The sequence below is a fragment of the Rhinatrema bivittatum genome, chromosome 3 (assembly GCF_901001135.1).
Source record: "Rhinatrema bivittatum chromosome 3, aRhiBiv1.1, whole genome shotgun sequence".
Classification (NCBI taxonomy): Eukaryota; Metazoa; Chordata; class Amphibia; order Gymnophiona; family Rhinatrematidae; genus Rhinatrema; species Rhinatrema bivittatum.
This window is the reverse complement of record NC_042617.1, coordinates 272,300,325-272,372,413: the sequence shown is the minus strand read 5'-3', so window position 1 is coordinate 272,372,413 and position 72,089 is coordinate 272,300,325. Positions and strand designations below refer to the sequence as shown.

Here is a 72,089-nt window from a genome sequence, read left to right as displayed (position 1 = left end):
TAGCTGGTTCAAAAAAGATTTGGATAAGTTCTTGGAGAAGTCCATTAACTGCTATTATTCAAGTTGACTTAGGGAATGGCCTCTGCTATTACTGGCATCAGTGGCATGGGCTCTTCTTGGTGTTTGGGTACTTGCCAGGTTGTTGTAGCCTGGTTTGGCCTCCGTTGGAAACAGGATGCTGGGCTTGATGGACCCTTAGTCTGACCCAGCATGGCAATTTCTTATGTTCCTATGCTACTGGAGGATGCCCCAGGCCTAAAGGCAGTGGCGTTGTGATCACCATTCTGCCACTGCCTGGGGCTATCCTGGGAAGGGAGGTGGAAGTAACATGGATCCCCATCTTACAGCTGCAGGTGTCTTAGGCAGTGTCATATACCCCATTTTGGCACAGCTGAAGGCTTTCCTAGGCCATGAAATGGCAGTGTCGCGGATTCGATCCTGTCGCAAAAGTCTGTACTAGGCACAATGGAGACGGCGTCACAGACACCATCCCACTGCCATTGCTGGAGTCTGTCCTGGACCGCATCCTGCTGCTGCGTAGCTGGTTCAAAAAGACAACAAAGCTGCCGAGGATATGGAAGGAAAAAGGGAAGGGGAAATTTAAAAAAAAAAAAGGAGACAGAGGAAAAGCAAAAGAAGAGGCAAGACCTGGAGGGATGAGAGGAAAGAAATGTAGAAAGAGATAAGGGAAAGATGAGAAAAGGGAGAAATGAGGGAAAACGAGAGAAAGGAGGGAAAGGAGGGAAGAATGAGAGGAAAGTGAGGAACGGGGAAAAAGGAGGGAGGAAAAGTAGAGAGGGAGGAGAGATCTGGAAGAGATGAAAAAGGAAAATTGGTTCTTACCTGCTAATTTTCATTCCTGAAGTACCACAGATCAGTCCAGACTTCTGGGTTTTTCCTCCATTCCAGCAGATGGAGAGATAAAGTTTTACTAACAGTGTACATTGCCCAGTGTCCCTCAATAATGACCTGTGCCCAAGCCAAGATACCATTGAACCTAAACAAACACATCCCTCCCTTAACCCATTCCTCCAAACAAGCAGAAGGATGTGGAAACAACCCCTTAATGGGAAACAATCCTTTTCAACGCTAAAACAACAGAAGAAACTTGTGCCCTTCTTCAGTCTATTTACAAGAACAACAAACTGACTCTCCAGTCCTCTTCCCCTAAATGGGTGGGACTCTGGACTGATGTGTGGTACTACAGGAATGAAAATTAGCAGGTAAGAACTAATTTTCCTTTCACTGTACGTACACAGATCAGTTCAAACTCCTGGAATGTGCCAGCCTTCTGCGAGGGATACATCTGAATCCTAAACTGCCTTTCACGTTACTCTTTTTTTTTTTTTAAAACTATCCTAAGACTGCACGTTTTGAACCACCACCCTCTGCTGGAGATGGAGAAATATTGAGGAACTGCAGGTGGCACACTGGATTATGTACAGTGTCAGTAAAACTTTCTATGTCTCCATCTGCTGGAAGGGAGGCAAAACCCAGGAGTCTGGACTGATCCAGATACATACAGGGAATCCATGCTACTGCTGCTGCTCTATATTTTTTTCTAGCTGCACGATAGCACCGAACCTTAGAGAAGCATAGGAAAATTGGTTCTTACCTGCTAATTTTCATGCCTGTAGTACCAACGGATCAGTCCAGACTCCTGGGTTTATTCATCCCTGCCAGCAGATGGAGACAAAGAAAAGCCTTGCTGACACTGCTTGATAAACCCTGGTGCCACCTGCAGCAGATCAGTATTACCCAAGCTGAAAACATTACTTGCAAAACACTGAATAAAAACTTGTAACTTGAAAACTTATGAACCAATCAAGAACAGAAGTATGCTGAAATGATGATAGCTGAGTGGAAGACTCTCCTCCTCCTATCCGGGCAGCTTCTGGACTGATCCGTTGGTTCTATAGGAACAAAACTTAGCAGGTAAGAACCAATTTTCCTTTCCCTGTACGTACCCGGGTCAGTCCAGACTCCTGGGATGTACCAAAGCTTCCTAGAGAGGGTGGGACCAGGAGAGTCCAACTCGCAAGACACTTTTACCAAAAGACCAGGAACTCGAATCTCCCAAATCCAATCAGGAATGCCTCACCAAAGTATGCAGCGATTTCCAAGTCACTGCCCTGCAAATCTCCTGCGGAGACACCAATTGAGCCTCCGCCCACGAAGCCGCCTGAGCCCAAGTCGAGTGGGCCCGCAAACCCTCAGGAACCTGACGGTTCTTGATAATATACGATGACCCAATAGCCTCCTTAAGCCACCTCGCAATAGTTGCTTTGGAGGCATGGGCACCTTTCTTTGATCTGCTCCATAAAACAAAAAGATGATCTGACCTCCTGAAACCATTAGTAACCTTGAGATATCGAAGCAAGGTCTTACAGACATCCAATAGCTTAAGCTCTCAAGCATGCTGCACAGAAGCATCTAATTCAGGGAATGCTGGGAGCTCGATAGTCTGATTAACATGAAAGGCAGAGACCACCTTCAGGACAAAGGAAAGCAAATGTTGCTTACCTATAACAAGTGTTCTCACAGGACAGCAGGATGTTAGTCCTCACATATGGGTGACATCACAGGATGAAGCCCAATCACGGAACACTTTTGTCAAAGTTTCCAGAACTTTGACTGGCCTCTACTGGGTATGCCCAGCATGGCACTAACCCTGCAGCCAGCAGGGGTCCCCCTTCAGTCTTATTTAAAAGCTACAGGCAGTGCCGAAAAATAAAATAAACGTTACGAACCCAACACCGTGGGGCGGCGGGCGGGTTTCGTGAGGACTAACATCCTGCTGTCCTGTGAGAACAGCTGTTACAGGTAAGCAACATTTGCTTTCTCACAGGACAAGCAGGATGGTAGTCCTCACCTATGGGTGAGTACCGAGCTGAGGATGTCTGAATATGCACCAAATGTACCCAAAGATGTGGCACAGGCACAACAACTGGAGTGGAATTTGGTAGAGGGCATCATGAACCCCACCGGGCAGGCAGAAGGGTGTTGGTATGTCACGTTGTAAACAGGTTACGAAGGACAGAGTGGCCGAAGATGGAATCTTGTCTTCCGGCTTTGTCCAAGCAATAGTGGGCTGCAAAGGTGTGGAGAGAACTCCAGGTGGCAGCCCTGCAAATGTTAGGAAGCAGCACCGATCGTAGGTGTGCTACTGAAGTCGCCATGGCCCTCACAGAGTGTGCTTCAACAGGGTCTTGAAATGGAATGCTCACTTGCTGATAGCAAAAGGATATGCAGTCCGCCAACCAGGAGGAGAGAGTCTGCTTACCCACAGGCTGCCCTAATTTGTTAGGATGGAAAGAGACGAACAATTGAGTGCTCTTCCTGTGGGCAGCTGTACGGTCTAGATAGAAGGCTAGAGCCTGTTTACAGTCAAGGGTATGCAGAGCCTGCTCTCCTGGATTGGAATGGGGCCTGGGAAAAAAGGTAGGTAGTATGATGGATTGATTGAGGTGAAAATCCAAAACTACCTTAGGTAAGAATTTAGGGTGAGTGCGGAGTACTGCCCGGTCCTGCAGAAGTTTAGTGTAAGGCGGCTAGGTAACTAGGGCCTGTAATTCACTAACTCTGCCAGCTGAAGTGATTGCCAAAAGGAAAATCACTTTCCATGTGAGATATCGAAGATCACAGGAATGAAGAGGCTCGAATGGTGATTTCATGAGCCGACCCAAAACTAGATTAAGTTCCCAAGAAGGGGCCGGAGGATGCAGTGGAGGCTTGAGGTGAAGCAAGCCCTTCAGAAAACGTGTTACAAAGGGTTGTACTGAGATAGGAACATCTCCGACACCTTTATGGAGGATGGCTACCGCACTGACATGCATTCTGATGGAAGACGTTTTTAGACCTGACTAAGTGCCAGAAATAGTCCAAAAACTTTGTGATTGGACAGGTAAAAAGGGGTCAAGGGACTGAGAAGAGCACCATGACTTAAACCTGTTCCATTTGTAAGAGTAAGATTTTCTCGTGGAAGGCTTCCGCGAAGCAATCAGGACACGGGAAACTGGTTCAGAAAGGTTAAGTGGCTGAAGGATTACCCTTTCAACATCCATGCCGTCAGGGACAAGGCCTGAAGATTTGGATGGCGGAGGCACCCATCGCTTTGAGTGATCAAAAGCGGGTCCTTTCCCAGAGGAATGTGCCTGCGCATGGAGAGATCCTGAAGGATTGGAAACCACACCTGGCGTGGCCAGTGAGGTGCAATCAGGATCATAGTACCCTTGTCCTGACGTAACTTCACGAGAGTCTTCGAGAGAAGAGGAAGTGGAGGGAATGCATAAAGTAGACCGGTTGCCCACGACAGGGAAAATGCATCTCTGGGCTGAGAGTCTTTGCTGCGAATGAGAGAGCAGAAGTTCTCTATTTTGTGATTTTGAGCAGATGCAAAGAAGTCTATCTGAGGATATCCTCATTGTTGGAAGATGGAGTTCTCTACTGAGGGGTTGAGACCACTTGTGAGGTTGAAAGATGCGACTCAGCTTGTCTGCTGACACATTGTCCACTCCCGGCAACCAGGTGGCCCTGAGGTACATCGAATGGGAGAGAGCTTCCGCCCATATATGCGCAGCTTCTGACACAGAAGGAAGGAGCCCGTGCCCCCTTGTTTGTTGATGTACCACATGGCCACCTGGTTGTCCGTCTGGATCAGGATGACTTGATTTGAGAGGCGATCCTGAAATGCCCTGAGAGCATATCTGATTGCTCGAAGCTCCAGGAAATTTAGTTGGTGTTTGGCTTCCTCTGGAGATCAAGATCCTTGTGTCTGCAGATTGGCCACATGGGCTCCCCATCCGAGGTTGGAAGCATCGGTGGTGAGAGTTATTTGAGGGTCTGGAGCCTGGAAGGGCAAGCCTTGGAGGAGATTGTTCTGATTTTTCCACCAGGCAAGAGACTGACGGAGTGAGTCGGTTACGTGGACAATGGTCGACAGGGGCTGAATGCTTTGAGTCCATTGTGGCTGTAGAGTCCACTGCATGACTCTCATGGCCAAACAGGCCATTAGTGTGACTTGAACTGAGGATGCCATGTGTCCCAGGAGGATGAGGAAGTGGCGTGCAGTCGCGGAGTGGTGGGACTGCAGCTGGTGTGCAAGAGACACGAGAGTGAGAGCTCGCTGTCGAGGCAGAAATGCCTTTGCCTGCAAGGTGTCCAAGTCTGTCCCAATGAACGATAAGTTTTGAGATGGGACTAAGTAGGATTTGTCGTAGTTGACGAGAAATCCTAATTAAATTAGAGTGTGTAAGGTTAGATTGAGGGACGACTGAGCAGCTTGCTGAGTGGGAGCCCTGATTAACCAATCGTCTAGATAGGGGTAGACGTGAACACCCTGAGTTCTTAGGAAGGCTGCAACCACTACGAGGCATTTCGTGAAGACTCGTGGCACAGAGGCTAGGCCGAATGGAAGCACTCGGTATTGATAGTGCTTGGGGCCTACTAGAAACCTCATGTATTTGCGATGAAATGGAGTTATCACAATATGAGTGTATGCGTCCTGGAGGTCTAGAGAGCAGAGCCAGTCTCCTGTTTGTAAGAGAGGAAAAAGCGAGCCTAAGGTTACCATCTTGAATTGCTCTCGCTGGAGGTACTTGAGGGCCCGTAGGTCCAGTGTAGGACGAACGCCTCCCGATTTTTTGGGGATTAGAAAGTACCGGGAATAGAACCCTAGGTTGTGCTGAGAGTAGGGAACGGGTTCTATTGCCCTGGACTGGAGGAGGAGGGAGACCTCCTGTTCCAGAAGGATGGAGTGAGTGGATGTTCTCCACGTCGGCAGAGGTGGGGAGTCCGGTGGCACGGAGAGAAAGTTCAGATGGTAACACTGGACAATTATTGCCAGTACCCATCGGTCTGAGGTGATTGAGTGCCATATGTTGTTGAAATGGCACAGTCGGCCTCCCACTGGTATGTGAAGCAATAGTGGCTGGCTGCTGCTCTCTAGGTGTAAGTCAAAAACCTGAAGCAGGACCTGGTTGAGGAGCTGCTTGCGGCTTTTTTTCCCCATGTCTGACAAGACTGGGCTTTTTGAAAAGGTCTCGTGGCACGGGATCTGGTTGGTGGCGGATAGGACTTCTTCGGCCGGAAGAAGGACTTCTTAGAGTCCTTTCGGAAGGGCTGTTTTGAAGAGTAGTCAGAAGGTATCAGAGAGAGCTGTCTGAGAGTCTCATGATGGTTCTTAAGTTCCGCCACTGTCTGTTGAATCTGTTCCCCAAATAGGTTATCTCCTACACAGGGTAGGTCAGATAACCTGTCTTGTACCTCAGGGTGAAGGTCGGAAGACTTGAGCCAGGCCCATCTCCTTGCCGAAATAGCTGCTGCAGATACTCTGGTAGCAGTATCAAAGATATCATAGGATGATCTGAACTCATGCTTGCCTGCCTCAAAACCCTTGTTTACTAGGGTTTGAAGCCGATCTTGGAATTGTTGAGGCAGGGTATTTGTCAAATCTTGTATCTGCTTAAAAATGACCCTATTATATTGGGCCATATAGAGCTGATAAGCAGCAATCCGGGAGATGAGCATTGAGCCTTGGAATAGCAAATGTTGCTTACCTGATGTAACAGGTGTTCTCACAGGACAGCAGGATGTTAGTCCTCACAAATGGGTGACATCGAGGATGGAGCCCACCACGGAAAACTTCTGTCAAAGTTTAAACAGAACTTTGACTGGCCCCTACTGGGCATGCCCAGCAAGGCACTGACCCTGCAGCCAGCAGGGGTCTCCCTTCAGTCTGATTTTCAAAGCTACAGGCAGTGCCTAGAAAGTAAGAATAAAACGAACCCAACACCGCGGGGAGGCGGGCGGGTTTCGTGAGGACTAACATCCTGCTGTCCTGTGAGAACACCTGTTACATCAGGTAAGCAACATTTGCTTTCTCACAGGACAAGCAGGATGGTTGTCCTCACAAATGGGTGAGTACCGAGCTGAGGATGTCCCGACTTGCACCAAATGTACCCAACGGTGTGCAGCAGGCACAATAAGTGAGGAGAAATTTGGGAAAGGGCATCCGCACCCAACCGGGTAGGTGGAAGGGTGTTGGTACATCAGGTTGGAAAAAGGTTACGCAAGACAGACTGGCCGAAGATGGAGTCCTGTCTTCCAGCCTTGTCCAAACAATAATGGGCTGCAAAGGTATGGAGAGAACTCCAGGTTGCAGCTTTGCAGATGTCAGGAAGCGGCACCGATCGAAGGTGTGCCACTGACGTCACCATGGCCCTCACAGAGTGTGCTTTAACACTGTCTTGAAAAGGAATGCCAGCTTGCTCATAGCAAAAAGAAATGCAGTCCGCCAACCAGGAAGAAAGAGCCTGCTTACCCACAGGTTGTCCCAACTTATTAGGATGGAAAGAGACGAATAATTGAGTGCTCTTCCTATGGGAAACTGTACGGTCTAGGTAAAAAGCTAGAGCTCGTTTACAGTCTAGGGTATGCAGGGTCTGCTCTCCAGAGTTGGAGTGGGGCCTGGGAAAAAAGATAGGTAGTATGATGGATTGATTGATATGAAACTCAGAAACTACCTTAGGTAAAAATTTAGGGTGAGTGCGGAGTACCGCGCGGTCCTGCAGGAGCTTAGTGTAAGGCGGATAGGTAACTAGGGCCTGTAATTCACTAACCCTGCGAGCTGAAGTAATAGCCAAAAGGAATAACACTTTCCAAGTGAGATATTTAAAGTCACAGGAGTGCAGAGGTTCGAAAGGAGGTTTCATAAGACGACCAAGAACCAGGTTAAGGTCCCAGGATGGGGCCGGAGGACGCAAGGGCGGCTTTAGATGGAGCAAGCCCTTAAGAAAGCGTGTTACTAGGGGTTGTACTGAAATAGGATTACCCCCAATACCCTTATGGAAGGCGGCTACCGCACTGACATGCATTCTGATAGAAGAGGTTTTAAGACCTGATTCAGAGAGATGCCATAAATAGTCCAAGAATTTGGAGATTGGACAGGAAAGGGGATCAAGGGACTGAGAAGTGTACCTTTTCCATTTGTATGAGTAAGACTTTCTTGTGGAAGGCTTTCGTGAAGCTATCAGGACCCGAGAAACGGAATCTGAAAGGTTGAAAGGCTGAAGGACTAACCTTTCAACATCCATGCCGTCAGGGACAAGACTTGGAGGTTGGGATGGAGGAGGCATCCGTCGTTTTGAGTGAGCAGATGCGGGTCCTTTCCCAGAGGAATGTGCCTGCGGATGGAGAGATCCTGGAGTATTGGAAACCATACTTGGCGTGGCCAGTAAGGTGCTATCAGGATCATGGTTCCTCCGTCCTGGCGTAGCTTCACGAGAGTCTTTGACACAAGAGGGAGTGGAGGGAATGCATAGAGCAGACCGGTTGTCCACTTGAGGGAGAATGCATCCCTCGGCCGAGAGTGCTGGCTCCGAATGAGAGAGCAGTAATCGTCCACTTTGTGGTTCTGAGGGGACGCAAAGAGGTCTATGCAGGGAGAACCCCACTTGTGAAACAGAGAGGTCGCTACCAGAGGATCGAGTGACCACTCGTGTGGTTGGAAGACACGGCTCAGCTGGTCTGCCAATACATTGTCTACTCCCGGCAGGTAAGTGGCCCTGAGGTACATGGAGTGGGAGAGGGCTTCCGCCCAGATCTGCGCAGCTTCCTGACACAGAAGGAAGGAGCCTGTGCCTCCCTGCTTGTTTATGTACCACATGGCCACTTGGTTGTCCGTCTGGATTAAGATTATCTGATGAAAGAGACGATCTTTGAAAGTGCGGAGCGCATAGCGGATTGCTCGAAGTTCCAGGAAATTGATCTGGTGTTCGGCTTCCTCTTTGGACCATAACCCTTGGGTTTGAAAGTCGTCCACATGGGCTTCCCAACCGATGTGAGAAGCGTCGGTGGTTAGGATTACTTGCGGATCCGGTGGAAGAAAGGGTAAGCCCTGAAGGAGGTTGACCTGAGTCGTCCACCAGGTTAAGGATAGGCGCAGCGCTTGTGTGACTGTGACTATGGAGGACAGAGGCTGAAAAGCTTGAATCCATTGGTGTCGTAGAGTCCATTGTGTTACTCTCATGGCTAGTCGGGTCATGGGAGTGACTTGAACCGAGGATGCCATGTGCCCTAGGAGAATGAGGAACTGGCGAGCCGTGGCAGTGTTCTGAGACTGGAGCTGGCGAGCCAGGGACATTAGGGTGTGGACCCTCTGAAGAGGAAGGTAAGCCTTTGTCTGTAAGGTGTCCAAGTTTGCCCCAATGAAGGATAAGGTTTGAGACGGGACTAAGCAAGATTTCTCGTAATTGACGAGAAACCCTAAGGAAAGGAGTGTTTGAATTGTCAATTTTAGGGAGGATTGAGCTATCTGTTGGGTGGAGGCCCTGATTAGCCAATCGTCCAGGTAGGGGTAGACGTGGACACCTTCCTTCCTTAGGAATGCTGCTACCACTACGAGACATTTGGTAAAGACTCGTGGGGCAGAAGCCAGACCGAAAGGGAGGACACGGTATTGATAATGGTCGTGGCCTACTAGAAACCGCAGATATTTGCGATGGGATTGTGTGATCGCAATGTGGGTATAAGCGTCCTTGAGGTCGAGAGAGCACAGCCAATCCCCTCTTTGTAGCAGAGGGAGCAGCGCGCCTAGGGTTACCATTTTGAACTTCTCTTTTTGAAGGTATTTGTTGAGGGCTCGAAGGTCCAAAATGGGACGTAGTCCCCCTGATTTCTTTGGTATTAGGAAGTATCTGGAATAGAATCCCTTGCCTCGTTGAGAGGGAGGAACGGGTTCTATAGCATTTGATTGCAGAAGAAGGGATACTTCCTGTTGTAATTGAGCCAAATGGGTGGATAGACTCCACGCTTGAAGAGGTGGGGAGTCTGCCGGAAGAGTTATGAAGTTGAGGTGGTAACCCTGTGCGATAATTGTTAGCACCCACTGATCTGAGGTGATCTGCAACCAAGGTTGTAGAAAATGGTACAGTCGACCTCCTACAGGGATGTCCGGAAGAGGGGTTTGGCAGGTGTTCCCTACAGGGGAGTCAAAGGCCAGCCGCAGGCCCAGGAGGAGGGGCTACAGTAGGCCTTTGTTTCCTAGGCTGACGCGGCTGAGGCCTAGTAGAGGATCGAGCTGGACGAGGCCTGGCCGATGGAGGGTAATAACGGCGTGGTCGAAAGAAGGACTTGTTAAGAGTCTTTCTTTTGCGGTTGCTTGGAGGTCAGCTCAGGTGGGACAGATGAGAGTTGTTTCAACGTCTCATGGTGGTCTTTTAACTCCGCCACAATCTGCTGAATTTGCTCTCCAAACAAATTATCGCCTAAGCAGGGTAAATCAGCAAGACGATCTTGAACCTCTGGGCGAAGGTTGGATGATTTTAACCAAGCCCAACGTCTGGCTGAGATGGCTGTGGCTGAAACTTTTGTGGAAGCATCGAATATGTCGTAGGCAGTCCTAATCTCGTGCTTCCCTGCCTCAAATCCCTTGTGAAGAAGGGCTTGAAGCTGCGGTTGGTATTGGTCTGGCAACGTGTCAGCATAGTCTTGCATCTGCTTAAGGATGGCTCTGTTGTACTGAGTCATGTAAAGTTGATATGAAGCTATGCGTGAAATCAACATAGCTCCATGATAGACTTTCCGTCCAACACTATCTAGGAACTTGTTGTCCCTGGTAGGTGGGGTAGAAGAGTGTGGCTTAAGACGCTTGGCCTTCTTCTGCGCGGACTCAACCACAACAGAGCGATGATCCAGTTGAGGTTTTTGGAAACCTGGTGCTGACTGGACAAGGTAGGTGGAGTCAGCTTTTTTGTTAACTGGGGACACTGATGAAGGAGATTCCCAGTTTTTCTTGAGCAGATCCAAAAACACCTGGTGTATAGGGATGGAAGCGATGATTTTTGGAGCATCCAGAAATTGAAGGAGTTCCATCATCTGGTGTCTGTCATCAGCTTCAGATTGTAGTTGAAAAGGTACAACTTCTGACATCTCTTTCACAAAATTAATGAAAGATAGATCCTCAGGAGGAGATCTTTTTCTACTCTCTGTAGGAGATGGTGGCGAAGGCAAATCTGTGTCAGAAGATGTATCATCATCATCACCCCAGGTATCGTAGGGATCAAGTGGGGCTTGTAGCCCTGATGGACCTGGCTGAGGCTCTGAAGGCATCGATGGAAACCGAGGTGGAATCGGTGCCGTAGGTGGAACCAGAAATGGCATCGATGGCTTCGGTGCTGCCGATGGAATCGGTGCCTGGCGTGGAATGGATGGAACCGAAGGATATATCGGTGGAGATATACCAGAAGGCACCGATGGAACCACCCCGGAAGGGGGAATCCGGAACGGTGTTTCTCCTGCCGATGAAAATCCAGTCGGAGACGGTGGTGTTGTCGATGGTACTGGAATCACCGATGGAAGGGCCGTTATGAGCGCCTCCATGCGGCTCAGTAGCGGTGCTAGCGCTTGTATCAACGGCTCGGTGGTCGGTTCCCTCCTCGGTGGCGAAGCCGGTGCCGGTGTCGGGGGCGGCACTGGAACCGGTGCCGGAGACGGTGCCGATGGAGGTTGCAATTTCTTCATCGCTTTCTCGATGGCCTCCTGGACCAGCCGGTCCAGTTCTGCCCGGAGACCAGGGGTAACCATACCCGGCTCGACGGGAGAGGGAGGCTGAGGCAGGGCCGGAGGGACCACCGTAACCGGTGGGATCACGGCCCCCGCACCCCGGGAGGGTGAGGGTTTCCTCGATGCCGGCGAACGAGACGTGGAGGGTGTCCGGTCTGTTCGCGGCTTCTTTGTCGGTGGCTCGGCTTGAGCATAGGTTGATGGCTGTGGATCCTCGACAGGCCGAGACTTGTGCCGTCGATGGCGGTGCTTTTCCTTCCGATCCCCTCGCCCATCCGGGGAAGGGACGGGAGTCGACGGCCGAGAAGCGATCGATGGCGGACGGTCACCGGAGGGTTGACGATGATGGTACAACTTCGACGGTGCCGGTTCCGATGACGTCGATGCTATCGATGGCGTTGGGGTGGGTGCATGGAAGAGGAGCCCCATCTTCTCCATCCTGGCTTTGCGACCCTTGGGTGTCATTAAGGCACATTTGGTGCAAGTCAGGACATCATGCTCACTACCCAAACACATTACACAAACCCTGTGGGGGTCTGTGATGGACATAGTCCGGGTACAATCCGGACAACGGCGGAACCCCGTTGCCATGGCCTGAAGCCAAAATTTAGGCTGGGGATCGGTAAGTGCCAACAGGCCTCAAGGGCCAAAATCGACGGTAGTCGATGGAAAAAGGCAAAAAACTTACCGGGTTCCGTAAGATGACTAAAAATTTGCCGAAGGGAGACCCCTGAGGGGCAAATTTTCTTAGGAAATTAACTTCCAAATTCCTGTCAGGAACGTGGTTAGAGAGCTCCTTTCACCGCGTGGCAACTGCTGTGCGGAAAAAAGAAGACTGAAGGGAGACCCCTGCTGGCTGCAGGGTCAGTGCCTTGCTGGGCATGCCCAGTAGGGGCCAGTCAAAGTTCTGTTTAAACTTTGACAGAAGTTTTCCGTGGTGGGCTCCATCCTCGATGTCACCCATTTGTGAGGACAACCATCCTGCTTGTCCTGTGAGAAACTCTGTGGCCAATAGCATCTAGAAACTTCTGTTCCTTGCCAGGGGGAAAAGAGGTGTGAGGCTTTGATCTCTTTGCTCTTTTTTGTGCAGATTCAACCACTACAGATTGGTGATCCAGTTGAGTTTTCTGAAAGCCTGGAGCTGCCTGCACCAAATAGGTAGTGTCAGCTTTTCTATGCACTGGAGCCAGGATGTTCCCAGTTCTTCTTGAGGAGATCCAGAAGAACCTGGTGGATAGGGATGGAGGTTATTTCCTTGGGAGCATCCAAGAATTGGAGCAACTCCATCATCTGTCTGTCATCCTGTTCAGTCTGCAATTGGAAAGGAACCAATTCAGACATTTCTTTCACAAAATTTATAAAGGAGAGGTCCTCTGGAGGAGAAAGCTTCCTACTTTCAGTGGGTGAAGGTGATGAAGGTAAATCATCGGTGTCTGGGGAAGAATCATCAGTCCACTGTCGTAGGGGTCAGCACCTGTCCCTCTAGGAACTAGAGGGGGACGGGATGGTGGGATACCTGAAGGTCCTGGTCTAGACTCCGAAGGAATCTGAGGAATTATCGGAGGCACCGGCACAGGCATGGAAGGCACCGGCACAGGCATCGAGGGTATCGACGGATGGCTCGGTGGCGCCGGACGTATCGACACCGATGGTTGGATCGGTGGTGAGGGACGTATCGGCATCGATGGCTGAGGCAGAACTCCCGATGGAGGGATGCGGAACGGTGTTTCTCCTCCCGATGACAATGTAAGTGGGGAGGGCACTGGAGCCAGCGGAGACCCGGGGTCCATTGGTGGAAAAGCGGCAATGAGTGCTTCCATCCTGGAGAGCAGCAGTGCCGGAGGAACCTGGAGTCATTGCATCACCTTGTCGATGGCCTCCTGAACGATCCGGTCCAGCTCTTTTCGGAGATCTGGAGCAAGCAGCCCCGGCTCCAGAACAGAAGGAGGCAGAGGCACAGCTGGAGGGACCACTGTTAAAGGCGGAGTTGCGGCTCCAGATCCCCAGTTGGGTGAGGGTTGCCTCGGTGACCCGGTTGCCGAAAAGGTCGGTGCCTTTTCTGGATGGGGTTTCTTCGACGGCAGTTCAGATGATGGCAAGGTCGATGATTTCGCTCCCTCGATGGTCGGAGACTTACGGTGTCGATGGCGATGTTTGTCTCTACGATCCCTCGGTCCTGAGAGGGAGTAGAGAGTGTCGATGGCCGAGATGTCGTTGATGCCGAACGGTCACCGGCCGGTGGTCGATGCTGGCGCGAAGTTGACAGTGCCGGTTCTGACGACGTCTATGCAATAGCCGGAGTCGGAGTTTGAGCATGGAAGAGAAGTTCCATCTTCTCCATTCTGGCCTTGCGACCTTTTGGTGTCATTAGGGCACATTTGGTGCAGGTCAAGACATCGTGCTCACGTCCTAGACACATAACACAGACTTTATGGGGGGTCTGTGATGGACATGGTGTGATTACAGTCAGGGCACCGATGGAACCCCGATACCATGGCCATGAAAAAAAAAATCAAGCTGCGGTATGGTCGACAGCCAGTAGGCCGCAAGGGCCAAACTCGATGGTAATTGACGGAAAACGGGTAAAAACATACTGGAGTACTGCAGTCTGAAAAAAGTTAAAGGAAGGACCCCTGTGGGGCAAATTAACTTTTAGTAATTCCGTTGAGGAAAATTCCTGTCAGGAATCTCTGCAGAGCTCCTTTACCGCGAGGCTACTGCTGCACGGAAAAAAGAAGACTGAAGGGGGACCCTTGCTGGCTGCAGGGTTAGTGCCATGCTGGGCATGCCCAGTAGGGGCCAGTCAAAGTTCTGGAAACTTTGACAAAAGTGTTCCGTGATTGGGCTCCATCCTGTGATGTCACCCATATGTGAGGACTACCATCCTGCTTGTTCTGTGAGAAAGAACCTTATGCAACGTGACTCCAGAATCAGATATTTGAAGGAAAGGGTCCCTGCACAACAAAGCCTGCAATTCAGAAATCCTCCTGGCGGAACAGATGGCCACTAAGAAAATGACCTTGAGAGTCAAGTCCTTAAGAGTCGCTCTCCGAATTGGCTCAAATGGAGCGTCACACAATACTCGCAAAACTAGATTAAGGTTCCAGGGGGGACAGACCTTCCGCACCGGAAGACGCAAATTCTTAACTCCCCGAAGGAACCTCTGCCCGTCCGGATGGGAAGATAAGGAGTAACCCTCAATCTTCCCTTGCAAGCAGGCTAGAGCTGCTACCTATACCCAAAGCGAATTAAAAGCACGGCCTTTAGCTAAACCTTCTTGTAGGAAAGACAATACGTGAGATATTGAGGCCCGAACCACCTGTATCCCTCGGTCTGTACACCACACTTCAAAAACTTTCCAAACCTGAACATACGAGAGGGAGGAAGACTTCCGCCTAGCCTGCAAAACCGTTGCGATCACTGGCTCTGGGTATCCTCTCCGCTTCAAGCGATGCCTCTCAAAAGCCAAGCTGCTAGACAAAAGCGATCTGCCTGGTCGGAAAATATGGGTCCCTGACGGAGAAGACCCGGAAGATGACTGAGGCGCAGCGGACCGTCCATAGCTAGATTGACGATATCTGCAAACCAAGGTCGACATGGCCACTCCGGGGCTACCAACACCACGTTCCCCGGATGCTTCTGTATACTGCGCAACACCTTGCCCACAAGAGAGGTCCAGAATGGGGCAAAACATGCCCTCTTTCTTCAGCACCACGAAGTAGATGGAGTAACGACTCCTGTCATGTTCTTGCGTAGGAACTGGGATTACCGCCCCCAACTTGCGCAAAGTTTCCCGAACTGTGCAACCACGGAAACTGCCGCAAGGGGTAGAGTTTCGACATCGCTCTACCCACCCTTAACCCGGAGCCTGGGGAATCCCACTCACGCTCTACCAATTGCCGTACAGATCTATGATAAGGAAAAGCAGAAGGAGGAGCCCTGGGGCTGTCTAGGACAGGATCCACCCCATACATCTCTGGAACCTCCTGAGGAGCTTTCAACTCCAGCTCCTCGAGAACTTGAGGGAGCAGAGGCTCCAACTCCTCCCTCCGGAACAAGCAGAGAATTTTGGGGTCATCACCCTCCGGAACCGAAGGGGTCCCCATGTCATCTCCCTGATCCAAGTCCTGGGGCCCCTGATCATGTGCTGCCGATATTGCCGCTGCCCCCTCCTGAGGGACCGGAACCCCTAAAGTCCTCCGCCGTGCCGGCTGGGTTGGGCAAACGCGAGACCCCCAAGTCTCACGACCGATTAGACCCCAACACAGCACCCGGAGGCTGAAGGCACGGACCCCAAGGTGACATAGGCAACTGTGGGCATCCCAGACCTTCCTGCTGAGCCGGATAGGCTTGCTGAAGCAGGAGAATAAAATCAGGGGAGAAGGGGCATGAATCTGAAGGCAAGGCTGGAACCTGCTCTCCCCCAGGCCCCTGAGGCAAGGGAACCTGCCTATTAGCCCCTCCAGAGACCCCCTGCTCCTCTAGGAGACTCGGATGGACCGGGAAGAGCCGCGGAGGGAGATCCCCCCTCCCCTTCCAAACCTGGCGGTGCGCTCGAATCCGCTGCCAAAATGGCCACTGCTCCCGCCATGAAGGAGCCGGCAGGCCCGTAACCAGCAGACGCATAAAAAACAGGCGAGACCGCGGCAGCCGCACGCTTTTCCAAGCACCGACATTTTGTGACACCTGGGAGAAGGGAGGGCCCTTCCCCCTCGGAAACACATGATGAACATAGGCCGGCCCAACTAAGACGCGCCGGGACCGCACCACACGAATGGCAAGCCGAGCCACGAACCATTCCCCCCCCCCCCCCAGGCAAAAGACAAAGAAAAACTACAAAAAAAAAAAAAATTGGCATGACCAACGGGGGGGGGGGGGGGGGGGGGGGGGGGGGGAGGGGGGGGTGTTGCCCCTGAGCCTTACCACTTACCACAGGGGAGTTCCTGTCCTAAAAGCTGAAAGGAGCTGTCCAGCTCAGTTCAGCCACAAGCCAAAAAGGAGAGAAATCAATAAGAAAAACCCCTGAAGAAGAAAAGGGAGCTGAAAGCCACTAGACTGGCCTCGTGAGGGGAGGGCTCTGGACCACCAGATTTACACCCCACAGAAAAATTTGGACCTCAGCTGGTCCACCTCAATCAAATAGGGAATGATTCTCTAGGGGCACCAAACCCCTGGGAGGAAGGCTCACCCGAAAAACCAAAAAAAAGCAAAAAAAAAAAAAAAAAAAAAAAGACTGCAAGTTTATGCACCAGCCACCATCTGCTGGAGGCAGAGAAATACTGATCTACTGTAGGTGGCACCAGGGCTTATCAAGCAGAGTCAGCGAGGCTTTTCTCTGCCTCCATCTGCTGGCAGGGATGAATAAACCCAGGAGTCTGGACTGATCCGTGTACGTACAGGGAACAGAGATTGAGTGGATTTTAGTTGGGCTAAGTAAGGGAAATGTGCTACTGTGCAAGGTTTCTAGCAAGCACTTTACAACTTGTTCCTCTCTATTGTGACACCTCTTTGCTTTTAGCTCATACATGAAAGGAGTGCATCATGGGGCACTCAGCAACATAACTCCAAGAGGATCAGGACAAAGTATTTTACAGCAACAAAAATAAATAAGAGACCAGAATTTGTTTTAATCCCTTAATTAAGCATTAAAAGCACAGCAACTGGGAGTCATGTGGAGACAACAAAGAAACAACAAGAGCAGAAGCTTTTCAGAGGAGAGTCTAATGATACCAGCAGCAGTTCTGAGCTCACAGACAATGCTGTACCACGTGAGCAGCCTCCACAACAGTGGTTCCAATGCGTTTTACCCGGTTTTCAGTGATGGGCAGATGCATTGGGATGTTGCTCTTGTTATTGAGGATCAGCAGAGGGTTGAGCTGGGACATAACATCATCATTCACCGATATGCCATCCAGATACTTCTTGAGAAGGATTCGCAGCCTCTGATTATCCTGAGTCAAGATGGCCTTTTCCCGATCTAATGCACAACGATCTAACTGCACTTTATTGTACCGCTTCCAAAACTCATCCAGAGTTACATAATCTTGCATGAGCTGTGAAAAAGGAGAGAGAAGCAGCATTTGACAGTCATCAAGTGACAGACTCAAACCTCCTTCCCCATTTTACAACCAACCTCTTTCCCACCCTCTTCATCCAAAGCCCAGTTCTGACCCACCTCATCAGCCCAACTCTGACCCTGTTTCCCAATCACTAGTTGCAATCTAATCTTTCCATCCTCTATTCCACCATGCCCCTCCCCCTTCTCCACTTTCTTTTCCTTAGAATCTCTCTCATTCTTTCTTCCTCATCCTACAGCTCTTGCCTTCTCTTTCTCTCACCTGGGCCAGCTGCTCGGAAGGTTTTTCCATGATGGCTTGCTGCACTTCTTCCTGCTCCTCTGCACTAAGCGGTGAAACGTAAAAAGGGCGGACCTTCTCCTCTTCCGTCTCCAACTTCCTACACATTTCAGTCAAACGCAGGATTTGTTCCCCCTGTGTGGAGATATTTTGTACATTAGAGGTAAAGGATGAACAGGAATGTGCTGAGATCATACGCAGAGGGCAGAAAAAGCTGAGGGGTTCAAAGTAAAGCACTTCCACAACAGGATTCCCGTGATTCAGCAGTTGCTTGAGAGATGCAGGTAAAAGAATTCATGGCATAGGGAAAGGAAATTTCTACTTTACACCAGCCAGAAGAGCTCTCAATGGGCTGCAGCTGGTCATGAAAAAGGATGACTAACCACAAGGCTGTAATGTGACTGGGCATAGCAGGAGCGCACTAGGCCACAGTGTGACTGGACATAGCACATGCTCCCTAAGCAGTAGCATATTATTTGATTGTAACTTTGAGGTTGAAGGGAAAAGTGGGAAATCAGGAACAAATAAATAATTGGAAATAATACATGGTCTCTCAGCAAAAGCATTGGCAGCATGGCCCTTACTTTTGCTACAACGCGCTTCATTTCTTTAATAGCAGCATTGCTCTGTAGTGTCAGCAGAGCCAGACGGCTCCGCTCATCGGCACGGGCCTGATTCATTTGACCTTTCAGCTTCTGGAAGTGTTTGTGGATGATATCTTTTTCCTCCCGGAGCCGCCGATTTTGTTCCTCACTCTCCCGAGCATGTACTGCAATCTTGTTTCGCAGCACGGCAATGGACTCCTGCAACCAGGAAGATAGCAAAATGGAATTTGTATGGCATCACTGACCAGTGTATTAGACTCAGCTGAGGGCCCAGGAAAAGAGGGGGACAATGATGTAGAAAGGAGATCATTTCCAGGCTTTTGAAAAAAGTACTCATTTGTTCACAAATTGATTTTGAGTGCTGGCAAGAAAGTGGAAAAAGGCCAAAGAAACCCTGAGGCAGCTGAGGAGGAAGCAGCCAACAGAGCTGGGTTGGACCAAACTATGGGAACACCCTCCGCTCTCGGAAGTGAAAATAGTGCAACAGAGCAAAACACTATAGTTGGGCCTGGGGAAGCAGCAGAAGCATCTTCAGCATCAAGTGGGATGGAGCAGGATGCATGTTTTACTCCAACTGGAACCAGGGAGACAGCAGCAGGGCCACAGGGAGGAGAGAGTGCTGCAGCAGGGATAGAGGAGAAGAGTGAGAGGGATGAATAGAGTAGGGAATTGGAGAGTGAGAGGACTGAAAGATTAGGAGAGAGAGAGGAGACAAAGTACTGCAGTGGGGAAAGGAAAGCCCAAAGGAGGAGACTGACATGTCTGCACCAGGGTAGGTGGGAAGTGGAGGAGGACGGTGAGAGGACTCATAGGGATGGGGTGGGTGTTAGGTGGGCAAGGGAGTAAAGGAAGAGAGTGAGAAGGCTTTAGGGGGCTGGGGGTGTGCACTAGTCAAGGGAAAAATGCATTCACCATATACTCCCATTACTCTTCCCTTCCCCCAGACACATTTTTGGGGATAGGGAGGTGCTGAGGATTATAAGGCGAGTGCATTTTGTTCCTGGCGACCTTCCAAATCCAGACTTTCAGTGAATGTTTCCATCTACAGAGTGGATGTTGAGTCATCAATTCCAACTGACCTGAAACCTCTGCAATTTCTTCATCTGCATGTCGATCTCCCGGGCACTTCTTTCATCACGCAGCCTCAGCCCCTCAAAAGCAATCTTCCGATCTTCTGTGGAGTCAGTGTAGTTCTTGAGTGCCTGCTGGAACTGTTTCCATAGATCTTCCACGAGCCCCTCCAGCTGGATGCGCAGAGCATGCTTGTCTTCCAGGTTCTAAAGTACAGAACACAATACATAGCAGCTGGACAATCTCGGTGCCCCATTTATCAATTGCAGCCCGACACTCCCCATGCCATCAGATAATTCCCATGCCTTATGTGTTTGAGACTGTAAGATGCTACCCAGATCTCGGGTATCCGTGGCAGTCAAACAATCCCAGTGTCTTTTTTATACGTGGCATTCAGACAATGCCCAGGTTTTGCATATCCAAGGCAGTCAACCACAGATTGCAAACTTCTTAGGTTATAACTTAATTTTCTCCCAGGACAAGCAGGATGGTAGTCCTCACATGTGGGTGACATCATCAGGATGGAGCCCTATCACGCAACACTTTTGTCAAAGTTTCTGGAAATTTTGACTGGCACACTGAGCATGCCAAGCATGCCTCTAACCCTGCATCCAGCAGGGGTCCCCCTTCAGTCTCTTTTTTTTCCTGCGCAGCAGTAGCCTCGCAGATCTTTGGAGCTCTGTGAGAATTTCTCACAATTTTTCCTCACGGAAACTAACTTTAAAATTCTAAAACTTTTATTCCATCTCGGGGTCCTTCATCAACCGCCGATACCGTTGACGCCGGTAAGTATGCCTCGTCCCTCGCAGTTGGTTACTGGTGGTGTTTTTTCCATCGGTGCCCAACGGCCACCGACCACGAGCTGCCTTTATTTTTCTAAAAACATGGCGACTGGGTTCCGTAAGCGTCCCAAATGCCCAAGGACGATGTCCATTACAGACCCTCACGATGTGTACGTTTTATGTCTAGGCCCTGCTCATGACATCCAACAGTGCACTAACTGTGCCCAAATGACGCCAAAAGGCGCAGGGTCTGCTTGGAAAAGATGAAGCTTCTCTTTAAGCGAGTATCTCCATTTGCCCCAGCTAAAACACCACCGAGTCATAAGTCCTCATCGACTCCGTCGCCATTGAAGTCTCAGCGACATCGCGTCATCGATGACCTTCCTTCACCATCCTCAGTATGTTCAAAGGCAGACACGTCATCTTCCTTGGTGCCCAAGAAGATCCAGACGGAGCATCAAGAGAAGCACCATCATCGACGAGACATCTCTGCCAATGCCTCCACCAGTAAGCCATCGACATCGGCAACAACGGAGCCACTGATGAAGTCCTGGGGAGAGGGGGCCCCATCCCCCTCTGGACCCGGGACATCAAGGCATTCCCCACCGGCACCGGTGCTGGGAGCCGAGACTCCACTAATACATGTGGACCCTCCAGCAACGCTTTCTGAGCCTCCACCCCCGATAGCTGTGCCACCGATGCCAGCTTCTAGGGTGGAATTGGACAGGATAGTCCAAGAGACAGTTCTCCAGGCTCTTCGGGGATTCCAGTCTCCACTGGCACCAGCGCCCATGCCGGCATCCGACCCGATGCCTACCATGCTGGCTCCACTGCTTGACCGTCTGTCCTGATCAGTGCTTTGCCATCGGCATCGCTGCCTGCCATACCATTGGCACCTCCAAGACCACTGACACCGATGCCGATCAGAATTTACAGATGCCGGAGCCGGTTCCAGGAGAATTGGGGCTTTTGCCACCCCGATTTCCATCGAAAGCACCGATGCCATCAATGCCTCCATCCTTTCCATCAGTGCCACCTCCAGATCCGGCTGGATTTGGACTAATACCTCCATCTAAACGCCCTCAAGGTGCTGGAGAGGCACCTTATGATCCATGGGGTGATGATTCCTCCGACTCTCAAGACTCGGATGAGATCCTGTCAGAGCCTTCACCCCCAGAAGAATGCTGCCACTTCCCTACTGAAGATCTTACATTTGCTAACTTCATCAAGTTGATGGCGGAAACCATCCCTTTTAAGTTACAAACAGAAGAGGATGCCAGGCACAAAATGCTAGAAGTGCTACAATTTGTCGATGCACCTAAAGAGGTTATGGCAGTTCCAATTCATGAGGTGCTCCTTGATCTGCAACAACGCAACTGGGAACACCCAGGCACAGTTCCACCAGTAAATAGAAAAACCTATTTAGTCCAAGCAGCTCCAGGGTTTCAAAAAAGCCAACTTCCCCACCAATCTGTTGTTGTTGAGTCTGCTCAGAAAAGGTTCAAAAGATCTAGACCTCATACTTCTGCCCCTCCAGCTAAAAAACAAAAGTCGTTAGACGCATTTGGATGCAGAGTTTTCCATGGCTCCATGCTGATGGCACGCATAGCAGCTTATCAGCTTTATATGACGCAATACTCCAGGAACTTTTGGAAAAAGGTCTAGGAATTTTCTGAAAGCCTACCAGATGAGTATCAAGAAGGCCTTAACTCCATCCTTCAAAAAGGACTAGAAGCTGAAAAACAAGAAGTAAGGGCAGCTTATGATGTTTTTGACACTGCCTCAAGAGTGTCAGCAGTAGGTATAAGTGCCAGGCGCTGGGCATGGCTCAAATCATGATCCATGAGCCAGGAGGTCCAAGAGAGGCTATCAGACCTTCCATGTACCAGAGATAATTTGTTTGGCAACAAAATCCAGGAGATGGTTACACAATTAAAAGACCATCATGACACCTTGCGTCAACTTTCCTCTCGTCCTTCGGAATTTCCAGCTACGACCAAGAGGTCTTTCGCACGTGATCCTAGAAAATTTTCTTATAAACCACATCGGTACTATCCTCCTCCATCCCATGCTCGGCAGACTAGACCTCCCCAGAGAAGCCAGCCTAGACAACCCAGAGCTCCAAAAGCCCAACCAGCTCCACAGTCTGGTCCAGCATCGGGTTTTTGTCTCTTTTCTACAGAGCAGAAGCCAACCTTCAACTTCCACCATTCCTGTAGGAGGCCGCTTGTGCCTTTTCCACAACATATGGCGCACAATTACTACGAACCAATGGGTCCTTTCTGTGGTCAACCAGGGTTACCATCTAAAAACTTCCTCACCCTACCATCCAACACCTCTCCTTGTCCGGCGGTAGCTTCCATCAATCACTCTCCGCTTCTCGAGACAGAGCTCTTGACACTTCTGCACTCCAACGCCGTGGAACCGGTGCCTCGACTGCAGTGGGGTCAGGTGTTCTACTCTCGGTATTTTCTAATACCGAAAAAATCAGGAGGCATTCGTCCTATTCTAGACCTGCGTGCCCTAAACAAGCACCTCTGCAGAGAAACGTTCAGAATGGTAATCCTGGGCACCATGCTTCCTCTCCTAAACAGGGAGATTTGCTCTGCTCTCTAGATCTCCAGGATGCCTACACCCACATTGCCATATACCCTCATCATCGGAAATATCTAAGGTTTGTAGTAGGTCAACATCATTACTAGTACCGGGTGCTCGCATTCGGACTAGAGTCAGCAACCCAGGTATTTACAAAATGCCTCGTTGTCGTCGCAGCTCATCTCAGACAGAACAACGTTCACGTTTATCCATATCTAGATGATTGGCTCATCAGAGGCCCATCCCGGCAGGAAGTGCTCCACTCCCTCCATTTCACCATCAACCTACTAAAATCCTTAGGATTCCTAATCAATTACCCAAAATCACATCTGTCTCCTTCACGCACCCTTTTGTTCATAGGAGCAGATCTAAACACTATCCAGGCCAAAGCGTTCCTCCCAAACGACAGAGCATGCACATTGTCAACCTTAGCCAAAGCAGTGCAGACTTGTCAAACAACCACAGCTCGTCATCTGCTAATCCTCTTGGGTCACATGGCATCTACAGTCCATGTCACTCCAATGGCTCGACTGGCCATTAGGATAACACAGTGGACTTTAAAGTTTCAATGGTCCCAGTCAAGTCAACCCATGTCCCACATTGTCCAAGTCATCAGCCAGTTATGTCTCTCACTAGCTTGGTGGACAAGGGAGTCCAATCTTCAGACAGGTCTTCCCTTCCGGTCGCCAGAACCTCAAATTACTCTAACAACAGATGCATCCAATCTGGGTTGGGGAGCATATGTCAACAACCTCCAAACCCAGGGAACCTGGTCCAAACAAGAAGCAAAGCACCAAATAAATTTCCTGGAGCTTCGAGCAAATCAATATGCCCTACTAGCTTTTCTCGATTGCCTCTCCAACAAGATAGTCTTAATTCAGACAGACAACCAGGTAGCAATATGGTACCTCACAAGCAAGGGGGCACAGGCTCCTTCCTTCTTTGTCAGAAGGCGGCACAGATTTGGGCCTGGGCTCTCTCCCACTCCATGCTACTAAGAGCGACATACCTGGCAGGCATGGACAATGTGATAGCGGACAATCTCAGCCAGACCTTTCATCCCCATGAATGGTCCCTGGACCCCACTGTAACAAACAAAATTTTCCACCAGTGGGGCCATCCACACATAGACCTATTTACATCAGTTCACAACCACAAAGTGGACAATTTCTGCTCTCTACACCGCAGCCACAACAAAACACCACGAGATGCCTTCGCCCACTCGTGGGCAACGGGTCTTCTGTATGCCTACCCTCCACTTCCACTCATCAGCAAGACTCTCGTGAAGTTGCGGCAGGACAAGGGCACAATGATCCTCATAGCTCCTCATTGGCCGCGTCAGATTTGGCTCCCCATCCTCCGTGACCTCTCAGTCCAGCAACCAATTCGCCTGGGCACACATACAATGCTGATAACGCAGAACAACGGGTTGTTGCATCATCCGAACCTTCGCACCCTATCTCTGACAGCGTGGATGTTGAAAGGTTAATCCTGCAATCTCTTAACATCTCTGACAGTGTGTCCCTGGTCCTCGTAGCTTCACGAAAGCCTTCTACTAGAGATCATATCATTTCAAATGGAACAGCTAAGTATGAAAAAAATAAGTGTGAAAGCTTGCTGGGCAGACTGGATGGGTCGTTTGGTCTTCTTCTGCTGTCATTTCTATGTTTCTATGTAAAAGATTCTCCATATGGTGTGCTACTAAGGAAATAGATCCATTTTCCTGTCCCACTCCAAAGTTCCTGGACTACCTTTGGTATCTCTCGGAAGCTGGCCTACAGACTTCCTCCATCCATGCACATATCAGCGCCATTTCAGCTTACCACAAAGGTATAGGAGATACCTCGATCTCGGTGCAACACCTGGTTGGGCGCTTTATGAGAGGATTACTACAACTAAAGCCTCCATTGCGTCCTCCAGTTTCAATGTGGGACCTTAATGTTGTTCTAGCATGACTCATGCAACCGCCATTCGAGCTTCTGCATTCCTGCGAGCTTCCACACCTCACTTGGAAAGTGATATTTCTAGTTGCTATAACATCGACTCGCAGAGTCAGTGAACTACAGGCACTGGTAACATACCCACTGTATACCAGATTCCTTCAAGATCGTGTGGTACTCCGCACGCATCCTAAATTCTTACCGAAAGTAGTGTCAGATTTCCACTTGAATCAGTCAATAATACTTCCAACCTTTTTTCCAAAGCCTCACACACAACCAGGTAAGTGGGCTCTGCATTCCTTGGACTGTAAACGTGCTCTTCCTTTTTATTTGGATCGCACTGCATCCCATAGGAAGTCCATCCAACTGTTTGTCTCCTTTGATAAAAACAAATTGGGAGCTTCAGTGGGCAAGCAGACCCTGATCACCTAGCTGGCGGACTGTATCTCTTGCTACCAACAAGCAGGCCTTCCACTACAAGAATGCATGAGAGTACATTCAGTAAGAGCTATTGCAATGTCAGTAGCACACCCACGTTCTGTACCTCTTGCTGACATCTGCAAGGCTGCAACATGGAGTTCTCTTCATACTTTTGCAGCTCATTACTGTCTGGACAAGACTGGCAGGCAAGATTCCATCTTTGGTCAGTCTGTCCTGCATAATTTATTTCCAGTTTAATAACCCAACTTCCTTCCAGAAACCCACTATAAAATTCAGGCTGCCCTACTAACCAAAACCACCCCTGTTGTTGTGCCTATTGCACATCATTGAGTGTTTTTGGCCTATTCTATTCGGGCATCCTGTAGCTCACTACTCACCCACATGTGAAGACTACCATCCTGCTTGTCCTGGGAGAAAGCAGAGTTGCTTACCTGTAAAAGAAAATTGGTTCTTACCTGCTAAGTTTCGTTCCTGTAGTACCACGGATCAGTCCAGACTCCTGGGTTTTGCCTCCCCACCAGCAGATGGAGACAGAGAAGTTTGACTGACTCTGCCCTATTTCTTGAGGTGCCACCTACAATCCCTCAGTATTTATATGTATCAAAGCAGAACTAACTAAACCATCAGAACAATTTGTAACAGCCCCATAACTGTGGGGAAGAAACCGGCAGATAATCCGCTCACAAATTCCAAGACAAACAGAACCCATGAGCATAGAAAAAAGGATCTAAGTAATTCTGCAGAAAATTCATTCTTTTAAAGTAGACGAGTGGACTCGCCAAATACTGTAATGAGAATGGGGGGGACTCCGGACCGATCTGTGGTACTACAGGAACAAAAATTAGCAGGTAAGAACCAATTTTATTTTCCCTGTACGTACCCAGATCAGTCCAGACTCCTGAGATGTACCACAGCTCTCCTAGTTAGGGTGGGACCCTGAGAGTCCCGCTCGGATCACAGCGTCACCAAAACCCCCTGAGTCTGGGGCTTGGACATCCAACGGGTAATGCTTCGCAAATGTGTGCAATGACTTCCATGTAACTGCCCTACAAATTTCCTAGGGTGATACCTGTTGACATTCAGCCCACGAAGTCGCCTGCGAACGGGTAGAATGTGCTCGCAGTCCAACCGGGAGCGTACGGCCTTGAAGCATATAAGCTGAAGCAATAGTCTCTTTCAACCAGTGGGCCACCGTAGCCCTGGACGCTTTTTGCCCCCCGTTGCGTCCACTGCACAATACAAATAGATGATCGGACATCTGGAAGCTATTAGTAACCTCCAAATAACGCAAAAGAATGCAACGCACGTAGAGCTTCTTCAGATCCTTTGACTTGGGATCGGAATGATCTACGACCGGAAAGGACAGGAGCTCCACCAACTGATTCAAATGAAAGGAGGATACCACTTTCGGAAGAAAGGATGGAACTGTCCGTAAGGAAACCCCCATGTCTGAAATTCTCAAGAAGGGCTCCCTGCAGGATAAGGCTTGAAGCTCCGACACCCTATGAGCTGAGGAAATAGCCACCAGAAAAACAGTCTTTAATGTAAGATCCTTTAGCGTAGCCCTTTTCATTGGCTCAAAAGGCGCCCCACACAGAGCCTTGAGTACCAAGTTCAAACTCCACGACGGGCAAGGAAGCCTGACTGGCGGACATAAATGCTTAGCGCCTCAGAGGAAACGAGCGATATCTGGATGCACAGCCAACTGTGATCCACCAACTTTACTGCGGAAACAACCAAGAGCCGCCACCTGCACCCGTAATGAACTGAATGAAGCCCCTCTGTAAGAAGGACAAAATATGAGGAACTGAGGCCGCCATAGGAGCCACCCCTTGATCCAGGCACCACAATGCAAAAATCCCCCAAACCCTGACATAGGCCAGGGAAGTAGAGGGCTTCCTAGACTGTAAGAGAGTAGCTACCATTGCGTCCGAGTAACTCTTGCTCTTTAAATGCTGCCTTTCAAAAGCCATGCTGCTAGACAAAAGCGATCTGCCTCTTCTAAACAAACAAAAGGACCCCTGCCGAAGAAGGTTCGCGAGGTCTCTCAGCCTGAGAGGACCGTCCACCACGAGGTTGACCAGGTCCGCAAACTAAGGACGCCGTGGCCACTCCGGGGCTACCAATATCACCTCCGATGGATGGGACTCTATGCGCCGCAGCACTTTGCCTATTAGAGGCCATGGCGGGAACACGTACAGGAGCACGTTTCGCAGACAGGCCAGAGCCAGGGCTTCTGCGCCTGTCTCGCGGCGACGACTGAAGAAACGAGGAGACTTGGCAATGCGAAACGTTGCCATGAGGTCCATACTGGGTCTGGACCACTTTTTGCAGATCAGATTGAATGCTTCTGGAAAGAGTTCCCACTCCCTAGGATCGAGTCTGTTGCGATTGAGGAAGTCGGCCTGAACACTGTCGACTCCTGCGATGTGAGAGGCCGCCAGGCTGACTAGGTGTTGTTCCGCCCAGAGTATCAACTGTTATGCTTCGCTCGCTATCGGACAACTCTTGGTTCCTCCTTGCTGATTGATATAGGCTACTGTGGTCACATTGTCGGACAAAATCCTTACCGACCTCCCTTGCAGCCTCGACTGCACAGCTAATCGGACCGCTCTGGTCTCCAAACAACTGATCGACCACTGAGATTCCTCCTTCGACCACCTGTACAGATTTGTTCCCAGCCAGAAAGGCTGGTGTCCGTAGTGACCACCGTCCACTCTGGAACTTCCAAGGACACCCTGCGGCTCAAATGGACAGAGTTGAGCCACCAGTCGAGACTGGAAGAAGCAGAAGCGTAAGAGGCAGCGGGAGATGAAATTGCTCTGATACTGGACTCCAACGAGAATGCAATGCTGACTGCAGAGGCCTCATATGAGCAAAGGCCCAGGAAACCAACTCGAGGGTGGACACCATGGATCCAAGGACCTGCAAATAATCCGGACCTTGGGAGGTTGCTTGCCCAATAAATTCCGAACCTGCTCCTGCAGTTTGGCAATGCGTTCCTCCGTCAGAAAAACCTGGCCGAGCTGTGTATCGAACCGGGCCCCTAGAAATTCCAAGGACTGAGAGGGAATCAGGTGACTCTTGGCAAAGTTTACCACCCATTCAAGCGACTCCAATAGTTGAACCACCCGACGGATTGCCGCGTGGCTTAGCACTTCCGACTTTGCCCGAATTAGCCAATCGTCCAGATATGGATGAACGAAGAAACCCTCCTTCCGAAGCTGTGCCACTACAATGACCATTATTTTGGTAAAGGTCTTGGGTACTGTGGCGAGGCTGAACGGCAGGGCATGAAACTGGAAATGTTGCCCCAGGACGGCAAACCTCAGGAATTTCTGGTGGTCTGATCGGATGCCGATGTGCAGATACACTTCCGTGAGATCCAGAGACGCCAAGAACTCTCCCTTTCGCACAGATGCGATGACCAATCTCAAAGTTTCCATGCGAAACCGTGGAATCCGGAGGCACTTGTTTACTCTCTTTAAGTTGAGAATGGGCCGAAAGGTACCCTCTTTTCTTGGGCACCACGAAGTAAATGGAGTAACGGCCCCTGCGCTGTTCTGCCAGCGGAACCGGCACGATTGCTCTGAGGTCGAGGAGATGCTGCAATATGTCCTTTACCGCCCGGCGCTTCTCGGTGTACGAGCACAGGGAGACGAGAAAATGATCTGGAAGGCGCCGTGCAAAATCTAACACGTAACCTTGCCTTATCACAGTGAGGACCCATTGATTGGATGTCAGAGTGGCCCATTCCTCGTAAAATTGAGACAACCTGCCTCCCACCTCTGGAACCGAGGAATGGACCGGCCTCGCATCATTGGGAGGACTTGAGTCCACCGGAGGACTGCTGAGTGCCTTGTCTGCCGAAGCGCTGGGCTCAAAAGGACTGGGACCAGGACTGTTGCTTCCCCGATGGCTGTCGAAAGGAAGATCCAGAAGACCTGGAAGACTGGAATCTCTGATTCCCTCGGAAGCGAGAGCGAGCTGAAACTGCGCCCCTCGACTTTGGTCGATCCTCAGGCAGCCGATGTATCTTGTTCTCGCCCAAGGATTGAATCATGCCCTCCAGATCTTTCCCAAAAAGCAATTTTCCTTTGAAAGCCAAAGAGCCCAATTGAGCCTTGGAGGAGATATCCGCAGACCAATTTCTCAGCCAGAGAAGTCTTTGAGCCAAAACTGCTGAAACTATAGACCTGGCCAAAGTATGCAGAAGATCATAAAGAGCTTCTGCACTATAAGCGATCGCTGCTTCAAGGCGTCCCGCTTGCACCGCTTCCTCCTCTGACAGGGCAGTGCTATTTTGGAGGTCCTGAACCCAGCACAGGCCTGCTCTCAAGGAAAAACCACTGCACATGGCAGCTCTGATCCCCAGCGCCGACACTTCAAATATCTTTTTGAGCTGCACCTCCAATTTACGATCCTGGAAATCTTTGAGAGCCATTGCCCCCATTACAGGGATCATAGTCTTCTTTGTGACAGCCGATACCTCTGCATCCACCTTCGGAACTCTGAGCAATTCCAAGGCTTCCTCTGGCAAGGGATACAACGTGTCCATAGCCTTACTGATGAGGCCGAGATCAGGGGTATCCCACTCTCGGAATAACAACTCTGTAACGGAGAGGTGAAAAGGAAAAGACTTGGTTGGACCACGCAGGCCCAACATGACTGGGTCCACCGAGCCCATCCGAGAATCCTCCGGAGGGGTGTCAATGCCCAGTTCTTCCAGAATGGCCGGTATTAAAGGACCCAACTCATCCCTGCGAAAAAGGCAGACCACCTTAGGGTCATCTCCTTCCACAATTTGTGGACCCCCAAGATCGGTAGGTAAATCCTGGTCCTCGTCCGGCTGTTTCTCATGCGATGTCCCGCTAGGATCCGCTAGGACCCGCTAGGATGTCCCGCTAGGATCCTGTTCCGAATCCTTGGATGAGGATCCTCCCTCGGACAAGTCCGTAGCCCCCTCTGGGCTTTCGGATCTCCCGCAGCCTTCGATGTCCGAGCCCTCTTGCTCCTAGGGCCACCTGGACCACTGACCTCCTGGTCCACATGCCCAACAGAGCATTTCCAAGCTGCCCTCCTGGCCTTAAAGGCCTTATGTAGTAACAATACAAATTTAGAGGAAAATGAATCAGAGGAGGAATCTGAAGCCCCCTCGGGGCTCTCCTGTTAGTCCAGATAAGTGAATGAAAACCTTCCCCGGAGGCTGCGGGGAAAGAGGAGGGGGGAAATCCCTCCCCCCTCTGCGACCTGTTCCAGCACGTGAAATGTGGTCAAAATGGCCTCCGGTCCCGAGCTCAGCTGGAACGGGTCTACAGATGCCTGCCGCAATCGCTCTGACACGGAGGAGCTCTTTCAGGGCCGCGCCCCGGCTCCCCCAACTGACCCCGATGTGCCTTCCCCTCCGGGAAGGCAGGTAGCACACAGATCGTCACGGGATAGCCGCGCATGCAACCCCACAGGACTTGCAGGCTGCGCCACGAGGCATCGTCGAGAAAATATAAAAACCTTTGTTTCTTTTTTTTTTTTATATCCTGGTCAGTGGCGGCGACAGTGACAAAAATCAGCGGCAGCGACAGAAAAAAATTGAAAGATCTAACCTGCAGCAGCCGACTGATGTGAAGGAGAGGGAGCAAATGGGTCCTGACTGCCTCGGGGTGAGTGAGCCGGGCTCTCCGGTGTCACTCCCGACTAAGGACCTCGCTGACCAACAGGGTTCTCAACCCCCTAGCAGCAGAGCCTCTATACCAGGGAGGATGGCCCCCTCAGGACCTGCCGACTCCCTGGGAGGCTAAGGGGAAGGTCTTGCCGACAAGAACTTCTTTCCCTGATTTTTTTTGTTTTTTTAAAGAAACACTAACCCTAAGATTTAACTACCAAAAAACAAAACCAAATGTCCTATTCAAATCCTTTTTTTTTTTTACACTAGCCACAGACTGTAGGATTTTGCACCTCCAGCGTTCCAGCACGCGAAACGTGGTCAAAATGGCCTCCGGTCCCGCGCTCAGCTGGAACGGGTCTGCCGATGCTTGCCGCGATCGCTCTGACAAGGAGGAGCTCTTTTGGGACCGCGCCCCGGCTCCCCCGACTGACCCCGATGTGCCTTCCCCTCCCCTCTGGAGACAGAGAAATACTGACGGCCTGGACTGTAGGTGGCACCTCAGGATATAGGGCAGAGTTGGTCAAACTTCTCTGTCTCCATCTGCTGGTGGGGAGGCAAAACCCAGGAGTCTGGACCTGATCCGGGTACGTACAGGGAACAGGTGTTCCACCAGGTCAGCAGGATGTTAGTCCTCACGAAATCCGTCCGCCATCCCGCGGAGTTCGGTTCGCTTACGTTTTCTTATTTTATTTTTCGCTCGTACTTTTTACTACGAATGAGACTGAAGGGGGGGGGGGGGGGGACGGACCCCTGCTGGATGCAGGGTTAGAGGCATGCTGGGCATGTTCAGTGTGCCAGTCAAAGTTTCTAGAAACTTTGACAAAAGTGTTCCGTGATTGGGCTCCATCCTGATGATGTCACCCACATGTGAGGACTAACATCCTGCTGACCTGGTGGAACACCTGTTCCCTGTTCGTACCCGGACTCTCCAACTCACCATACCCCTCAAACCACACTCCTCAGCAAGACCTACCAGATCTGCATACAGAGACTCCCTTCAGGTTCCCCCGAACAAATCCGCTATACACAATGCCATTGAAAAATGAGCGCTTTCAACTGCCGGTCCGCATCACTGGAATTCTCTCCCGCCAGATCTCCGCCAGGAACATTGTCATATTACATTCAGAAAAAAATTAAAAACATGGCTGTTCGCCCAAGCATATCCTTGAAGAAGCCTCATGGTAACCCACACGGACCAACACCCCACAGTTGCATCCTCTTTCCGCCGCACAAAGGAACTGTTTTTCTGCTAACTGTGCTCTCATATAACTTGCCTAATTGACTCCACTGTGTAAATTGTATATAATTCTTACCATGTAAGCAATTACTCTCTGCTTACATGCACTGCTCTCCAGTTAGAAATTGTTAATCTATCCCTTTTTTCTAACAGCCTTGTTCCACATTCCCTGTTGTAATGTAACTTTTCGCTTTCAGTGTTAACTGGTTACCCCCTAGTTTATTGTAAACCGGTACGATAAGACCTGGTCTCGAGCATCGGTATATTAAAAGAATTTAAATAAATAAATAAATAAATAACATCCTGCTGCCTGGGAGAACACTTGTTACAGGTAAACAACTCTGCTTTCCCAGCACCATTCTCTTTTCTCCTCTCTCCCTTCCTTGTTCTTTTTTTTTTTTTTCAATTTAAATTTTGTGTCTCACATACTTATTACGTAACAAATAAAAAAGACATACCCTTCTTTAATATAAGTATGGCACTACACAGTATAACATTTTCTCCTTCATATAATACTCTGAAACCCGAATCCCTCCCTCCCAGCCCCCATCTCAATACTTAAATTAATCAAAATCAATGGTCTCCCTACCTTGTTCTTTATAAACATGTTATTTAATTTAACAAACACCACAGTTTCTTGACAAATTTCCATATCAATTAAATATTATCAGATCCGAACACACAAACATTTGTATTTAAAATGTTTGAAATTATTTTGCCTTTTGACTCTGAATCATTTAAAAACCTCTCTAACATGTGTGGATTTCATGGGGATCATTCTTTGTTCCTCAGTTTTATCACTGAATGTGTATATATAGATAATGTGTATGTGTCATTTAGTTCACTGAATGAAGCTATTTCCCCTTCCCTCCAGAACTGTCATACTGTATATGCCTTAACCCACTCTACTGCTACTTTCACATATTTAAGAAGAGCGAGCAGTAAAATACCTTTGGGTTCTTAGCAAGAGGGGGTACAGGAAACACCACCTCCTCAGGCACTCTGAGAAATTTACACAATGATTGCCAAATCTGTATGGTATGTGCCATTATGGGGTTGTTTCTAAGATTTTCTAAATTGAGAAGGAATTACTGGGCAGTATCAAAAGCAGCAGTAAGCCTATACCCTCCAAGTGGTCTCTTTCTAGCTGGGCCAACAAAAGAGTGGAATCACTTCCGAGTCCTCCGAAGGGCATCTATGCAAATAAAAATCACTTGATGCTACTCAATTACCTTATTCTTGATATCATCCTTTATGCTTTCGAAGTCCTGCTTGGCTTCATAGTCATTCTCCGAGTAGTTCTGTTCCATAGCAAGAAGCACATTCTGCAGGTAGTTATTCTCAGTTGCACTCTGGTCAATGATCACTTTCCTAAAGAAACAAGAGGAAAAAATGAAACAACAACTGTGCAGATTTCTCTGCAACCTGAAGGCTGGGCTATATGTAAATTTATATATTTGCTTGTAATCTGTTTCATGTTGATTTTGGTAAAGCAAAATATAGGAAAATTGGTTCTTACCTGCTAATTTTCATTCCTGAAGTATCCCAGATCAGTTCAGACAAGTGGGTTTTGCATCCCTACCAGCAGATGGAGGCAGAGAACCAAAGACTTTGAGGCACCGCTACATAACCGAGAATGCCACCTGCAGTCCCTCAGTAATGACCTGTAACCAAGCCAGATTAGAGACCACTCCAGATATTATGTAGATGAGGGGAAAACACTTAACCCCAATGATAGAAAACCCCTGAACATAGCATAACTGCTAACAGTCCAAGGGAGAACAAAACAAGGCCATCCTCTGAAGGCTCTGAATATTTACAGTCTGACAGCTCTTCCCAGAAAGTGTGACATAAGACGGACTTGCTGCCAAGGTCTTGAAGAAGTCTACACGGAGATGGGTCTCTGGACTGATCTGGGGTACTTCAGGAAAGGAAAATTGGTTCTTAACTGCTAAGATTTGTTCCTGTAATACAGCAGATCATTCCAGACCAGTGGGTTGTGTATCCCTACCTCCATCTGTTGTACACAACCAGTGGGTTGTGTACAGCAGATGGAGTCAGAGAACAAAAACTTTGACACTGCTACATATGAGAGAGTGCCACCTGCAGTACCTCAGTATCGGCCTGTACCCAAGCCCTTGAAACTAAACTTCAACCAAGGCGGACCAATCCCTCCCAACTAACCAGAGGTCTAGGTTACCCGAAACCAACGAAACATACACCAGTAAGCCACCAGCCCTGCTGTTTAATAGAAATCCAATCATTCCTTCAGAATACTAAAAGCTCCACAGACTGTCTTTCGGAGTCAGAATGAGATGGGCCTCTGGAATGATCTGCTGTATTACAGGAATGAAAATTAGCAGGTAAGAACCAAATTTCCTTTCCTGTACATACTCAGATCATTCCAGACCAGTGGGATGTACCCAAGCCACCTTATACTGGGCGGACCTCCAAAAGACCTGCTCACAAAACACTCTCACCGCTTGACGTCTCCTCCTGCGCCCTGATATCCAAAGATAAAACTTGGTGAAAGTGTGAAGGGAAGACCAGACAGCTGCCCTACAAATCTCCTGCGGAGAAAGAAGTTGACACTCCGCCCAGGAGGCCGCCTGTGCTCTTATGGAGTGGGCTCTTAACCCCACAGGAGCCTGCTTTCCTTTAGAAATGTACACGGAAGCGATAACGTTCTGAATCCATCTAGAAATGATAGCTTTCGATGCTGTTTCCCTTCTTGGCCCCGGCAACTAAAACAAAGAGGTGGTCTGACAGTCGAAAAGCATTAGAAACCTTCAGATAGCGGAGAAGGATGTGCCGCACGTCCAACAAATGCAGCTCCCTTCTCCTGGGAGGAATCACGGGACCAGTCAGGTAAAGCTTGAAGTTCCACTGTCTGATTGACATGGAAAGAAGAGACCACTTTGGGCACGAAGGAAGAAACTGTTCAAAAGGATACCGTCCCGGTAAATTCTCAGGAAAGGGTCTCAACAGGATAAGGCTTGCAGCTCCGAAATGCTCTGTGCCGAACAGATAGCCACCAGGAACACCATCTTTAGAGTCAAATCTTTCAATGAAGCCCTCTTCAATGGGTCAAACGGTGCTTTGCATAGAGCACAGAGTACCAAATTTAAGCTCCACTCCGGGCATACTTTGCGCACTGGCGGACGCAAATGCTTCACTCCTCTAAGAAACCTGATGATATCCAGATGCGTCGTCAGTTTCTGATCCTGAGCAACATCTTGGAATGCTCCCAAAGCAGCTACCTGATCTTGAATCAAGTTAAAGGCTAAGCCCTTAACTAACCCCTACTGCAGGAAACCCAAAATCTGGGACACCCCCACAGCCACGGGACTCCGGTTCCTCTGCAAGCACCAACCTTCAAACATCTGCCAACCCCTGGCATAAGCCATCGACAAAGTAGGTCTCCTAGCCTGAATACCCTTTCAGATGTAACCTCCGCCTCTCAAAAGCCAAACCGCAAGACAGAAGTGATCAACCTGATCCGAGAATATAGGCCCCTGACGCAGAAGATGAGCTAAACGAAGAGGACCATCCTCCGCCAGACATACCAGATCCGCGAACCAGGGATGACTGGGCCACTCCGGAGCCACGAGCACCACGGACCCGTGATGCGACTATCTGCCTGAGAAGGCGGCCAACGAAAGGCCACAGGGGGAAAGACAGAGAAGAAATCCCGTGGGCCATGGACACACCAGAGCATCGAGCCCCACTGATCCGTGTTCCCTCCTTTGACTGAAAAACCGAACTGTTTTCGAGTTGGCTCAAGTCACCATCAGGTCCAACTGCTGAGTGCTCCATCTGGCGCAAATGTGATTCCACGCCTCGGAGGACAACTCCCACTCTCCGGGGTCCAAGCGCTGACGGCTGAGGAAGTCTGCTTGCACGTTTTCCATGCCGTGACATGCGACACGGTGATGCCCCCGAGATGAATCTCTGCCCAGGCGAACAAATATTGTGCTTCCAGCGTCATCACAGGGCTCCTGGTTCCCCCCCTGCCTGTTGATATATGCCACTGTGGTCGCGTTTTCAGACAAGATGTGCATCATCCAACCCCTGACTAAGGGGAGGAACACCTGAAGGGCCTGGCGAACCACCTGGGTTTCGAGTCTGTTGATGGACCAAGATTTCTCTGACATTCACCACAGGCTTTGAACAGTCTTGTCTTGACACACCGCTCCCCATCTGGAGAGGCTGGCATCCGTAGAGATGACCACCCAAGCCGGGAGGGTCCAACTCCACCCCTTTCTCCAGGTTGTGACACAACAGCCACCAAGAGAGACTGCGTCTGGGTTCCTGAAGAAGAGGCAACGGAATATGGAACTGCTCCGACACAGGGCTCCACCTGGACAACAGCGCATGTTGTAAAGGTCTCAAGTGTGCAAAAGCCCAAGGCACCAGCTATAATGTGGACACCATGGAGACCAGGACTTGGAGATAATCCCAGGCTGTTGACACCGTCAAGCGAAGAAGGCCTTTCACCTGAGTCTGTAATGTCCGCACTCTGTCGCCAGGAAGACCTTGCCCTTTTGCGTGTCGAACCACACACCTAGGTACACCAGGCATTGAGTGGGCACCAACTGGCTCTTCTGCAGATCGGTGACCCAACCAAGAGACCATAAGGTGGTCATCACTCTCTGGAGAGATCTCTCGCAGTCCTCCCAAGACTTCGCTCGGATGAGCCAATTGTCAAAATATGGATGCACCAAGATCCCTTCTTTGCATAGAGCTGCTGCCTCTACTACCATCACCTTGGTGAACGTGCAATGAGCCGTGGCCAGCCTAAAGGGAAGAGACCGAAACTGAAAATGCAGACCCAGAATCTTTGATGCCGATCAAGAATCTTTGATGGTCCTGCTGGATCGGAATGTGCAGATAAGCCTCCGTTAGATCTAAGGACGCAAGGAACTCCCCTTTGCGCACCGCCGCAAGCAAGGTTCAGAACGTTTCCATGCAGAACTTGGGAACTCGTAGGCACCGGTTCACCTTCTGCAAGTCAAGGATAGGACGAAAGAACCCTTCCTTCTTGGGAACCACGAAGTACACCAAGTACCACCCCTGGCCCTGCTCCGCAGGAGGGACTGGACAAATGGCGCTGAGATCGAGTAACCTCTGGAAAGTCGCCCACATAGCCTCTCACCTGCCACGAGAAATCACAAGAGACTCTACAAAGGCGTCCTGAACTGGAAACAAGAAATCTAGAGTGTAACTGTGCCGGACTACCTCCAAGACCCACCTGTCTGAGGTAATCTTTTCCCACGCCTTGTAAAAGCTGGATAATCTGCCTCCTACAGCTTCTACGTGGGAGTGGGGGCCCCGGCTTCTTTGGGGAGGCTTACTGCCTCCTGAGCCCTGACCTGTACCATCTCTGGGAGTCCGATGACCTCCACGAAAGGACTGCAGACGACCAGAGCCTTGCCTGGACCCAGGGGAGGAACAGGTTTACCAGAACGAAAACGCCAAGAATCCCTAAAACGAGCTCGTGAAGGAAAACCTTCTTACTTGGCTTCCTATCTTCCGGCAAGAGTAGGTTTGCTCACCGTAAACAGTGTTTTCCGTAGAGAGCAGATGAATTAGCCATGCTGTCTGGGACATCCTCCGTTCCACTAGGTGGTGGAGCTCTCAAAGCTAAACAGGTCTTTGTTAGTGAGGTGCGCCCGCTTGTATGTTCCTAGGCCACCTCAGATCTCCTCAGTTTTTTTCCACGCGACTAAGTGCACGCGGAGCTCTCTTTCTCTCCTTTTACCTCACAAATTTCTTAAAATAAAAAAAAATAATAATAATAAGAAGAAGAAATAATAAGAAATAGAAGAAGAACATAGGGGAAACAAGGAAAGCAATTGGCAGCTCCTGCATCACCTCCAACTCTTCTAAAACTTGGGGAATCAATGGGCGCAGCTCCTCCAGCTTGAACAGCTGGACAACTCGAGGGTCATCCCCCTCCTGGATTGGGAATCCATCCAAGGCCAGGTCATCTGTGTTGGGATCTCCCAGGTCTAGGGAGGATCAGATCCCAGGACCGTCCCCTGCAGGTCTTTGGGGGCCACCTGTAGCGCCCCCAAAACATCCCCGCTGGTGGCCGGGTCACTCCGTGCCTGACAGAGACCCCAGGGGCCGCAGGGGATCCTGAGAAGAACATTTGGATCCCTCGCTGGATGGGTCAGCAGACTGCTCCACTGACCTTTTAATTCCGGATCTTTGATTGGCCAAAAAGGCCTAATGAAGAAGCAGCACAAATTCAGGAGAGGAGTCCACAGGCTGCTCCTCTACCCCCCAGCGGGGACCAATCTTGATGTGGTGGTTGGGGGCCATCTATCGCTATTTTACAAGAAGTGGACCAGAATTACCTTGGATCAATGGATCCTAGAGATAATAAGAGACAGCTACGCGATAAAATTTTTTCAGCCCATCAGGGATGCTTTCATGATATCTCACTGCGGGGTGAGAGGAAGGCAGCGAGTGATTCAAGCTATGTTGGGGTGCCTTTAGGGGCTGGGCGCGATAGTTCCATTTCCGACGATGGAGCAAGACCGCAATTGGTACTCAATTTATTTTGTCGTCCCAAAGAAGGAGGGGTCCTTTCATCCCATTCTCAATCTGCAGAAGGTGAATGTATCACTGCGATTTCCCCATTTCCAGATGCAGACGTTGCCAATGTTTATAGCGCATTTTGTCAAGGAGAATTTCTGACAGCTCTAGACTTAACGGAAACCTATCTCCACATTCCCATCAGGGCGGTGTTGCGCCCGTCTGTCGCAGATGGCTGCGACCTCTCATGCTCACCTTTTTTTCTCTGCACCGTCAATCATTGGGAGAATGGCTGCCTCCGCCAACCAACGCCGACTTCCCCAGCGTCCCCGGAACAGCGTGGGCACTGCCGTCCGCCATCTTACTTCCGGTATCACCTAGGCACGCGTGCATGCGCAGGGCCTCCTTATGTCTACGTTATGGCGGGAACCTCAGGGGTGTCCCCTCCCGATGACATCAGCAACGCTAGTGTACTTATACTGACTGGCCCATTGCTAAGACGATTTGGCAAGGAGTTCTCTCGCTTGTTAAATCCGCTCTAACTTGGATCTTCTGTTCCAGACTCTTCTCCTGGCATTCGGACGCTCTGAGTACCCGCTCCTCAGGGGCTTTTCCGCATCTTCGCTATCTGCTCCTTGGAGGATCCTCCTGTCCCCCAGCAGAGATACCCGCTGCTCGGGTATCTCTGCTGGGACTTTACCACACCGAGCTAGGAGCTTGATCTTAAATGAATTACTGTGACGGGTTATCTGCACATTGGACATGTAGCCCTATGGGACAGCCTGGCATCTTATGTGAGTTCTGGCTTGCTTTTGGATGCCCAGAAGTTTATTATATGGTTTAATGGACATGAATCCAAGACAAGGGGGAGGGGCAGGGGAGGGGGGGTAGGGGAAGAGGGTCAATCGCATATATGGGGCAGAGGTTAAACCAAATGAGCTTGTCTATGCTAGTCGCTTTCATGTGTTCCCGGAGTATATAAGTGTCCATGCATCCCGGGCAGTGTGTTTTGTTTATGCTCAATAAAAATCGTTGAACCATAACACAATTTACATGACAGTCTTTAAGTAATACTTGAGGTAACCTGCAAACTAGCAGAATATAAACTAACTTTTACAATTCCCAACAAATCAATTATAAAGAAAACAACCAACAGAGAGTGGTATCAGAATTTTGTGTGGTATTTCCAGTCTCATGGGCTCTTGCACTATACAGGGCTACAACCCCTCTCTTGGTTTCAACACCATTTGTGATCACCTCATTTACCAACTCTCTGAAGGTTAGTCTTTGATTTTATTGTTATTTTTCAGTGCAAAAATGCCTCCCTAAAATTACCCGTGCTATTTTATTAAAAGATCATACACCTTATCTTACCCTTTAAACCATTAAAACATGATGTATTGCTTCGATTATACTTGGCTCTTTGAGCTATATTATCTTTATACTACTTTACCCAGATGAATTTAACGTGGAACATGAGGATTTTTTGGTTAAATGGAACCAAATCCTCAATAAATGTTCCTTAGATTTGATGCTGCTAGTTATAGAAAGAGCTAAAACACTATCAGAAACTCTACAGAAAGAACATGAACAGTTGGTTGAAAAAATCAAACTTCAAAATCTGGAAAATTTTGATAGCAAATGGAAGGAATTTCAAGATACTATCAATGATTTTACAGAAGAGTTAAAACAGTTCAAAACGAATAAATTTGTTCGGGATGAACAAGATTATAAGAAAGGGTCCATTTACTATTGGATGAATCCACAATTAAAAAGAGCATATGTGCAGAAAAAAACTTTTGAGTCCAGCTCAGAAGATTCCTCAGGAGAGGAAACATCTCGTGGACAAAACATTTCAGGAGAAAGTGGACAACCAACTACTCCTTTTACCGATTCAAAACAAGACCGCAAGGTCAGGTTTTATCCACACACCCAAGATCCACCTATAGGGCAGAGACAACAGAAACGGTGGACCCGGTCACAGGGGAAAGGGAGAGCCGTGAATCCACAGTGATTAATCTCTCCTCACGTTCTCTTTCTCAGACACAGATTCAGGTACTGCAAAAAGGCTTAACTTATGTACCCACGGTGCAATTTGACCATTTTGAGATAAATAAATTCTTTCAAAGATTCTTGAGAAATCTCCGTTTGAGATTATTTTTTGATCAACAACCACCAGGAAATGTGACTGATGAATCGGTAGTACATCCTAAATCCACGTGGTGCCCTCCAGGTAACATCGACCCGATTATACATACCTTTGCAAGGTTAGTGCAAAGGGATATAGACAATATACAAAGTAGATCTAAGAAGGGACGGTGGAATTTAACAACACAAGAGTATAGGGCTTTACAGGAAATCAAAAGAGATCCATCTGTGGTGGTCAAAAGTGCCGATAAAGGAGGGGCAGTGGTCGTGATGAACCAGGATTTCTATAAAAAAGAAGCTCTAAGACAGCTAGCGGATCAGAAGTTCTATAAAAAACTTGAAGGAGATCCTACTAATCAATTGAAGGTAATAATTGACGAGTTACTGGAAGAGGCTTTATTACAGGGCTGGATAACCAAGAGGGAGTTTCGCTTTTTAAAAGTTGATTATCCTAGGGCACCAACCTTTTATCATCTGCCTAAAATCCATAAAAATTTGGAGCAGCCGCCAGGGCGCCCAATTATTTCTTCTCGAGGTTCACTTTTGGAACCACTCTCCCAATATGTCGACACTTTTTTGAGACCACTTGTACCTACACTACCATCCTATGTACGGGATTCAGGAGATCTAATACAGTTTTTGGAGACTTTAGATGTCCCTTCAGAAGGAGTTTTCCTAGCAACAATAGACATCGTGTCTTTGTACACGAATATACCTCAAGAAGCAGCGCTAGAGGTACTCCATGCAAGTCTGTCAGCGCAAGCAACATTTACCCGACCACCTGTAGCTTTCATCATAGAATTAGCCAGTTTGGCATTGAAAACATTTTTTTTTCTTTTTGATCAGAATTATTATCAACAGGTAGGGGGTACGGCGATGGGGGCCACAATGGCCCCCAGTGTTGCAAACCTGTACGTAGGACATTTTGAGTCTAGGTGGTTAGAGATTTCACCGTACAAAAACAATATTCTAGTGTGGCGCCGTTTCATCGATGACATTTTTATAGTGTGGCACGGGACTGAGGTCCGCTTTAAAGAATTTATTACTTGGTTGAATTCTTGTGAACAAGCCTTACAGTTTACATACACTCTTGACAAAGCTTCTGTGCCTTTTTTGGACATAAAGATTTCTCTGGAGGCAAAAAAAAATTTTTTCACGATCTTTCAGAAACCTACCGATCGTAACACCATATTAGAATATTCGAGCTGTCATCCTTTAACTCTACGGAATAGCATACCTTTTGGTCAATTTTTGAGGCTCAGAAAATTATGTTCTACGATCCAAGAGTATAAAATAAAAGCAAGAGAAATGAGTCAAAGGTTTGTAGACAGGGGCTATCCATCATCTGTGATACGGAAGGCTTGCAAACGAGCAAGATGGAATCATAGAGAACAATTATTACAACCGAGGCAAAAAACATCAACCAACAGGTTGACATGTGTGTTACCCTATTCTTTGGGAGTGAATGAGGTAGTGCGGAGTATCAGGTGTCATTGGAATGTACTACAAGTACATGCAGTTTTTGAAGCACAGCCCCTGATGGCATTTAAAAGAGGATCTAGCATTAAAGATCAGGTTGTCAATTCACATTTTCAAGCAATAGTGGATAGATCTGAAGAAGTAAAGGGACATTTTCCTTGCGGGACTTGTGCGATGTGCCCATTAGCCCACTCTAATATAGATATTCCTCTAACGAAGTTGCAAAAGTTTAAACCGATTAGAGCAACTTATTGCGTTTCAAGAAATGTGATATATGCTATTTGGTGCCCTTGTGGGCTTATATATGTGGGGAAAACCACAAGATTATTAAAAACGCGTCTAATTGAACACAAGAGTGCACTGAAACGCGGTAGGATGGAAGCCCCATTAGTGCAACATTGCGTGGAAAAATCGCATGGTTTTGAAAAAGTTTACATAGCACAGTTTTGGAGAGTGTCGAGCAAAATGAGCGGGGAGGGGATTTAAATCTCTGTTTACTCCAGCGAGAACAACGATGGATTTTTAAATTGAATACCATTGCCCCTGCGGGGCTAAATAAGGAAGTTGACTGGTCGGTCTACTTGTAGCTGATAGGTTGGTTTTTTATCACTGATTCGAGTATAAAACAGCTGACATCCGGTAGAGGGAGAACGACGGCGTCTAGGCGCCATTTTTGAATAAAGGAGAATGCGGAAAGAACTTGGATACGCTGAATTGTAAGTTCCATTACATGAGTCGTGAAAAGAATTTATTAAAATAAAGAGATTACTATATTTATGTTCTTTTTCTAGAAATGGTTGAGAATGAACGATAGCCCCTGAAGCAGGCGCGAGGAGCGCGCCGAAACATTGTCAATGTCGGGCGATTCATCTGGGTAAAGTAGTATAAAGATAATATAGCTCAAAGAGCCAAGTATAATCGAAGCAATACATCATGTTTTAATGGTTTAAAGGGTAAGATAAGGTGTATGATCTTTTAATAAAATAGCACGGGTAATTTTAGGGAGGCATTTTTGCACTGAAAAATAACAATAAAATCAAAGACTAACCTTCAGAGAGTTGGTAAATGAGGTGATCACAAATGGTGTTGAAACCAAGAGAGGGGTTGTAGCCCTGTATAGGGCAAGAGCCCATGAGACTGGAAATACCACACAAAATTCTGATACCACTCTCTGTTGGTTGTTTTCTTTATAATTGATTTGTTGGGAATTGTAAAAGTTAGTTTATATTCTGCTAGTTTGCAGGTTACCTCAAGTATTACTTAAAGACTGTCATGTAAATTGTGTTATGGTTCAACGATTTTTATTGAGCATAAACAAAACACACTGCCCGGGATGCATGGACACTTATATACTCCGGGAACACATGAAAGCAACTAGCATAGACAAGCTCATTTGGTTTAACCTCTGCCCCATATATGCGATTGACCCTCTTCCCCTTCCCCCCCCCCCCAAGATTCCCCACCAGCAACCCCCCCTCCCCTGCCCCTCCCCCTTGTCTTGGATTCATGTCCGTTAAACCATATAATAAACTTCTGGGCATCCAAAAGCAAGCCAGAACTCACATAAGATGCCAGGCTGTCCCATAGGGCTACATGTCCAATGTGCAGATAACCCGTCACAGTCATTCATTTAAGATCAAACTCCTAGCTCGGTGTGGTAAAGTCCCAGCAGAGATACCCGAGCAGCGGGTATCTCTGCTGGGGGACAGGAGGATCCTCCAAGGAGCAGATAGCGAAGATGCGGAAAAGCCCCTGAGGAGCGGGTACTCAGAGCGTCCGAATGCCAGAAGAAGAGTCTGGAACAGAAGATCCAAGTTAGAGCGGATTTAACAAGCGAGAGAACTCCTTGCCAACTCGTCTTAGCAATGGGCCAGTCAGTATAAGTACACTAGCGTTGCTGATGTCATCGGGAGGGGACACCCCTGAGGTTCCCACCATAACGTAGACATAAGGAGGCCCTGCGCATGCACGCGTGCCTAGGTGATACCGGAAGTAAGATGGCGGACGGCAGTGCCCACGCTGTTCTGGGGACGCTGGGGAAGTCGGCGTTGGTTGGCGGAGGCAGCCATTCTCCCAATGATTGACGGTGCAGAGAAAAAAAGGTGAGCATGAGAGGTCGCAGCCATCTGCGACAGACGGGCGCAACACCGCCCTGATGGGAATGTGGAGATAGGTTTCCGTTAAGTCTAGAGCTGTCAGAAATTCTCCTTGACAAAATGCGCTATAAACATTGGCAACGTCTGCATCTGGAAATGGGGAAATCGCAGTGATACATTCACCTTCTGCAGATTGAGAATGGGATGAAAGGACCCCTCCTTCTTTGGGACGACAAAATAAATTGAGTACCAATTGCGGTCTTGCTCCATCGTCGGAAATAGAACTATCGCGCCCAGCCCCTAAAGGCACCCCAACGTAGCTCGAATCACTCGCTGCCTTCCTCTCACCCCGCAGTGAGATATCATGAAAGCATCCCTGATGGGCTGAAAAAATTTTATCGCGTAGCTGTCTCTTATTATCTCTAGGATCCATTGATCCAAGGTAATTCTGGTCCACTTCTTGTAAAATAGCGATAGATGGCCCCCAACCACCACATCAAGAGTGGTCCCCACTGGCCTCATTGAGAGGTCTTACCAGCCCCAGACCCCTGGCTGGAGCTCTCTCTGGGCTTTCTATAGGTCTCTTTAAAGGACTGTTGCCGTCCAGAACCCTGCCTCTGCCCCACCATTGGCACAGAACTCTTCAGGGAAGAAAAATGGCATCCTTCCCAAAAATGGGAACAAGGTAGAAAAGTCTTTCGAGCAATCCTCCTGTCCGACAGTTTATGACCCTTTGACTGTCCCAACACCTTGATCATTTGCTCCAGGTCCTCCCCAAACAACAATTTTCCCTTGAAGGGAAGATTACAGATTTGAGACTTGGACTACATATCAGCCGACCAATTTCGCAACCACAACAAACTGTGTGCAGAGATCGCCGTGACCATACTCCTAGCCGAAGTCTGGATCGAGTCATAAAGAGCATCTGCCACATAAGCAATGCAGCCTCCACTTGGGCTGCCTGGCTATCATCCACAGCTGTGGCAGAGGACTTCTGCTGAACCTTCTGGACCCAGTGCAAACACGTCCTCTGCATGAGGCTACTACAGATTGCAGCTCATAAACTCAAAGCCAAGACCTCGAGGATTCACTTCAGGTGAATCTCCAGCTTACGATCCTGCACGTCCTTTAAGGTCACCAACCCCACCATCAGGATAGTTGACCTCTGAAACTGAAGCATCCACCTTGGGCAACTTCAACAGCTGAAGAATTTCCTCAGTTAGAGGCTACAACTTCGCCATTGCCCTGGCCATCTTCAAGCCTGCCTCCGGGAGATTCCATTCCCAGATTACCAGTTTCTTGATCTTCTTTGGGAGTGCAAAAGCTATAGGAGGACCCCGAAGACCATCCAAGACCGGTCCACCCCTTCATTGTCCGACTCCTCCTGGACCAGTTTAATACCCAGCTCCTGCAGGTAATGAGGAATAAGCGGCTTCAGTTCCTCCTTACTGAACAGCTGAACCACACAGGGAACATCCCCTTCAGCTACCAGAACCTCCTCCGAATCTGCCATGCCTTTATCCACACCCTGATCAAGATCGGATGGGTCCACAGGATCCATCCCAGGAGTGACCCTAGGATCTTTACCAGGGTCATCCAGGTCTGAGTCATCCGAATCACCAGGCTCTCCAGGATGATCCAGGCCCAGGAGACAAAGATGTTCTCCTGACCCCCTGGCTGAGGTGGTCCTTGGCGCCTTTGCAGTGGGGCGAGACTGATGGCGCACAGATCCCTTAACCCCCGCACTCTTCTTAGCCAGGAATGCTTTGTGCATAAGGAGAACAAAATTTGTGGTAAATCCCATGTCACCCTCCTCATCTGACCCAGGGCTAGCCTGATCCTCCCCCTTCAAATTCCTGTCCTGATGGAAGCACTGGCGACAATGGGGGAAAGGAACATCTGGGCTCTAGGTTGCCCTCCTCCTGGCTGATGCTGTCCCTCTGCCTGAAAGGCCCTCCAGATCCCCTGCAGAGTCCGACTCTGGACCCTGGGATCACATGGCCCTGTGCACGGGGTCGGTCCCTCCCGAGGAACCTTCCCCACCCAAGGCACAATTGCGGCATAATGCCGCTGAATTAAGCTGTCCCTAGAGCAACCCGCACGAGCGACACCCTTTCCCGTGATGAGTCCCTGCCGTCGGTGCCATTTTGAGCACACATGGCTGGTATTGCTATACTCACAGCAACTCACACCGTGCGGCCGAGGTGCACAGGAATGCTAGGGGAAGACAGCTCAGCATAGCCTCCAACTCCCCAAGCCATTTGCTGACAGTCCTGGTCTCCGTGGTGCTCCTTACCCAGTTCTGGCCTGCCCTGCACTTCAAGGAACAGCCAAAAGTACTGCTGCTCCACTTTTCTCTTTTTCTTTTTTAAACTCTTAAAAAGCCAGGAACAGCCCAGCACAGAACAAACCAACAGGAAGAAAAAAACCTAAGGATACTTCCCTCCTGCTGGTCACTTATCTGGGATGAAGCCTTCAGGAATTCAGAGGGACCCAGGACCCCTGAATGTCAGACCCCTGGAACTGCTGTGGGTCAAGCTACCCAGGGATCTCCAACCCCCCCTTACCCAGCTCCACCTGAGGGATGGCCTATAAAGGAACCTAACACCTCAGGGATCGTCTCTTCTTCACTAACTTTTTTTTTTTTTCAAACTCCAGACTGCAGATTTGCACCTCTACCATCTGCTGGATTCAGAGAAATACTGAGGGACTGCAGGTGGCACTCTTGGTTATGTAGCAGTGCCTCAGTCTTTGGTTTTCTGCCTCCATCTGCTGGTATGGATGCAAAACCCACTTGTCTGGACTGAACAAATCTAATAAAATAAATAAATATCGCCTCCAATCTGCACTCTGTTGCTTCAAGCTGCCTAATATTCTTGTTTCCTCACTGCTTCTTCCTGTCATTCTCCCTTTCAACAATTTTTCTCTCTCTCCTTCCAGGTGCCCCTTCCTCTGCATTCCCCTCATCTCTCCACCTCTCTCTCTCTCTCCCTCCCTCCCTCTGATAGGTTGTCTCTAACTCCCACCCTCTCATGACTGTTTCTCAGAGTTTGCTCCCACTTATACCAAGGGTTCCTTAAGCTGGCTGTACCTCTCAGTCTCAAACTCTTCTGTCAGGACTTCCACTTCTTTATCATACTCTTGCTTCAAATGTTCTAGACGCTGCCTCTGTAGGTGAATCAACTGGTCCACGTTCTGCAAGTGACTCTGCAGTGTATGTGCGTACTGATCCTCCGCTTCATGCACATCCTTCGCTAAGGACTGAATGAAATCAGGTACAGCAAAGCTAAAAGACAAGTATAGGAACCAAAAGCTGTGCATCACTCCCTCCCCGGAGCAAGGCATACTACTGCCGGCAATCCTGGACACAGACATGAGCAACCCAGATGGATGCACGGGGCCCAAACAGAAAGGGAATCCCAAAAATGAAATAAAAACTGTGCACGTTCTGACAGTACTGTAAATTCTGCCAATTCTGCCCACGTGGATAGTGATGGAGGCTCCAAGAAGGAGGGGACCTGATGGCCTGCTGTTCCAGAACAGCTGACCACCCAAATCAGCAGTAAGAGGCCAAGCCAGCACAGGGCCTGTCAAGAGGTGTGCACTCACAGGCCCTGAAGCAATCTCATCCCCTTCTCATGCACAAGCTTTGTGTTACCAAGGAAAACCATAGGAGGGCCTCTAAGCACAGGCACAGTACTGACTTTTCTTCCTATTTCTTCCACGGCTAGATCCCACAATAATCAAAACAGGTGAGAGAAGATGTGGAAGGCTGGATCTGGGAAGGGGCCGGATACTAAATGTTTGCCCAGGGGCCTCAGGAGTCTAGGGATAGTATTGACTGTATGTTAGCCCAGATGTTGCAACTTATCTTGGGCTCCCGGTCCTCAAACCAACTAAGTCTGGAAGAGCTCACATCCCTGGAAGAAGGGAGATTGGTGTGCCTTGTGACTGAAGATAGCTGGCAGACAATAAGAAATACATATGGCAGCAATGGGATCTGTTTTCATTCCTGGCCACAGTAATTTGTATTTATATAATGCTTCCTATCCTGAGGTCTCAGCACTTTACAAGCAGAATACATATTATTCTTACCTAATCAGATTTCACATTCATCAGCCTCGGAAGGTTGAACTGCATAGCTCATTTTTAGATACTGCACGCTTATGACTTAGAGCTCTACCCATCCTACTACGAAGAAGTTCAGAAAAAGATATCATGTCATCACTACCAACAATCAGCCCACCTTTATGACATTATCCTTGCAGTCCACCACTCTCTCAAAGGTTTGGCTGAGGATCTCCATGTCTTTGCGGAGCTCCTTTGCCTTTGCCTCTCGCAAGATTGTGCGCCATTGCAGAGTAAGCTTATTCAGGTTAATTGCGCTGTTCCGCTCCTCCTTTGCCAACTTGTCCTGCAATGAATCAACCCAGCCAATCAATCAGGACATTCTCCTTTGTCTTAGTCACTGGCAAGAAGAAGGCATTTAAATACAATAAGAAAGAGCCAAACAAAGGCCATTACCTTTAAAAACTGTGTTAACACTTCTCCCTTCTTCTTGGCCTCCTCTTCCTCTGCTAACAGCTTCTGCTGCAAAAAGAGTAGCCTCTCCTCTTCATTCATTGGTTTTGAAGACTTCTTAGGTGACTTAGACATGGCTGATTATGACAAGAGGTGGAGAAAAAAAAAGAAAAGAAAAAGACATACACTGAGCTATCTTACTATCATTTGAAAACACATTGAAATAGGAAAATTGGTTCTTACCTGCTACTTTTCGTTCCTGTAGTACCACAGATCAGTCCTAGCTCCTGGGTTTTGCCTCCCCGCCAGCAGATGGAGACAGAGAAATTTTAACTGACTCTGTCCTATAACCTAAGGTGCCACCCACAGTCCGTCAGTATTACTCAGTATCAAAGCAGAATGGTTCAAAACCAAATCAACTATATACAACAATGACTGGGAAATTATAAGTTCCCTAAACTGGCTCACTAATCCCAAGCGGAAACAGAATCTGTGACAACCGAAGAATCTTGACCATATGAAAAAACGGATCTGCAGAACCAAATAAAACAAAATGCTGAACGAGCGGACTCTCCATTAGCTTCTTGTATAAAACGGCAGGATTCTGGACTGATCCATGGTACTACAGGAACGAAAATTAGCAGGTGAGGACCAATCTTCCTTTCCCTGTACGTACCCGGATCAGTCCAGACTCCTGGGATGTGCTAGAGCTTTCTTACTTGGGGTGGGACCCTGAGAGTCCCGCTCGAATCACACCTTCTCCAAACCCCCCAGAGCCTGGACATCCAACCTGTAATGCTTTGCGAAGGTGTGAAAAGACTTCCAAGTAGCCACCCTGCAAATCTCTTGCGGCGAGACTTGCTGGCATTTCGCCCAAGAAGCCGCCTGCGAACGTGTAGAATGGGCACGAAGACCGACCGGAAGGGACCTGCAATGGAGTAAATACGCTGAACTGATAGTCTCTTTTAACCAGCGGGCTATTTATTGTAGCCTTACAGGCCATATTACCTCTTTTTGGACCACTCCACAGTACAAAAAGATGATCTGACATACGGAAATTGTTGGTCACTTCCAAATAACGCAGCAAAGCCCTGCAAACATCTAACTTTCTTAGGTCCCTAGAAAGAGGGTCCAAACGGTCCAAGTCTGGAAAGGACAGGAGCTCCACTGATTGAGTCAAATGAAAAGAGGATACCACCTTTGGAAGAAAGGAGGAACCGTCCGTAAGGAAACTCCAGAATCTGAAATTCTTAAGAAGGGTTCCCTGCAGGATAACGCCTGAAGCTCTGACACCCTCTGAGCAGATGCAATAGCCACCAGGAAAATCACTTTCAACATTAGATTTTTCAATGTCGCCGTTTTTCAGAGGCTCAAAGGGTGCAGCACACAGAGCTGTGAGAACCAAGTTTAGGCTCCATGAAGGGCAAGAATGTCTGACCGGAGAACATAAATGTTTTGCACCCTGGAGAAAACGAGCTATGTCTGGATGCGCAGCTAATGCTACTGTATTTTACCACGTAAACAACCAAGAGCTGCTATCTGCACCCTCAGGGAACTGCATGATAGACCCTTGGACAGACCGGCCTGCAAGAAACATAATATATCTGACATAGACACCAGAGTAGGAATTACCTTGCGTTCCATGCACCAAGATTCAAAAACTCCCCACACCCAGACATAAGCCGGGAAAGTGGATATTTTATGGGATCTCAAAAGCGTAGCCACAACTGCGTCAGAATAACCTTTGCTCTTCAGACGCTGCCTCTCAAAAGCCATGCCGCTAGACAAAAGCGATCTGCCTCTTTCAAACAGACGGGATCCTGATGTAGAAGGTTTGGGAGGTCTCGTAACCACAAGGGGCCTGCCACCGCTAGATTGACCAGATCCGCAAATCACGGACGGCTCGGCCATTCCGGAGCTACCAGAATCACCTCTGCCTGGTGGAGTTCTATTCACCGTAGTACTTTGCCAATCAGAGGCCAAGGCGGGAACACAAACAGGAGGACGTTTTTTGGCCAAGGAAGAACCAGGGCATCCACTCTTTCCGCTCCCGTCTCCCTGCGTCAACTGAAGAAATGCGGGACCTTGGCATTCCGGAATGTCACCATCAGGTCATGCTTAGTGTGCGCCACGTGTTGCATATGAGCCGAAAGGCCTCGACGGCCAATTCCCACTCCCAGGGATCGAGACGGTGATGACTGAGAAAATCGGCTTGAATGTTGTCAATGCCGGCTATGTGAGAAGCTGCGATGCTGACCAGATGCTGCTCCACCCAGCCTATCAACTGCTGAGCCTCGAATGCCACTGGTTGGCTTTTGGTTCCTACTTGGCAATTGATATAAGCCACAGTGGTCGCATTGTCGGACAGGACTCTGACCGACTTCACCTGCATAAATGGAAGGAGAGCCTGTAATGCTAAATGCAACGCTCTGGTCTCTAGGCGATTGATCGACCACAGAGACTCCTCCAGCAACCAATGTCTCTGCACAGACTTCCCCAGATAGACCACTCCCCAGCCAGAAAGGCTGGCATCCGTGGTAACCACTGTCCAAACGGGCACCTCTAAGGGAACCCTGCAGCTCAAGTTGTCTGACAGGAGCCACCAATCGAGACTGGGCTGTGCAGAATCTGTAAGAGGAAGGGGAAGATGAAATTGCTCAGAGACTGGGTTCCACCGGGAAAGAAAAGCTGACTGCAAAGGTCTCATATGAGTAAAGGCCGATGGAACTAACTCCAGGGTGGAAGTCATCGAACCTAGGACCTGCAAGTAGTCCCATACTCTGGGAGGATGCTTCGACAATAAGTCTCAAACCTCCCTGCAGTTTAAAGATGCATTCTTCGGTAAGGAAAACTCTCCCCTGTTGGGTGTCGAACCGGGCTCCCAGAAATTCCAAGGACTGGGAGGGTTCCAGGTGACTCTTGGCATCGTTGACCACCCAACCAAGGAATCGTAACAGCTGAAGCACTCTGTATACTGCCGAATGGCAGAGAGACTCCTACTTTGCTCGAATCAGCCAGTCGTCCAGATATGGATGTACCAAGAATCCTTCTCTCAGGAGTTGCACTGCAACAACAACAACCATTATCTTGGTAAAGATCCTGGTGCGGTGGCAAGACCAAAAGGTAGAGCACAAAACTCATAATGATGTCTCAGGATGGAAACCTCAGAAATTTCTGGTGGGCGGTCCAAATGCCAATGTGCAAATACGCCTCCATCAGATCCAGAGACACTAGGAACTCTCTCCTGCGCACCGAGGCAATGACGGACCTCAGAGTCTCCATGCGGAAGCACGGAACCTGAAGGCATCTGTTGACCCTTTTAACTGAGAATGGGCCGATAAGCGCCCTCTTTCTTGGGCACCACGAAGTAAATGGAATAGCGGCCCCTCCGCTGTTCCGCAGGAGGAACTGGCATAATGCGTCAAGCTCGAGAAGGCGCTGAAATGTATCTCGCATCGCCCAATGCTTCTCCTCGAAAGTGCATGGGGAGACCAGAAAACGTTCTCGAAGGCGCCATGCAAAATCTAAAGCGTAGTCTTGTCTTATCATGGTGAGGACCCACTGGTCCGTTGTCAATTTGGCCCATTCCTCATAAAACAGAGACAGTCTGCCCCCTACTACCGGTACAGAGGAATGGACCGGCCTCACTTCACTGTGCAGACTTAACCCTCTGTGCAGATTGGGGGTTGCCTGGTCTACCGAAGCAACACTCTCAAAAGGACTGGGACCATGATTGCTGTCTGCCTGAAGTTTGTCTAAAAGATGAGCTGGAAGACCGGGGGATTTGAAATCTTCGATTCCCATGGAAGTGAGACTGAGGGGGAAAGGAACCCCTCGACTTGAGCCTATCCTCTGGTAACCAATGAACTTTATTCTCTCCCAAAGAGTGAATCACGTCTTCCAAGTCCTTTCCAAAAAGTAACTTGCCCTTCAAAGGAAGAGAGCCCAGCTGAGCCTTGGAAGAAACATCCGCAGACCAGTTTCTTAACCAGAGAAGCCGGCGAGCAGAAACAGCTGAAACCATTAACTCGGCGGATGTCCACAGCAGGTCATAAAGGGCATCCACACTATAAGTGACCGCCGCTTCTAGGCGCCCTGCTTGCAGAGCTTCCTCTTCCGACATACAAGCGTTGCCCTGTAGCTGTTGCACCCAGTGAAGACCAGCTCTCTAAGAAAAACTGCTGTACATGATAGCCCGCACTCCTAGTGCTGAAACTTCAAATATTTTCTTGAGCTGAAGTTTCAACTTGCGATCTTGGAGATCCTTGAGGGCCGTCGCCCAGTAATCGGTATGGTAGTCTTTTTGGTGACTGCTGACACCGCTGCATCCACCTTGGGAACTCGAAGAAGGTCCAAGACTTCCTCTGGTAGAGGATAAAGCTTGTCCATTGCTTTACTGACTTTCAACCTTAAGTCAGTGACTGAGAGATGAAAAGGGAAGGAAGTGGTCGGACCACAAAGCCCCAACATCACCGGATCAATGGTCCCCCATCCTGGATTCCTCCTATGGAGCATCGATGCCTAACTACTCCAGAATCACGGGGATAAGCGGACCCAGCTCATCCTTCCTAAAAAGGCAGACCACTTTTAGGTCATCACTCTCAACCACATAGGAGCTGTGGATAGAAGCATGCTCATGGTCCCCATCATCGTCTACCCCCAGCGGAGGCTTGGATGGCAGAGCCCAATCGTCCGGGTCGGAAACTTCTGAGGAAGAATCTGTTTCCGCATAGGGCGGCCCTGACCGTAAGGGGCGCTTCAGCTACAAAGGGTCTGCGCCCCCCTGAGGTTTGGACCTCTTCTGTGACCCTGATACTGGGACTTCCAAAGGAGATTTATGCCCAGCCTGCTTTTTTCCTGCCTTCCTGGCTTTGAAAGCCTTATGGAGGAGTAATATAAACTCAGAAGAGAAGGAGGATGAAGAGGAGGAGTCTGAAGCCCCCTCGGAGCTCTCCTCTGTTGCACCTGAGCCATGCCCCTTTAGTTCACCCCCCCCCGGGGGCTGTTTGATGCGGGGATAATGGAGGCGGGGAAATCCCTTCCCCTGCTGCGGCTTGCGTCACTGCCCTAAAAGAGCTCAAAATGGCTTCTGTTCCCACGCTCAGTAGGAACGGATCAGGAGCAGGGGCCCCACGTTCTCCCTAGCCCGGAGGAATATTTACGGGCCTTGAAAACGATGTCCCCGACGGTGGTAGAGTTTCCCTCCCCCCCCTGGAGAGACAGGAGGAACAGAGGCCGTTGTGCGAAACTCGCACGCGCGCAGAGCCACACGCTGTGTCGGCTCTGCGCGCGTGGGCTGTTTCCTTCGCGGCATTGCTGAGAATTAAACTCGGAGCCCAGTGAAAATAGCGCAGAGAGGCAGTCAGCAGTAATCAACCCTGGTCAGTAAAAACAAGGGAGAGTCCGGCCCAGCAATAAAAGAGAAACCAATTTTTATTATTATTTTTTTTTTTAATATAACTTGCCCGGCAGTCCTCTGTGGGTCCTGGTCCTCCTGAGGAGAGTGAGCCAGGCTCCCCGGTATCACCTCCAGAGCTGATTATAATCAGCAATAGGGCCCTCGACCCCTAGCCTCAGCTGCTTCTAGTACCCGGGGGGATGATTCTCTCAGGACCTGCAAACCCCCTGGGAGGCTGGAAATGCTCCACTGCCCTTGACTTTTTTTTTTTTTTTTTTTTTAAGTAATTAAGCGTAACTCAAGTAAAATCTCACTCCCTGCTTTTTTTTTTAACACTAAGTACAGACTGTAGGTTTTGCACCTCCACCATCTGCTGGAGTCAGAGAAATACTGACGGACTGTAGGTGGCACATCAGGTTATAGGGCAGAGTCAGTTAAAATTTCTCTGTCTCCATCTGCTGGAGAGGAGGCAAAACCCAGGAGTCTGGACTGATCCAGGTACGTACAGGGAACCATCTTTATCAGCTATGTTATATGATAAAGAGTAAAAAAAAAATCACTTTTTTTTTTAATTTTACATTAGGAGCTCAAACCATATCACAAAACTATATGTCAGAACTGAGGTGGATTAGCAGTGCTGTGGGTCAGCCATGGGTGAGATTTAAGCAGTGATTATGAACAGAATGTACATGGACAGGTCTCACATTTTGGAGTCACTGTAGCAGGGAATTGATCCTCTTGTGTTCATGACACATGCCAAGTGGCAGCACCAGATACTCCTCCTGTTGCTGAAAGCTGCTCCCCTGTAATTCTACATTTTTCTGTACCATAATCACTGTATCAATGACCTTACGTTCAAGATACTAAATGGAAGATTCAAAACTATCCAAGATCATACACCACTTAAAATAATCAGACATTTCAAAACAAACAAAAAAAAGGAGTTAGTAGGGACATAGGTTTCCTCACTCACTATCAGGCATAAACCTGTCATCCTGCCAGTCTTTGCTAAAACACCACCACCCCGCCACTGTATTGATAAAAACTTGGAAAAAGTGGACACGTCTTAGAAAGTTCATATCTCAATATATTTTATTTATTTCCTTATATGTGATCACCTCATGAGCATAGAGCAATATATAACAGGTGTAATTGTTTAATCTATAAGTATCACCATCCTCTTTGTCATTTTCATCACTGTAATGTAATCTGTTAATCATTTGTATGTTCAAACATCTATCCTTTGACTTTATCTGCTCATTGTGTTTTGACTCTTTGAAGAAAGTAAAGCTCCTGAAAACCAGTCAAGAGACGTATTAAATTAGTACATAAAAAGGGATCACCTTTTATTTTTTGTTGACCTTTATTTCTGTACATTCAAGTGGACTAACAAAGCAACTACATTATTCAAGCCACTAAAAAGAATGTTGCATAGTACATCACATTCTGGCTCTAACTGGCACACTGAGTACGTCACACAACGTCATTCATCGCATAACCCAATCAGATCTCATTCTGATTCCAGGGAGTCAACGTGAAAGGAAAATTAGTTTCTTACCTGATAATTTTCGTTCCTGTAGTACCACAGATCAGTCCAGACACCTGGGTTGTCACTCCGCACCAGCAGATGGAGACAGAGCAAGACCTGTCGGGCACCCCTACGTATAGTAAGGCGCCACCCACAGCCCCTCAGTCTTACCTAATGTCAAAGCAAAATTGAACCACCAGACTAACTATACCGCCCTAAACCAGGGCCGATTCAGAAAACCCCCAGCTGGATCAGAACTCCCAGAACCAGAGGAAAAAATATATTACAATCAAAGTAAACTTTTAAATCCAACCGAGCGGACTCTGTTACTTCAGAACAACACAGACTACTCGGGCGGGTTCCTGGACTGATCCGTGGTACTACAGGACGAAAATTATCAGGTAAGAAACTAATTTTCCTTTCCCTGTACGTACCCGGATCAGTCCAGACACCTGGGATGTACCAGAGCCAACTTACTGAGGGTGGGAGCCAGAGAGTCCTGCTCGAAGTACTCTCTTTCCGAAACCCCCCGAATCTAGGCCCTGAACATCCAGCCGATAATGTCTAGCAAAAGTATGCAATGACTTCCAAGTCGCCGCTCTGCATATTTCCTGAGGCGACACTTGAGAAGATTCCGCCCACGAGGCGGCATGTGATCGCGTCGAGTGAGCCCGAAGGCCAACGGGAACTGGCTTCCCTTTCAAAATGTACGCCGAAGCAATGGCCTCCTTGAGCCAGCGCGCAATCGTGGTCCGGGAAGCTGCACCACCCCGCTTTGGCCCCGAGCACAAAACAAAAAGGTGGTCCGAGACATGGAAAGAGTTCGTTACTTCCAGATAACGGAGAAGAACCTGCGGACATCGAGTTTCCTCAAATCCTTTGCCCCAGAAACCGATTGCTCCCCTTCCGGAAAAGCGGGAAGCTCAATCGACTGGTTCAGATGAAACGCCGATACCACCTTCGGTAGAAAGGAGGGAACCGTCCGTAGGGAAACACCAGAATCTGAGATCCGAAGAAATGGCTCCCTACAAGATAGAGCCTGTAATTCCGAAACTCGTCTCGCCAACGCGACTGCAACAAGAAAAACCACTTTAAGAGTAAGATCTTTTAGCATTGCCTGCTTTATGGGCTCAAAAGGCGATGCGCACAGAGCAGAAAGTACCCAATTGAGATTCCAGGACGGACAAGGATGACGCAACGGAGGACGTAAATGCTTAGCTCCCCGAAGAAACCGCGCAACATCCGGATGATGTGCCAGAGACATACCTTGCACCTTTCCCCTGAGGCAACCAAGTGCCGCTACCTGGACCCTAAGGGTACTACAAGAGAGACCTTTCGCTAGCCCCGCCTGAAGAAAAGCGAGGACATCGGACACGGACGGTAACACGGGATTCACCTCACGAGTCCTACACTAGTCCTCAAACACCGCCCAAACCCAAATGTAGGCGAAGGACGTAGATCGCTTCCTAGAACTCAACAAGGTGGCTACCACCGCATCCGAATACCCCTTATACTTCAAGCGTTTCCTCTCAAAAGCCATGCCGGGAGACAGAAGTGATCCGCGTCCTCCAAACAGACGGGTCCTTGACGGAGGAGCGCTGCGGATCCACAAAACCGAAGGGGAGGCTCCCTTGCCAACTGTAGGAGGTCTGCGAACCAAGGCCGCCTTGGCCACTCCGGCGCCACCATGATCACATCCGAGAGATGCAGCTCTATCCGCAGAAGGACCTTGCCTATCAGGGGCCAAGGAGGGAACACATACAGTAGCACGTCCGTGGGCCAAGGGAGCACCAGTGCATCTACGCCTTCGGCCCCTCGTTCTCTCCGTCGGCTGTAGAACCGTGGAGCCTTGGCGTTCTGAGCGGTGGCCATCAGGTCCATGTGTGGCGGTCCCCACCTTTTGCAGATGAGGTGATAAGCAACCTCCGCCAGCTCCCACTCTCCTGAGTCCAGCCGATGGCGACTGAGGAAGTCCGCTTGGACATTGTCTACTCCGGCGATGTGGGACGCCGCGATGTTGCTGAGATTCCGTTCCGCCCAGTGCATTAACCGCTGCGTCTCCTCCGCTACAGGCCGGCTCCTCGTACTTCCTTGGCGATTGATGTACGCCACGGTAGTTGCATTGTCCGACAACACTCTGACCGCTTTCCCCCCGAATCAACGGGAGGAAGGAATGCAGCGTCAAAGTGACCGCCCTGGTCTCCAAGCAATTGATGGACTACTGTGACTGAGCCCTGGACCACTGTCCCTGCACCGAGCGTCCCATGCAGACCGCTCCCCAGCCTGATAGACTGGTGTCCATGGTGACTACTGTCCAGTTGGGCATGACCAATGACACTCCGCACGTCAGATGGTCAGACCTGAGCCACCATTGAAGACTGGACCTCGCTTGATCTGTGAGAGGGAGCGGGAGGTGAAATTCTTCCGACACCGGCCGCCATCGGGAGAGCAATGCGGATTGCAACGGACATAGATGAGCAAAAGCCCAGGGAACCAAAGCTAGTGTTGATGCTATCAAACCTAACACCATCAGATAATCGCACACCTGAGGACTCCGTAGGGACAAACGTCTCACTTGACTCTGAAGCTTGCACACACGCTCCTTGGACAGATACACCTTGCCTTGCTTCGTGTCGAACAGCGCTCCCAGGTACTCCAAGGTCTGGGTGGGAACCAACCGACTCTTGGCGAGATTGACCACCCATCCGAGGGAGCGCAAGAGCTGCAAGACTCTGTTGACCGCCTGCCGGCATTAACTTTCCGACTTGGCCCGAATGAGCCAATCGTCCAAGTAGGGGTGCACCAGAAACCCCTCCCTCCGGAGCTTGGCTGCCACCACCACCATCACCTTGGTAAACGTGCGCGGAGTGGTGGCGAGGCCGAAGGGGAAAGCCCTGAACTGATAGTGTCTGCCCAGGATGCAAAACCGGAGAAACCTCTGATAACACGGCTGAATGCCGATGTGAAGGTACGCTTCCGTGAGGTCCAACGACGCCAGGAATTCGCCCGGTCGAACCGAGGCTATCACCGACCGAATCGTCTCCATTTTGAAGCGTGGAACGCGAAGACACCTGTTGACCCCTTTCAGGTCCAGAATGGGTCTGAATGTGCCCTCCTTCTTTGGCACGATGAAGTAAATGGAGTACCGACCCCGTCGATGTTGCCCCGGGGGCACGGGCACTATCGCTCCCAGGTCTTCCAGCTGCCGAAGTGTGTCCATGACTGCTACTCGCTTGACTGGCCCCTTGCAAGGGGAAACAAGAAACTTGTCCGCCGGAATCTGTGCAAAATCTAAAGTGTAACCTTGACTTATCACGCTGAGGACCCACTGGTCCGAGGTTATTTTGGTCCATTCCTCGGAAAAAATTGCCAACCTGGCTCCTACGTTTGGCACAACCGACGGAGCCAGCCGCGGGGAATGGACCCTCCGCGTTTCATTGGGAAACTTTAGGACCCGTTCCCGACGAGGGACCGCCTTGCCTCCCGAACTTTCTCCTTCGAAAGGACTGAGACCACGAAGGCGACCTAGAGGAACCAGAGCGGTAAGAGGAACCTGACGATCTCTGAGGCTGCGACTTTCTAGCCCCCCGAAAACGTTACCTATTGGAGACAAATGTTCGAGCCCGGGGCCTGTCCTCCGGTAGCTTGAAAGCCTTGTTTTCTCCGAGTGACTGCATCAAGTCATCCAGCTGTTTGCCGAACAACAACTTTCCCTTAAATGGAAGCGAGCCAAGGTGAGCCTTAGAAGACCCATCCGCTGCCCAATTTCGGAGCCAAAGGAGCCGGCGTGCGGAAACCGCCGAGACCATGGCTCTGGCCGACGTCCGCAGGAGGTCATGCAGAGCATCCGCGCCGTACGCGATCACCGCCTCCAGGTGGTCCGCCTGCGCAGACTCCTCCCCCGAGAGACCTGCATTGGCCTGGAGCACCTGAGCCCAGTGCAAACCTGCCCCGCAGCGCAAAGTTACTACAAATAGCCACGCGGACCCCCAGAGCCGAAACCTCAAACACCTTTTTAAGTTGGAACTCTAGTTTTCACTCCTGAATATCCTTGAGAGCCGTGGCTCCAGTGACCGGTATTGTGGACCGTTTCGTGACCGCCGACACCGCTGCGTCCACTCTGGGAAGGCAAAGGAGTTCCAGCGTGTCCTCTGGCAATGGATACAGCTTATCCATAGCCTTACTCACCTTCAGGCCCAATTCCGGGGTATCCCATTCCCGGAAGAGAATATCAGACGCCAAGAAATGGAACGGGAAAGCCACTGCCGGACCCGTAAGGCCCAACAGCACCGGGTCCATTTTGGCATCCGATCGGGACCCCACCGGTGGAGCGTCCACCCCCAGCTCCCGAAGGATAGCCGGGATAAGCGGCGCTAGTTCCTCCTTCCGGAACAAGCGTACCAGTTTGGGGTTGTCCCCTTCCACCGCTGGCTTCCCCTTGCCAGTCCCAGGGTGTACCGTATCCTCTTCGGCAGGGCCTCCGGCCCCCCCCCCCCCCCCGGGGGCCCTACGTCCGGATCCGCGTCCCCAGATGAAGCCGAATCGGTGTCTGTATCCTGGGGAACACCCCGCAAAGAGCGCCGCTCCCTGGGTGGGTCCGAGGGTCTCTGGGGCCCCTCCCCCGCTTTTCTCTTCCAGGGTTCTGACCGACCGGCCGAACCCCCTTTAGCCGACGATCTTCCTCTTTTTCTCTTGGAACTTTTGTACTTTAGCATCTTCTGCATTAGAATAGCAAAATCAGAGGAAAAAGAGGCCTCCGAATCAGAGGAGGCCTCCCCCAGGCTCTGGTCCGTCAGCGAAGCAGCCCCCCCCCTGGGGGCCCGCTGCTGTGGAGAAAGCGTGGGAGGTAAACCGCCATCACCCATGGCCTTCTGCGTGGCCTCCCTCACTGTCTCTAAAATGGCCGCTGTTCCCGCGCTAAGCGGAAACGGCTCAGCCCTGCCTCCCTCGTCGGGTCCAGCGCTGCGGCGGCGATCGAGCCGGCCCAAGACCGGCCCCTCGCCGCCCGACACGCAATTCGTACATGAAGCCCCCCTTGGCATGCTGCACTGCCGCCGCAAAGTCTAGGAACTCCAAAAATAAAATTTAAAATTCAAGAGCCCTGCCCGGCGAACAGCGAGCCGGAGGATAACGAGGACAGCGAGCCGGCGATAAAACAAACAAAAGCAAACACTTTTTTTTTTTTTCTACTTGCTGCTGACCCTGGTCTTGATCCTTCTGCTCTAGCGGGGGTGAGTGAACCAGACTCCCCGGTGTCACCCCCGATGCTGCTGCCAGAGACAGGCCGGGTCCTCAACCAGGGGGGAATGGTCCCCTCAGAACCTTCCAACCCCCCTGGGAGGCTCTCAGGACGAGGGAGAATTTCTTCCTACTTCTTCTTGTTTAATCGCTTCTTTTTTTTTTTTAACCAAAAAATCCCTGACTAGCTAACCAACTACCCAGGGACCGTCAGAGACTGTGGGTGAACCTGCCCCATCTGCTGGAGACAGAGTAAGACTGAGGGGCTGTGGGTGGCGCCTTACTATATGTAGGGGTGCCCGACAGGTCTTGCTCTGTCTCCATCTGCTGGTGCGGAGTCACAACCCAGGTGTCTGGACTGATCCGGGTACGTACAGGGAACCTGAATTTGTGCCAAGAACCAGACCAAACATTTTTTCTTAAACCATTTGAACCTGAACTAGAACAGACCTGCAAAAAAAAGAGAAATTACTACTTACCTGATAATTTCCTTTTCTTTAGGACGGTCAGATGAATCCAGAACAAGTGGGTTACGCACCTCTACCAGCAGATGGAGACAGAGCAAGCTGACGTCACAGTACATTTACCCCTGCAGTGACATCAGCTTACCAGTATTCTCTTCAAAAGCAGCTGTGGACAGACTAGCAAAAATCTGGATTAAAAATTGATAACCATGTCAATACTCAGCCAACAGGCAACTCTGAGATCAGATAAGGATGTAATAACATTTAGTCTAGGTACTGGACTAACATGTACCAGTAATTCCTGTAACATGTAGTCACATAGGAAGACCATACTACAATCATTCAGCAGCCAAAGGACAGAAGCTGGATTCATCTGACTGTACTAAAGAAAAGGAAATTATCAGGTAAGTAGTAATTTCTCATTTCTTAGTGTCCAGGCAGATGAATCCAGAACAAGTGGGATGTACTAAAGCTACTCCCGATTAGGGCGGGAGGCTGTCCGCAGTCCAGTCAAAACCGCATGTGCAAAGGTTGCCCATCCAGACGATAAAACCTGGAAAAGGAGGATGACATCGCCACTCGGCAAATGTCAACGGGAGACAGCAACCTAACTTCCACCCATGACACTGCCTGAGCCCTAGTGGAATGAGCCCTAACCTGACTAGGTAACTGCTTGCCAGCATCAACGTATGCTGCCGTGACTATCTCCTTTATTCCAGCGGACTATCATAGCCCGCGAGGCCAGTTCTCCTTGTTTAGTACCGCCGAGAAGTTCTGTGAAGGCTCAGTAACCTCCAGATACCAGATGATATGTTGCTTGACATTCAAGGGTCGCAACAGGCGAAAATCCTTTACGTCCCTCTCTCTGTCCAGAGATGGCAGGAAGATGGACTGATTCAAATGAAACTCAGTGACCACCTTCAGTAAAAAAATAGAAGGAACAGTACGCAGCTGTATAAACAACCCGGAGCCACTCGGAGGAAAGGCTCCCGGCAAGACAAGGCCTGCAGTTTGGAAACTCTCCGCACAGAACAAATTTCCACAAGAAACACTGTTTTCAAGGTCAGTAACTGCAAGGACAGGCTATGGATCGGTCTAAACATAGGACCCGCTAAGAAATCCAAGAGCAAATTTAGACTCCATAAGGCAACTGGAAACTGCAAGGGAGGACAAAGATGTTTCACCCCTTTCAGGAAACGGGCCAAACCTTTATTCAAAGCATCCTGCAAAAATTCCAAAATGAGCGGAATCTTGGCCGAATGAAGAAGAGTATCTCGATCCTCACACCAGGCCTCAAACACTCACCAAACTCACACATAGGCCAAGGAAGTGGAGAACTTTCTAGCTCTTAGCAAGGTGGAATTCATTGTCACAGAGTATGCACATTTTAGTAATCGAGCCCTCTCAAGGGCCATACTGTAAGACAAAACGAGTCGGATCTTGTGAAGAACCAGACCCTGACATAGCAGGTTCCTGTGTGCCGGAAGGCGAAGGGGAGAGTCCCCCAGAAACCGCCACAAATCCACATACCACGGCCTCCTGGGCCAATCCGGAGCAACCAAGAGCACCATCCCTCAGATCAATCTGCCCAACATGGGCCATAGAGAAAAGGCATACAGCAAGTTGTCTTCTGGCCAGTCCTGCACTAGGGCATCAATCCCCAACAACATCGAATCTCTCCTGCAACTGAAGAATCGCGGAGCCTTCGCATTGTGAGAAGTCATCAGGTGGTCTAGAAACGGGGGACTCCAGTAATCCAGAATCAGCTAAAACACCTCGTATGACAAGGCCCATTCTCCTGGGTCCAGACTCTCCCTGCTGAGAAAGTCTGCTCTTACATTGTCTTTTCCTGCTATGTGTGAGGCTGCGATCATCTGGCAATGCACTTTTGCCCATTCCATAAGCTGATCTATTGCCTGTGACACTTGCTGGCTCTTGGTTCCTCCCTGCCAATTGATGTAAGCCACAGTGGTTGCATTGTCAGACATTATCCGGACTGATTGACCCTGCAGCCTGTTGCAAACATACCAACCGGACCGCCTTGGTTTCCAGAAGATTAATGTTCCAGAGAGACTCCTCTGTATATCAGCTCCTGACAGTGAGCTCCCCAACCAAGGAGGCTCGCATTTGTTGCCAGTTCGGTGGCACGAGGGAAACTCCGTTCCTTAGAGCAGTGGTTCTCAATCTTTTTCCCATCGTGACACACCTGACAGGCCACGCTCACACCTGTGACACACTGCTCATTACAATTTAGGGCGGAAATAAAAAATAATGGCCCAGTATTATTTTTATTGTTAAGAATGACAAGAGAAAGATACGTATTCTGTCTGAACAGAAATTGCATAAAGAGTAAACAGCCCACACCAAAACAGCACTAATTTCCAGCACTTAAACAGTAACCACCTTACCTAAGAAAAGGCAACCCTGAAAATATTACACCAGGCCTTAAGACACCAATACATCTATTAGGAAAACGGACCAAGCCAGGCTGCTATAGAGCCCTACACAGAAACTACACTCCAACAGAAAACCTCACCTGAATCACATGTGCTGTCCCTCACCTAACAAAGAATAAAGAGACCATAAAGCATAACTAGAAGCATGCAGACAAAAACTGAATTGGAAACTGCAACAAGCCAGAGTCTCTGTATGCAGTGTAACAAAGGAAAAAAAGAAACATCACCCATCCTTATAAAACAAATCAAGAAATATAAAATCAGTAGCAGTAAAACTGTACTAACAAAAAGAGCAGATTATTTTAAAATAGCCAATGAATGGAATATCCAATAATTAAAAACTCATATCAAAAATTTCTAGATACCAATAAAATATTTCAAAATAGCAGACACAAAGACCCAGTAATGAAAAATAATAAGGTTACAAAAAAATGTTTGCTCTGTATACCTGGGAACGTTTGATATCCAGGTGCCCTGAGATTGTTTTGAATCAGCAGGAGGAGGGATGGTTTGCTTGCAACTTTCTCCTCTCTCTCTCACGTTGGCTCTCAATCGCTCACATATACACATGCTTTTTCTCTCTCACTTACATAGGCTCTTAATTACACATATGCTGTTTATCTTTTCACGCTTACACACACAGGCTTTCAATCACACACATACATGCTGGCTTTTTCTCTCACACACAGACTCTCATTCACATGCTTACAAATATGCTCTCTCTCTTTCTCTCATATACACACAGGCTCTCTCAATCACATACTGACATGCTCCTTCACCTAATCCAGCTCTCAATCACACACAGACACACATGCTCTCTCTCATTTACACACAGGCTCTCAATCATATACTCACATGTTCCCTCACTTAACCCAGTTCTCAATCACACACAGACACACATGCTCTCTCTTATTTATACACACAGGCTCTTAATCATACATACACATGATCTCTCTCACACACAAAGGATCTCAATCACACATACATACTTTTTCATACAAACAGGTTTTCAATCACAAACTTACATTCATGATTTCACACACAGGCTCTCAATCACACACATACTCTTTCACATATACAGCTTCAATCATTCACATACATGCTATCTCACACACACACACACACACAGGATCTCAAACACATATGCTTGCTCATTCACTCACTCCCCCCAACTCCGAACTAACGGCAGCAGCAACCTCCTTCGTTTTCAGCCCTCGTGGAAAAGGAGTCCCATCGGCCGTGGGGGTGGACGTTCTTCTTCATTTTACTCCGAGCCTCGCTGTACATTCTTCAGGCCGCATCTCTCTTCTTTCCTTTGGGCCGTTGCTGAGCACACTAGCAAGGTCTCTTCTTACTGCGCATGCACCCGCTGCTCACCACTTCCTCCTCTGGGCTGCGGGGGGGGGGGGGGGGGAGGAGGGCAGGAAGAAGATAGCATGCCAGTGCCGCTGACTCCAGCTGTCCTGCTGCATTCCGCCCGGGCTATCAGCATTTTAAGCCCAGGTGGAGGACCTATTTCGCTTGGGTAGGGGGAGCAGCTGGGTCAGCGGAGGACCGGGAAGTGTGGCGACACACCTGCGTGTTCTTGGCGATACACTGGTGTGCCGCGACACACCGGTCCTTAGATGTTCCACTTGCAGCCACCACTGCAGTTAGGAGGAGACTTCCACCGACAGGAGGAGCCAAATCAAATAGTCCTGAGACTGCGGGTTGCACCGAGACAGCAGGGAGCACTGAAGAGGCCACCCACGGAAATACGTCCAGGGTCGCCGCCATTAAGCCAAGTACTTGCAGGTAGGACCATATGGTCGGGCGCGGAGTGTCCAATAACAGACAGAGCTATGTCATCAACTTCTGAATGCGCACTTCTGGCAGGAAAACCCTGCCCTGCCTCATGTCAAACTGAACCCCGAGGAATTCCAATGACTGAACAGGCTAAAAGTTCATGTTCACCATCCAGCCAAGCTCCTGCAACAGGGAGATCACCTTGTAGGTCACTCTGCAGCTCTCTTCCTGCGACTTGGCTTGAATCAGCCAGTTGTCCAAATACGGGTGTACGAGGATCCTATCTTTTCTCAATTCTGCTGCCACTACCACCATTACCTTGGAGCGGTGGCCAGACCAAAGGGCCCGAAATTGATAATGGCGTCCCAGAACTGCGATCCGCAGAAAGTACTGATGCTCTAGTTGGAATATGAAGGTACACCTCGGACACTTCCAAAGAGGTCAGAAATTCCCCCAACTGCATGGCAATGTTTCCATGCGGAAATTCGTCACCCACAGATGACAGTTGACACCTTTGAGATCCAGGATAGGATAAAAGGAGCCTTCCTTCTTGGGCATAATGAAATAAATGGAATATCGACCCTTATTTTCTTGAGACTTGAGCACTGGAACCACAGTCCTCAGACTGAGGAACCTTGTCAATGTAGTTTCCATCTCCTGCTTCTTCTGTGGTGAGTGGCAGGGAGACACCATGAACAGATCCCAAGGAACACTGCAAAACTCCAGTGCATATCCTTCTTGTATCACCTCCAGGACCCATTGATCCAATGTGATCTCGACCCACCTTTGATAGAAGAGAGAGTAGCGTCCCCCTATCTCCTATTCCCAGGGGTGGGTGGAAAACCTTCATTGGGATGGTCAGGAGGTCCCACTACCTGAACCTGTGCCCCTTCTTGGTTGTTGGAGATGAAAGGACTGAGACCTACCAAAAGGATGAGTTCTCTGAAGGGTCGTTCCTCTATAGGGACGAAAATGCCTGGATCCTCTAATATGATCTCTCATGTTAAAAGAGCATGGCATCTGCTTCTTATCCTCTGGCAAATGAGGAACAGGAGATTCACCCACTTACTGGCCAATTTTTCCAACTCACGCCCAAATAAAAGAGAGCCTTTAAAGAGCAATTTGGTAAGGTTAGCCTTGAAAGACGCATTGGCCAACCAATTTCTCAGCCATAACTGATGCCTGACTGCTACAATGGAAGCCACTCCTCTAGGTGAAGAGCAGAGCAAATCAGTCTGCATCTTCCAAAAAGGCAGCAGGTGACTCAATAACTGTCCTGGAGTTCACCCCAGAGTCATCAACCTCCTGGGAGAGAAGTAAACAAGATCGAGTCACCAGGGAACAACAAGAAGTGATCTGCAAATTCATTGCCACTGCATCAAATGCTTGCTTAAAGGTAGTCTCTATCCTATCATGAGCATCCTTTAACGCCACTTCTCCTTCCACGGCAATAGTGGTCCGCTTGGAAACTGCACACACAACTGCATCTACCTTTGGAAAACGTAAATGCTCTCTTGCCATTGGATCCAAAAGGTACAGGCTTTCCAAAACCTGACCCCCTTTGAAATTAGCCTCTGGGGTGCCCCACTCAAGATCAATTAATTCTTGAATGGCATCCATCATGGGGAAAAAGCAAGAGGCCCTATGCAAAAAAAAAAACCCCAACCCAAAATGGGATTTTTCTTCGGCTCAGTCACAGCGTCTGCCCCAGGAACTCCGAGCATTTTCAAGGTCTGGGAAATCAGAGCTGGCAGGTCATCTTTATGAAAGAACTGTAGCATAGTTCTATACGGTTCTAATATTGGAGGAATTTTATCATCCTCAAGGGAGTCTGATGCTTAACAGTAGGTCCTGGCAAGGATCCTACCTGTGACTATACTCTGGGACTATTAGAGAGAGGGCTGAAGATTGCACCTGGAGAAAGGATTGCAATCCCTGTAAAAACTCTACCCATGAAAAGGTAGAAGAATCCAATCCAGGAGATGTACACACTGAGCTACCATCCCCTGCTGAGGAACCAGTTAGGGGAGTTCCAAAACCTGAGCCATCTGTACCCAGGCTTAATCTGGCTGGAAGAGCCAGGCTTAGTGAAATCAGAAGAAGACAGCGCTGGCACAAGTTAGCGGGCACTCCTGGCTGAGATTCCTGAATACGACAGGCAGCGCAAAGAGAAAGGCGCTTAGGCTTCTTAGGCGTAGGTGCCATTATGGTCAACATTGCGCTTAAGCGGTGGCTGGAGACTGCGTCTAGCTGGGGTTTTTTTATACGTCCAAAAACACTAGGCATCCAACACTTAGCCATGTCACACCCAGGCGTCCCAATGCCTAGGCGTCCAAAACTTAGGCATCCCAAAAACTAAGCACCGTAAAAGCAATTTAAGCACACAATGTAACTTGGACACATAAGTAAGCATGCGGCCATTTAAGGTGCTGTTTAACTTAGATGTATCCAAAAACTGGACTCACAGCTAAACGCACACACCGAACTGACAATCCTGTAGAGGGCAGCCTAAGAAAAGTGCGCGAAAAGCCATTTTGGCCTACCACCTGGCGAGCAGCGAAAAAGCCTCAAAGTGGGGCCTAGACTACAGAGCTGCTTAACCCGCCAAGCTGATCATGTCCCTCGACCTACCATATAGTGGGACAAACGTCAGAACGGCGCAATGAGCAAGGAGACCAGAAAAAGTCTCTGTAAATATATATATATATATATTTATTTTTTTTTAACTTACCTGGCTGAGTACAGAGACGGTCTTCAGCTGTGGGGGGAGAGGGCATATGCTGTCACAGCCGCACTCAGCTTCCTGCACCCATTGCCTTCCAGCTGCTTAAGCAGCCAAGTCCACACCGACAAAAAAAAAAAAAACAGGTACCGGACCAAGGCACTCCTCTGAGGGACCATGGCAATCACCTCAGAAATTCTCAACTGGAGGAGAGACCTTATGGTATTACTGCAGGAGAGCGGGGTAATGTTATATCCTTAATTCTCCTTTTACAAAATAAAGCAGTCCCCAGAATGGAGATGCACATCCACCATCTGTTGGAGACAGAGAATACTGGCAGGCTGTCACTTCAGGGGTATATGTACTGTGATGTCAGTTTGCTCCGTCTCCATCTGCTGGTAGAGGTGCATAATCCACTTGTTCTAGATTAATCTGACTAGATGCTATGAAAAAAAATCAGTTTATTTCTAAGGGTTCAATTAGAAAAAATACTGACATGGTAAAATTCATTGGCTCCAAAACAAGAATGCGCACATAAAATCAGTATAAGAACATGCCATACTGGGTCAGACCAAGGGTCCATCAAGCCCAGCATCCTGTTTCCAACAGTGGCCAATCCAGGCCATAAGAACCCGGCAAGTACCCAAAAACGAAGTCTATTCCATGTTACCGTTGCTAGTAATAGCAGTGGCTATTTTCTAAGTCCAATCCTTTTTTAAACACAGCTACACTAACTACACTAACCACATCCTCTGGCAACAAATTCCAGAGTTTAATTGTGTGTTGAGTAAAAAAGAACTTTCTCCGATTAGTTTTAAATGTGCCCCATGCTAACTTCATGGAGTGCCCCCTGGTCTTTTTATTATTTGAAAGAGTAAATAACCCTCCTATGGGAGGATATGATAATTAGCATTTAGCTTTCTATGTTATCAGCGTTCTATTAGCATTTTATGTTCCATGTAATTAGCATGCTCTCATGCTTATGTTCAGTTTCAATGTAAACCGAGACGATATGCAATATCTTGTATGAATCCCGGTATAATAAATAAATAAATAAATATATATGCATTTTAGGATCCACAATACAAATAAGCATTTCAGCTATATTGTGAAGAATTTGTTTCATAGTACTTATGCCTGGTTTAGCTTGCTACACTTCCCTTTTCAAACGATTATTGTAACATGTCTTATGCTTAAATTTTCTTATGTGAACTTACTGAACAGCTTATTGAATCTTTATTGGCCTGAACCGGAAGCCGAAATCGAATCAAATAATCTTAATAGCTTTTTTTGCCCATTCGAAAAACTGCTTCCAGGTTTTCCAGTTCTCAGCGGAAACGCCGAGAGCTGCAGGTTGCCGCCGCCTCCCCTCCGCTCCGTTTCCTCCCACCCCACTATTTGCGACTTGTCCCACTCCTCCGCGCCGAACGCACAACCTTGTCTCTTAGCAACCATGACATCCGCCAAACAAGACCCCCCCTGCGACCCCCGCAGCACTTCCGGTGACGTAGCACAGACAGCGACAGAAAGCGGAGGCCTTGAGGGAGAGTTTTTCGTTCGACGGGGCTGTGCGATTGGACGCGGCGCGTCTGGTTGTGATTGATTGGGAGAGGGCTTCTTTGTGTTTCCTGCGTAACCAGCAGGTGTTGCACGTGGATCAGCTTCTTATTGCACTCTGAGTCTGGATCGTGTTGCTGGTGTTTTATGTTTCTCTAAAGATTACTTGGTTAAAGCAGTAAAGAAGACAGAATTTGAGGATGGGATTTGTTTTCTCTTGAACTGGAGGAGTTTCTATGTTCTTGTTCTTTGGCAATTTATTGCTCCTCCCTGTAGGGTTAAGTAAATCCCACTAGGAAAAGATTTTATTTTCTGACTTAACCATAAAACAAGGGATACATACGCCTTTTCGTTCGGAAAGTAGGAAAAAAATGCTAGTAGCAGAGGTAAAAGTGTAAATATCTTCCAGGATTGGTCTATTTCTGGAAATAATTGTAAATAAATCTGAGATCAACATAAAATGAACCACAAAAACAACGGGGAACAAAGGAAAGGCAAGAAGCAGAAAAAAGTATTAGCTCTGAACCCCTCTTTATCTTTAACGCCTCCCACTAGTCTTCCGTGTTCATTGCTACCTTTTATCATAGTCAAAACGGAAATTTTCTAGCAGAAGAGTTTGTTTCGGAAAGGAGTGACGTTTCTGTTAATTATTTTTTTAATTATGATTATTTGGGCGTCCGGCACACACTAAAGTTGATAGTGTTTGGTAATGAAAATTATTTTATTCTTGATTTCTTAATCCTGAATTCTGAACCATTTTCCCTGACCACAATATCACATTGAAACTTCTGTTTTTCTCTCTCCTCCCATACAAGATCGTAGGATTTTTCCCAGAGCTATTTGACAGCTTACATGTATTTACAGGTGAAAGCCGAGTCTCTTCTCTGTTAACAAGGCTCAATATTTTGTCTTTCTCCCCCCCTTTGGTTAGGTCTGAATTAAGTTCATAGCTTGAGCAAGAAAAGCAGCATTAGTATTATGAGATTTTTCCATGAGTGGGTGGTTCTTGTCTGGCGAGCTAAATAACAACAAAGCTAGGGATAGGTGGCTATATCCCTGGCCCGCTAGTATTTTATTATTAGGTTTTGTGTGATGTCGAGTGTAATGCATTTTCTGTACAGACACCATTAAATAATTGCATAGTAAATAATAAGCATAGAAAACAGATGTTAGAGTCCTCTATTCAGCTCACGAGATCTCACATGGTGTAATCACTTCGTTATTGTTATTGTTATAGTTATCTAGTTATCTCTCCACTTCTGGCTTCTTATTCCTCTACCTGGTTCCATTTCACCTGTTCAATGCAACTTTTGCTTCCTTTGCTTTTCGCTGTTGGTTATTGTTATTATACTCCTGTTTCATGTAAACCGATATGATATGATTGTATCATGAATTTCAGTATAAAAAAAGTATTAAATAATAATAATAAATAATTCTGCTAGCTGCTTAGAGAATAAACAGGCACATGGGAGTCATGTGGATCCCAACTGGTTAATTGGCCATTGCACCACCTCAATTGGAAGTTAGTCCACTTACTCTTGTAAGCAGATGCTGTCAAAATGGGGTACTTACCAATCCCTTCTCCAACCTCATATATGTTCCCTGTACGTACCCGGATCAGTCCAGACTCCTGGGTTTTGCCTCCCCACCAGCAGATGGAGAAAGAGAAGTTCTGACTGATCCTGTCCTATACCCTGAGGTGCCACCTACAGTCTGTCAGTATTTCTCTGTCTCCAGCAGACTGTGGAGATCTAAAATCCTACAGTAAAAAAAAAGAAATTAGAATAGACAAAGTGTTCAGATTAGCACAGGGATAGCCTGGTTAACTTTTCCTTAAAAAAAGATTTTTAAATTTCAGGCCCAAGTCGAGACCAGTGAAGAGAACTTTCACTTCAGCCTCCCA

General features: G+C 48.8%; 1 protein-coding gene across 1 annotated transcript; it reads right to left on the bottom strand.

Annotated features, from left to right (window-relative positions):
* Nucleotides 1-17,169: 17,169 nt before the first annotated feature.
* CCDC65 (coiled-coil domain containing 65) lies at nucleotides 17,170-70,258 on the bottom strand. Its single transcript, XM_029594635.1, has 9 exons — nucleotides 69,847-70,258; nucleotides 49,042-49,175; nucleotides 48,764-48,931; nucleotides 47,609-47,778; nucleotides 33,484-33,622; nucleotides 19,603-19,800; nucleotides 18,503-18,721; nucleotides 17,901-18,053; nucleotides 17,170-17,615 (listed from the first exon to the last, which is right to left on the bottom strand). Exons 2-9 carry the CDS (start codon nucleotides 49,171-49,173, stop codon nucleotides 17,310-17,312), a joined length of 1,485 nt encoding a protein of 494 aa, XP_029450495.1. The 5' UTR covers nucleotides 49,174-49,175; nucleotides 69,847-70,258; the 3' UTR covers nucleotides 17,170-17,309.
* Between the last annotated feature and the right edge of the window lie 1,831 nt (nucleotides 70,259-72,089).

Bases quoted from the DNA above. Each gene is read 5' to 3' on its own strand.
- CCDC65 (XM_029594635.1), bottom strand. From the start codon at position 49,173: ATGTCTAAGTCACCTAAGAAGTCTTCAAAACCAATGAATGAAGAGGAG. The intron at 47,779-48,763 runs GTGGGCTGATTG...GATTTCATTCAG, and splicing joins GCAAGGATAATGTCATAAAG to TCCTTAGCGAAGGATGTGCA. The intron at 18,054-18,502 runs GTAAGGGCCATG...ATCTCCACACAG, and splicing joins TGAAGCGCGTTGTAGCAAAA to GGGGAACAAATCCTGCGTTT.